Source organism: Marmota marmota, unplaced genomic scaffold (genome assembly GCF_001458135.2).
Source record: "Marmota marmota marmota unplaced genomic scaffold, marMar, whole genome shotgun sequence".
In the NCBI taxonomy this organism is placed as follows: domain Eukaryota; kingdom Metazoa; phylum Chordata; class Mammalia; order Rodentia; family Sciuridae; genus Marmota; species Marmota marmota.
The window spans coordinates 21856609-21928349 of record NW_026000037.1 but is presented as its reverse complement, the minus strand read 5'-3'; the positions used below and the strand labels follow the sequence as shown (position 1 = coordinate 21928349).

The 71741-nt window shown below is 39.4% G+C and overlaps 3 protein-coding genes across 6 annotated transcripts in view; all 3 read left to right on the top strand.

Moving 5' to 3' along the window:
• The window catches only part of Map3k2 (mitogen-activated protein kinase kinase kinase 2), a 36795-nt gene extending 31556 nt beyond the window's left edge, over positions 1-5239 (top strand). For both annotated transcript variants that reach the window (XM_015479084.2, XM_048812139.1), the window contains one exon: positions 302-5239. In XM_015479084.2, coding sequence (XP_015334570.1) covers positions 302-527 — 226 coding nt within the window. In that variant the 3' untranslated portion in view covers positions 528-5239. The remainder of the gene's footprint in view (positions 1-301) is intronic.
• A 10693-nt stretch (positions 5240-15932) lies between these two features.
• Positions 15933-46977, top strand: Ercc3 (ERCC excision repair 3, TFIIH core complex helicase subunit). Of its 3 annotated transcripts, none has more exons than XM_015479082.2 (15): positions 15933-16083; positions 16422-16627; positions 17257-17493; positions 19036-19085; positions 19525-19660; positions 19847-20011; positions 20459-20663; positions 22147-22461; positions 24880-25064; positions 28936-29138; positions 35492-35588; positions 36625-36742; positions 39501-39619; positions 41457-41609; positions 43056-46977. In XM_015479082.2, exons 1-15 carry the CDS (start codon positions 16056-16058, stop codon positions 43185-43187), a joined length of 2349 nt encoding a protein of 782 aa, XP_015334568.1. In that variant the 5' UTR covers positions 15933-16055; the 3' UTR covers positions 43188-46977. The 3 variants fall into 3 exon arrangements, with proteins under 3 accessions (XP_015334568.1, XP_015334566.1, XP_015334567.1); XM_015479080.2 differs by having other exon boundaries at positions 15951-16007; XM_015479081.2 differs by having other exon boundaries at positions 15955-16104.
• Positions 46978-67109: 20132 nt separating this feature from the next.
• Positions 67110-71741, top strand: part of LOC107136674 (cytochrome P450 27C1) — a 19655-nt gene continuing 15023 nt past the window's right edge. The window contains exons 1-2 of the mRNA XM_015478958.2: positions 67110-67308; positions 69860-70059. Coding sequence (XP_015334444.2) covers positions 67199-67308; positions 69860-70059 — 310 coding nt within the window. The 5' untranslated portion in view covers positions 67110-67198. The remainder of the gene's footprint in view (positions 67309-69859; positions 70060-71741) is intronic.

Here is a 71741-nt window from a genome sequence, read left to right as displayed (position 1 = left end):
GACAAAAAATTTATCTTTAAGATTAGGCAGATTATAAAGCAAAAATTATAAAATCAATAATGTTCTTTGCCTCATCTCATAGATGGCATGATAGTAATTAAATTGTGGTATGCTTTTGATTTTTATGTTTATTTTACGGTTTTATACATAAAAGTGTTTCATTAAAAGTGTTTTAATGAAACTTGAATCAAGTCATGTTTAAATGTGTGTGAACTTATTCCTGTTTGTCATTTTCTGGTTTGCCTGCTTTCTTTCCTGATGTTATTGCTCAAATTATGTATTTCTGTTTATTTCTTTTTAGGAGTGTAGCATGTACTGTGGTAGAAATGCTGACTGAAAAACCTCCTTGGGCTGAATTTGAAGCAATGGCTGCCATCTTTAAGATTGCCACTCAGCCAACAAACCCAAAGCTGCCACCTCATGTTTCAGACTATACCCGAGACTTCCTCAAACGGATTTTTGTAGAGGCCAAACTGAGACCTTCAGCTGATGAACTCTTAAGGCACATGTTTGTGCATTATCACTAGCAGCTGGTAACCTCTCCTGTGCCTCCACCCAGCTCCCATCTGATCGTTCACCTTCTCTCTGACTGCACTTTTCTTTTTTTATAAAAAAAGAGAGATGGGGGAGAAAAAAGACAAGAGGGAAAGTATTTCTCTTGATTCTTGGTTAAATTTGTTTAATAATAATAATAGTAACCTAAATTTTTTATATTTAGTCTTTTTTCCCTTACAAGAACTTGAAACAACTACTTTTTTTTTTTTTTAAATAATGTACTGATGTGGTTCAGAGAGATAAAGCACTTTAGTACATAGTAAGTCTTTTTAGTACAAACAAATCATTTGGAATACCGAAAGATTGTAGAGTCTTTCCCTGTATCGCTGACATATTGATAGTGTTGGGGAGACGTGAAAGACAAGGAGAAAATGATGTACAATTTGTAGTTTTTAGTGATAGTATTTAAAGTAGTTCCTCATTTGTGGGGTTGAGCCCTAAACTTGAGTTTAGGGTAGGTACTCAAAGAATATAGATTTTTTCTTATATCTGTATTCTTTAGATCATAACCTCTGTCTACCAAGCTTTTTGCTCAGTAGGAATCTTGATAGAAGATATGAATATCTAAGAGGTATGTTTATTTGTAATTCTAACCAGTATAGTAAGCAAATACACTATAATAGATCCATGTTACTGGAATCTGTAAACCTTGAGGGATAGTGTTCTGCTTTAAAAAAAAAAAAAATACTGTTTTGTTTTAAAGCAGATATGGGAAGTCAATGAGTAAATCTAAGAGACAAAAAGAGATTGCTCTCATTAAATGTGTGAGCAAAGAAGAGACCACATTTGCTAGTAAGCAGAAATAATGAAAAAATGAATTGAGTGTTGTTTAGCGTATTTTAAACTATGTGCTTTATTTGAGGGGGGAAGTCCCAAAATTAAGGAAATTGAGAAAAAATAAAAATCATATATTCTGTCTTCCTATCTAGCTCCTGATTTCCCATAGCTAACAGTCTTTAGAAACTAAGGGTGAAGCCTGGAGTATCCATGTGTAAAGCTAATGTAATGAGAAGAAATTCTTTTCTTGGGATCACAGAATACTGAAGCACCTCAGAAAATTAAGACGCCACGTAAAATAGTGAGATTGTCATTGGTGGCACAGGGACATTTCACTTGGGTTTAGCAATGCCTGAAGACGTTTTGTTTGTCACAAATGGGAAGATACTTCTGGCATCTAGTGGGTGGAGGCCAGTTCCCCCCAAAAGAATTATCCTGCCCCAAATGTCAAAAATACTGAAGTTAAGAAACCCCAGAGGAAAGGCCAGTCCCAACTATAAACTGAAAACAGCAATTTACAAAGTAGTAATTACAAAAAAAAAAAAAGCAAATTTCAAAGAAAAAGTTTTAATGTATTGCAAAATGAGGGTTTTATAAGAGCAGATACCACTGCCTTAAGCCCAGGGTGAATGATCTCAGCAAGTAGCAATTGCTTCTTTACCAGCAGACTCTTACATCCAAATCAGTAATTCTTCCATTTTAGAAACAGTGTGTTTTGATTAGAAGATATGAATATCTAAGAGGTATGTGCATTGTCATTAGCATCAGTGAGCTCAGCATCGGTGTGTATTCTTTACTTAAAAGTCAATTCATAATCATGGGCAGAGAAAACCATATCAAACAAAATGTTTACTGTAAACAGGAAGGTTAAAATGCTGTAAGGCATTTCTAGAATAGGGTATCCACTAAGAGAAGGGACATAAAATGAAAAGAGACAGCTGGGAAAGATTCCACCATCTCTAATGGAATTATGCTAATTAAAAAGATGAGGATGTCAATAATTTGGCTACTTGTAATTTTTTTCAGCCTATCAAAGCAAGTGTGAAGTACTTTATTTTTAAAGATCTAGAAAATAATAGTCTTCCAGGAGGCCCTAAATGTGATGCCTTTCATAGAATTCATAAGGGACTAAGGTATTCTTATTTTCTGCCACAAAGTATGCTCATTTAGGGGCTCAAAAGTTCTTTGTTTCAAAATTGTATAGGTCTTGGTTTACCATATCAAGGTCTCACCTGGCATTTCCTGTAGAAAGGAATATTTGAAATTCCATCTGCTAGTCTGAGAAGTCAAAGCACAAAATTAGTTGTTGACGCTTCTCCCATATTCTGAAAAATCAAAGGAAGCAGCTTGCAAAGAACAAAAATCAGGTGCCTCCTGCTTTGATGAATCCACTACCTAATCTTTGAGCTAGAAACATAATCCCCAAGTATGTGGATCTATTATAATCTCTTTATCTTTTATGAATGAGGGTATTTTTTCTACTTGAGCAAGATCATGCTATCTGGACCAGTGGACTTTTCTTTGTTTCTTTGTCTCCTGTGATTTCGCTTTGGCTCATTTTTGGTCTGTCAGGGTAACCAGCAGTACAGAATATGAGGCAAATACTCTCAAGAAAGAAATCTGGGAAGATTATGGAATGCAAAGCAAAATTGTTTGCTTTTTTCAGTCTCCATTTTCTTTTTTAAATGCTATAGAAAATGAAGGCACCGAAAAGAAACTACTACCTTAACACTGCTGCAGAAGACCATTGCTTTATATTTTAAAAGAGAAAAAATTATCAGCTATGGGACAGTACTATTCTTTTATGTAAAGACTTAAAAATAGACTAATAGTTTATAGAGTTATTATATAGAATATGATGTGAATTTACTCCAAACAAGTTGTGAAGGTACCAAAAACCAAATAAAAGTTAATATACATAAAAACTACTAGAACAAAAAGAGCTTGACATGGGGGTGGGGACATGGAAGACCAAGGTAAATTTTTAAAAAAATTGGAAGGAAACACATTTATCAGGGGAAATTAAATATTACACTCTGTTTTTTCTTCTTTCTAATGTTGGTATGGGTCAACAAATGAAATTTGAACTTTTTAAGATGACTATAAATGTATTTTGTTTTTTAAATGCACAACTGATTCTTCTTCTAGTTTTTCTTTGCTGAGGCTGGAAAATGGCCAGACTGCTGACTTTGTGCCTTTAAAATGCATTCTGCTTTGACAGTGGCAGACTTTTTGGTGCTGGAGAAGATTTACTAGCAGTCTTATATGTGCTTTTCAGGAAATACCTTTATGCTTAGGCCTTGAGAGATTCAAAGTGGCATGACTTAGGCTTGGACCAAATATAAGATCATTTACATTGTAAAGTATATTGAATTTAAAGAGTTGAAAAATATCATAATGACTAGTGGAAATTTCGATGGATTGCTAATTCTTTAAAATATGTTTAAAGATACACAGACTGAAAATTTCAGAATGAGTGTCTTGAAAAATCCTAGCACTTTTCCTTGTTTACAAAAGCATGTTTTTTACTTTAAAAATGACTAAGACTATACTGCCTTAAAGTTTTAAAAGGCACACCCTTAATATATGTAAGAAATTGAGTATGCACATGCTGAACTACAAAAGGAAATTCGAACTTTGATTTCAGAATAAATTGAATTGGCTTTCATTTAAGGGTCTTTACTCTGTTCCCAGTAGGAATTACATGAAAAGAATGAAAATATTTCTTTACAGCTTTTTGCTACAACAACTCTGAAATAGGTTAGGTCTGATCTGTGGTTTATCTGAGATGGAGTTGTTTATAAGGTATATGAAATCACTAAGGAAATAAAATTAAACCTGTGTGGTTTAGCAAGGTGACCAAGCTACCTGCAAACTCCTTGGCCCATGGCAGAATTCTCTGCCAACAATATTGTCTGGGGGTCTAGGAGCCAATAGTTTTATATAAAACCACATGATGTCAATCAAATATACAAATCCATCCATTTTCTTTAAAATAGGGTGAATTTCTTTTTTCATTTATTTATTTAGTAACTGTGACTTACTTTGTCAGGCACTGAATTACATCCTAGGTCACAGTCTAGCAAGAACATGGACAACAGATAGTTAATCTACTTCATGCCATACCCTAACTCTTGAAAGTTCAACAGTGATGTTTTAAAATGTTATGTTTTTTTTTTTTTTTTAGTGAAGGTAAGGGGAAAGCAATTTGGGCTAATCTTATTTGGCTGTTATAAACTAAAATGTTTATAAAATGTCATTAAGGAGGAATTAAAGTAAAAGTGTCCCGAAATTGGAGTCCTCCCCTCTAGGCCAGACAACCTCTTTCTCAGGACCCTCTGTTACTACAAAACACAACCTTTACTCAAATTGTTCCAGGGAGGGGAACATTTATTCCATAATATGATGTTTTTATACCCAGCAGTTTCTTTGAAAGAAAAAAAATATTTTCTTTTTGTCTAAATTGTGAAAATACCGAAAACATTTGATAGAAAATTAACTCTGTCAACATTGTTATTTATGCTTGACAATTTCTCCAGACCATATTATTTTATCTTTAAGCTTAGCATTTGTTTTTATTGTAATGTGCATATTTATTTGAATTTTAAAATTGTTTAACAGTTAATGTAAAGCAGTTGTTAATTTTTAGTAGTGCCTTTTTCTCTGTATGCCTTAATTTTATTTTATTTTACTAATTCAAGTTACCCACCAAAATGAAGATGTTTTTCCAAAATCAATAGGCTTCATGAATTCATTTGGCCTTAAACTGTATATTGGCCCTTAAACGTTTCTTAATGCCTTCTTCCTCCTCCTATCTTTTTCTACCTCTTTTTTTTTTTTTAATGTTAGGAGAGAAGAAACATTAGCATTTGTGATAGACACATTGCAGTCTCCACTAGACATGAATTCCTAAAATAAACATAGTAAGATGGATTCTCATTCTAAAGAAAGATAGCAAATTGTTTTCTGAGTTGACTACTTGATTTTTAATCACATTGACATCGTCCAAGTTCTTTATACTATGGTTTAGTTGTGATTTTTCATAGCTGAGCTAGAGTGGTTGTTTTTTGCCCTAAAGAGATCATTTAAATAGTTTTAAAATGTTGAGGCAATGAGACTTAGGGCATTGAGCAGGAAATACAGGGGTAGTGAATTCTAATCCTTAGTTTTAAACTAACATTTTTACTAATATTCTAGCTTTTCTGTGAAGAGAGAATTGAGAGTGCATGTGTGTGCACGCGGGCGCGGGCGTGGGCGTGCATGTGGTTGGAATTGGAGCAAGGGTGGGAAGGAAGCAAAGATATGAATGTTCGATTAGATCAGTCTTTATTCTTGGAAGAACAACTCAAAAAATGTTAAGACCTACTGATGATGGATGACAGTAATCATCCTCAAGTAGGAAGTCCAGTACATTTTTCATAAGTAGCTAGTATAAGTGATTTTTAATAAAGGTATTTATTGTAAATTGCCAAACTTTTGGTTGCTAAAAATAGACTAAAATTTAATTTGTGTGTGTGTGTATGTGTGTGTGTAAAAATGAGCTTATGTATACTTCTTAAATAGGAAGTAATTGATCTTAACATAGTTCTTCATGAATTCTTTTGGATAGAATTTCTGCCAGACATTATCTAAACCAGCTTCCTTAGCTTACCAAGTATTCAAAAGGAAATTCTCTTATACCTCTTATTGGTTGGCTAGGGAAGGCATGCTGTGAATCCACTGTTCCTCCTTCATCGTTTCTTTTAACTTTGCTTTGACTTCTGCCATGGTCTGAGCAACATGCCCTAATAGGTATGGGAAGGATCAGGGCCATCCATCTTTCTCCATCCTCACCTTTCAGAGCTGTAGAGCGCTCTCAGGAGCTTAGAGATTTTTTTTTTTTTTTCCTCAGTGGAAGTGACAGTAGTCAAGGCTGAGTTTCAGGAAGGTGAGGGAGGAGTCATAGTAAATGAAAGAGTAAATTGTGTCTGTTTCGTACACAGTCTCTTACATAATTCTTTGGGTTTTTTCATAATTGTGCATTTTAATTGACAGTCATATTGTTGTTAATAACAACAAAGGCATTAAATCATGAATACTGTTATTCCCTCTGCCTGATGACTTCGTATTTGCATCACAATCTGTATTTTTAGAATTACTTTAAACCAAAGCTTTTATATTCCTTGCACACATAGCCAAAATGATTCGCACTGTTATATCTGCCCACTGTAAGCTACTAGAATAAAAATAATAAAGCAGGTACTAGTATAATTTGTATACTGGTCTATCATTCAAGGAAAAGGACAGGTGCTCAGTGTTTGCATTTATAGGTACAGAATTTATTTCAACTATTAAGGAGTTAGGTAGTCATTACAAAATGAAGCTTGTACACGTGCCAATCTTACTAACGTCACTTGAGCACAGATGCATGTAGATACATATTGACGTCCAGTGCCTCAGGGTGGTGGCGTATCTTCTTCTAGTGTCTTAACATTTATGAGCTTGTATTTGACTTGCGGGGCATTTCAGCAAAGCTGTGAAGAAAAATAGGTTATGACTGATGTCTGCTTTGTGCCATAGACATTTTGGAACATAAGGAGATGTCTACTTTTTAGTATATGTGCAGAATTTGTCCCCAAATAATCTAAATCTCTTAATGCCAGTTGAGAAAAGTTTATGACTATCCTGAAAAGCACTTTTGTGTTCACTTATTTATATATTTTTAAAACTTCTTTTTAAAAATTATGTAATTATAATTTTAGCATTAGCATTACTTAAAGGGGAGAGATAAGTAACACAATTATATCTTAAACTCTGTTAGATGCTTAGACTCCAGAATGAATTTGACATGTTCTCATTTTTCCAAAGAAATTTTTTTTCCACCTGGTTATAAGGAGAAGACTAGTGAAAACATTTGAGCTGAAAGGCTTATGGGCAAAAGAAAAGGGGGCCAAACCCTTAAAACACTCTTTTCAATTAAAAGTATAGTGTATAGGGATAAGAATATTTCTTTAAACACAAGCTATTGTTTTAATACAATCTTATTTAGCAAAAGGTTTACATTTTTTCTGTCACTGTTGGTTTTTAAATTTGCTACCCTGCATCCTGAAATATTATAAAAAAGTTAATACCAAAAATACTTTTAATGTCTGACATCTCTTACATTTCGCATGATTCTTTTTATTCATTGTAAATAAAAGTAAACTTGGATAAATTTAAAAATAAACTTTTAATTGTTGCAGACTATGATTATCAATTTGTAAATTGACCCTTTGACTTAATGTACATTTTTAAAAGTAGCCATTAAATCTCTATATTTAACATATTGGTTTCTCTCAGTAAATGTTTTTAATCTCATTTGAATGCTGGGCAGTTTATAATTATATACAGAGGTTTTTGTTTCCTATTAAGGTTGACTTTTTTGCACATTTTTGGAAATGTTTCATTTGTACACTGATTTACTACTCTGACCAATAATTGTTGAGTGTATGAGCGTCATGAATGGGTGCATTAAACTACTGTCTGTGTCTGTTTCAACTTCTCTCAAGATGTAGCCATCAGTTACTGCACTGCTATGTCTGACTTACTTCTAAAACTTATCTATGGTTCTATCTTTGTCTTAAGAACTCAGGAGTTCCAGTTTACTTTCTAATTTTATAACTGTATTCTAAAATCCATTACTAAGTTGTAAGTATGCTTTGTAACTCTGTATCGGGATGTGTGTATGTGTGGAAATGTCTTTTTCTGTTTGTAGGCACATGTATATATATCCCAGTAAATTCTTATTTTCATTTCATTTCTACATTTTTATGAACTTGTTTTATAAGGGTACTATTTAGTTAGGATAATTAAATATATATAAAAGCTTTCTGAGAGATTTATTTACTATATGAATATATTTTCAGCTGGCTGATCAAAATATTTTTTTAATTTTGTTTTTAACCATTTAAGATGTATTTGTATTTCCAGAATTGGAGACAAGTTGTACTTAGAGCTCAATTAAAATATTATTGCAAGGAAAGGCATTGAATTCTTTTGACAATTCTGTGAAATGCAAATTAAGAGAAAGACAGGCTTTAAGCAGTAGCAAAACACACTGTCCACTAACATGGCCTTTGAATTCTCAAAGCTATGAAAAAAATGTGAGAAATGAAATTGTTTTGAAAAGATGTCAAGATTTTTATATCTCCAGTTGCTGTGGGCCTGTCCTACTGTTGTTTTTTAAATATTTTCTTTATTATACCCCTAAAAGATTACAACCTTTTAGTTTTTCCCCTAACGGGCAAGGTCAGACTGGTTTTATAAAACAATACAATGGTATATTGTGATTCTCTGTGACTGATTAAAAATTGGTTTAGAAATGTCCAAACATATATTATTGTGTCTTTATACTGTACTGTGTTTTAAGTAACTGGCAGAAAAAGAATTGGAAATTAGGTTTCCGATCTGACAATGTTACTGTATTTGAAGAAAATCTTGTTTTAATATGCAGTACCATGTAAAATTACTAGTGTTAGGAATAAAGTCCAATGTTGAGGCTGAATGTCACTAAGATTACTATGTTAAAAGGAACCGGTGTGATTAGAACCTCCCAGAAGCCAGATTATAGTGTGGTATGTGCCACATTTCATGCACATTTTGAGTTTATGTTCATTCAAAATTGTGCTTGTAAAAATGTATAAAATTTTTGAGTTTTATAATTTCTATGTTCTTATTTTTTTCTTGCTGGTAAATAGCTTTTTTAAAAATCTAATATAAAAGAAACCATGTTTATATTTTGTTAGTTATCAATGACTTTGTTTATATGGAAATTTGTATATTGTTGGCACACATCTTTGTTTAGATATATCATGCATGAAGGCTTGCAATTATTAGCACAATGAAAATTGCTTTTTCTTACATATTAGTTTTTTTTTTTTGAAAGATTGTGGTGCAAAGGCTTACTCTAAGTAGCCTTCTGGACTATGGAATGAATATAAATGAATGGCACTTTGAGTGTTAATAAAGCTGATATTTATTTCCACTGTGATTGTTTTGTTCTGATGTCTTCTTGGACACAGTGTGTTTGCAAATGTAGCTTCTTGCTTGAGTTGATGACTCTCTAGGAGAGAGCAACTCAGTAAAGTTCTATCTCAAATTTTTAAAAAAGCACTGAAGATGTAGCTCCGTGGTAAAGTGCCCCAGGTTCAATTCCCAGTTTAAAAAAAAAAAAAAAAAAAGCAAAACAAGCAATAAAGCACAAAGCCTACTATCTTACCTACTAAGGAAGAAGATTGGTCTCTCATAAAGATTGTTTAAATTAATACCTTCATATAGCATGCAAGCCCAAGCCTCAGAGGAGTCCTCTCTAACCTAGCAATTTTAATGTATAGGAATGAATCCTGTGGAAATCATTATGAATGCGGTAAGGTATGCCTATAAAAACCTAAAATTGGCTGTGTGCAGTGGCACACACACCTGTAATCCCAGTTGCTAGGGGCAAGGGGTTGGGGCAATCCATATTTCTACTACCAATCTCTTCAAGACAACTAAAGTTTTCCTATCATACACCTCAAAATTCTTTCAGCCTTGGGATATAGATCAGTGATAGAGACTTGCCTAGCAAGCAAGAGGCCCTAAGTTCAATCCCCAGTACTGGGGAAAAAAAAAAAAATTACAACTTCTACCCATTACCCAATTCCAAATCATGTCCACGTTTTTAGATATTGGTAATGGCAGCACCCTATTTCCCTGAACCAAAATCTGTATTAGTCATGATTCTTCAGAGAAATGACTCCTAGTGTCTGTGAGAAATAAAAAGCCTGGTGGTCCATTTTCAGAAAATACTATTCAGCCTTAATTGGATCAAATTTGTAGCCATTTTAATTATAGTCCTTTCCTGTTACCTATCATTGATTGTACCCCTAATTGTGCCCTGAGTTTCGAATCAGGATGAAGGGCAGTGCTTCATTAGGTATGTAAACTGATGGACTGCCCACCAGGCCTGCTTGCCAGCCAGGTTCTCTTAGAAGAAAATGCCTTGCCCGCCCATTTTAGAGCTCGTGTTTGATTTCTTGTGGCACCTTGTTCTTTCTAACAGTGTCACAGGACAAGGGTCCAAGGAGGAATCCCCAAGGGACAATAGTATAAGGTCCTTGCTTTAGCATCTGGATGGCCATCTTAAGTGACAGCTGCCATTTTAAGGAAAAAGTTTTGCTTTCCCACAGAAGGGCCTTTCTGAGAGAGGCACACCACTCCCCCACACCAACCCAGCCCTTAACCACCCACATTAGGACCCGCCTGGCACTGATTCCTGAGCCTCTCCCATAAAAGCCCCAGAATTCAAGCCTGTTTTGCCGCTTTCTCTTATAGAGAGATGGCCTTTATTTGTCAGCTCTGACAAATAAATTCTTGTGTGTATCTCTGCCTGGTCTCCATCTTTCATTACTCGCTTACCAGTCTCTTGTTCCTTGCTTTCCCTTCAAATACGAGCTCAACTCAGCCAGGTGGATTCTTGACTTATGTTGCTGAAAAGAATTCCAAGATGCATCCAAAGCAAGGCACAAGCAAAGATTTATTGAAGACCGGCAAGGGACTACACATCCCAAACACAGGGCACAAGTGCCATTCACTTCTTGGGGAAGAGAAAACAAGTGACACACCTAAGGTTGAGTTCTCAGATTATATATGACTTTTCTGGGAAGAAATGCGCAGATTCTCAAGGAAGCTTCTTTGAAAATCAAATGCCAAGACAGTCATTTGATATTTGGGGTTCACAGTGTTTCCTTTTTTGTCTAAGCAGTCTAGCTATAAATTAATTGTGGGCATGTTGTATAAGTCTTTGAATGTGGTGAGTTTAAATTGGTTATGTTTTTGTTCTGGTTGACCTATATGCTAAAGGTTTTGTTCATCTAACTAAAGAGGCAAGTATGATTGGTTATGCTTGCAGATCTGGATCTCTATCTACTAAGAGTCTCTTTTTTTCTCTCCTGAGAGCCCATCTATCTCAAATGAAGGAATGTATCTTTCATTGAAAAAGAGTGAGAAAGCAAGAGATAGAGTTAGTTTAAGGAATTGGCTCACATAGCTGTAGGGGCTAGCAAGTCAGAAATTCACATACATGTTGTATTTTTCCCATCAATATATACACCTATAATGCACAAATAAAAAATGTGGAAAAAAAAGAGTTGTACTCTTGAATCCAAAGGCTAGAAACTTGGAATCTCTCTTGTAGTCTGGAGGCAGAATTCCCTTATTCTCAGAAAAACTGTAAGCTTTTTTTTTTTAATTTTTATTTTTTGGTGGTACTAGGGACTGAACCCAGGGGGCATTCTAGCACTGAGCCATACCTTCAGTTCTTTTGTTTTTATTTTGAGAGAGGGTCTTGATAAATTGCCTAGACTGGCCTGGAATTTGTGATCTTCCTGCCTCAGCCTCCCAAATTGCTGGTTTACAGGTGTGTGCCACTTCAGCCTGTCTTTGCCCTGAAGGCCTTCAAGTGATAGGATCGGTCAACTCACACTACTGAGGATAAACTTTACTTAAACTCTATTAATTGTGACTGTTAATCATATCTTAAAAATGCCTTTACACCAGATTGGGTGCAGCGGTTCACACTGTAATCCCAGTGGCTTGGGAGGCTGAGGCAGGAGGATCCCGAGTTCAAAGCAATTTCACGATGCCCTAAGCAATTTAGCAAGATCCTGCCTCAAAATAAAATAATAAAATAGGCTGGGTGAAAGGACACTTGCAGAGTCCATGTGAAGTCCAAGAACCACGCCACACACCAGAATATCACGCAAGAGATTTATTGTCCATAACAGGAGGCATAACCACAAGGCTGTCCCTTCAAGGAGAGCAGCAGCCTGTTGGCACTTAAAGAGCAGCTTTATAGCCCACAAGAATCTCATAAACTGCATATGAGTTTAAGCTGGATGGGGTTGATTGTTTTAGCAGGTACTTGTTCTTAAGCAGCACTGCCTCAGAATTGAAACTTTGGAACCTCTAGATAAAATGGCTCCTGACCTAAAATGGTGAATCTGATGCCAATATTGATCTGATGCCAATACTGGGGCTATGGCTCAGTGGCTTAGCACCCCTGGGTTTAATCTCTGGTACAAAAAAAATATGTAATTTGTATCTGAAGATATTCATCATAGAGCTACTCATAACTGGGTAAACAGGTACTATCCCAATGCCCCCAACTAGGGTCTGGCTAAGTAAATTATGATATTGTCATGCAATGAAATATTAAATTGTTATTAAACACTCACTTTAAGAAGTGAATAAAACAAAAGAGGATATAAAATCACCATATGTCAATATGGTACATCATTTTTGTAGCTCACAATATTACTTGGACAAGTAATATTTTCATGGTATAAAGACACCTACACATACAAACAAAAGAGAGAGAGAAAACTACTCACAGAAAAAAAGTCTGGGAATGTAGCTCAGTGATAGGGTGCTTAACTAGCAATTGCAAAGAAAGCCCAGGGTCCTCCACCCCCACCCCTCCTCCCATCCCTTAAGTAGACAGCTAGAGGGTAGTGTTGTGTGTGGTTTAAGTAGCCTTTGCTATACTTTCTACCAATTTTCAAGATTTTTTACTTTAAACAAAGGGAAAACATGAAAATATAAAAGTCAGTTTCACTTATTAGGTTTTTGGGGGTTTTTTTAAGAACTGGGGATTAAACCCAGGGGTATTCTACTGTTGAACAACATTCCCAGACTTTCTTTTTTAATCTTTTCAGATGGGGTCTTGCAAAATTGGTAAGGCTGATGTCAAATTTGCAAGTCCTCCTGTCTCAGCCTCCCAAGTAGTTGGGATTTCAGGCATGTGTGCCACCACTATCAACATAAAAGCCAGTTTAAAAAGTGTGGTTCTTCCACCTCTTCAGTGAAATTCACTTAGACCATGGGCCAACAGCAAATCTTCAATGTACTAAAGTCATTCAGCAGAGAACTGATCTCTACATTGCAAATCTATTGCTGAGTCTCAATCTTTAATCTAATCTTTTAATCTAATCTGTTGATCAGTAGCATTTGACATAGTCCATTCCTTCCTCCACTTTGAAATGAAATGAGCACTTCCAGGCCTCCTAATTTTACCATCTTCTGATTGCCCTTCGGGTGGTGTTACCCAAGACTCCTTTTTTTTTTTAAATTTTTTTATTAGTTGCTCAAAACATTACAATGATCTTGACATATCATACATTTGATCCAAATGGGGTACATAATCTTATTTTTCCACGTGTACAGATTGCAGGATCACATTGGTTATACAGCCATGTTTATACATAGGGCCATATTAGTGTCTATTGTATTGTGCTGCCCTTCTTATCCCCACTCCCCTCCCCTCCCCTCCCATCACCTCTTTCTACCCAATCTACTGTGACACGTTTCTCTCTCTTTTATCTTCCCCCTCACACCATCTTATATGTAATTTTGCATAACCATGAGGGTCTTCTACCATCTTACATGCAATTCCCCTTCTCTCTCCCATTCCCATGCACCTCTCATCCCTATTTAATGGTAATCTTCTTCTCATGCTCTTCCTCCCTGCTTTGTTTTGAGTAGCCCCCCTTATATCAAAGAAGACATTCTGCATTTGTTTTTTAGGGATTGGCTAGCTTCACTTAGCACAATCTGCTCTAATGCATCCATTTCCCTGCAAATGCCATAATTTTGTTATTTTTTAGTGCTGAGTAATATTCCATTGTGTATAAATGCCACATTTTTTTTATCCATTCATCTATTGAAGGACATCTGGGTTGGTTCCACAGTCTAGCTATTGTGAATTGTGCTGCTATGAACATTGATGTAGCTGTGTCCCTGTTGTATGCTCTTTTTAGGTCTTTTGGGTATAGTTTAAGAAGGGGAATAGCTGGGTCAAATGGTGGTTCCATTCCCAGCTTTCCAAGGAATCTCCATACTGCTTTCCAAATTGGCTGAACCAATTTGCAGTCCCACCAGCAATGTACAAGTGTACCCTTTTCCCCACATCCTCGCCAGCACTTGTTATTGTTTGACTTCATAATGGCTGCCATTCTTACTGGAGTGAGATGGTATCTTAGAGTGGTTTTAATTTGCATTTCTCTGATTGCTAGAGATGGTGAGCATTTTTTCATGTATTTGTTGATTGATTGTATATCCTCCTCTGAGAAGTGTCTGTTCAGATCCTTGGCCCATTTGTTGATTGGGTTATTTATTTTCTTGTTGTTTAATTAGTTCTTTGTATACTCTGGATATTAGGGCTCTATCTGAAGTGTGAGGGGTAAATATTTGTTCCCAGGATGTAGGCTCCCTATTTACCTCTCTTATTGTTTCTCTTGCTGAGAAAGAACTTTTTAGTTTGAATACGTCCCAATTATTGACTCTTGATTTTAACTCTTGTGCTATCGGTGTCCTATTAAGGAATTTGGAGCCCGACCCCACGAGATGGAGATTAGGGCCAACTTTTTCTTCTATTAGACGCAGAGTTTCTGGTTTGATTCCTAGCTCCTTGATCCATTTTGAGTTAACTTTTGTGCAAGGTGAGAGAGAGGGATTCAACTTCATTTTGTTGCATATGGATTTCCAGTTCTCCCAGCACCATTTGTTGAAGATGCTATCCTTTCTCCATTGCATGCTTTTGGCACCTTTGTCTAATATAAGATAGTTGTAATTTTGTGGATTGGTCTCTGTGTCCTCTATTCTGTACCAGTGGTCTACCTTCCTGTTTTGGTACCAGTACCATGCTATTTTTGCAACCTCTTCACTATGAAAGGTCCTCAGTCCTTGGGCCTCTACCTACATTCATTCACTCCCTAGGTAACCGCAACCAGTTCTATAGCTTTAATACCAGATATGTTGACAATTCCCAAATTTATAATGCTATCCAGAATTTCAGAATCATATATAATATTGTTCTTGACAATTGTTTAATAGGCCACTGCTATGGGAACAGCATCTTCTCCAAAATTCATGTATCGAAGGCCTAGCCCTCACTATGACTGTATTTGAAAATAGGGCCTGTAAAGAATAATGCGGGTTGAAAAGAGGTAGTAATGGTGGGGCTAATCTAATAGGACTAGTGTCTTTACAAGTAAAGAGATGTCAAAAGGACACAGGGAGAAAGTGGCTTTCTGCCAGCCAATAATCAGGCCCTCACCAGGAACCCAATCAGATTGGACCTTATCCTCCAGAACAGTGAGAAAATAAATTTCTGTTTAAGTGATGTAGTCTGTGGTATTTGTTATGAATAAATTGAGCAAACTAATACAGCTGCCTCATATATAATACGTTAAGACCACCCTCCAAATCTACACCTTTCCCTAGGTCCATCATTTTTGCAGCTCACATAACTCCACTTAGGAGGGGTATTCCAGGACCACTCTAGAATGGCACCTGCCCATTATTCTGGGCCGTATTATTTTACCTCAGAGCACTTCGCACCATATTTATTCGTTCAAGGCTCCTTTGGAACTTAAATTCTAGGACAAGGCCTTTAATTTGTTCAATGTTCTACCCCAGCGACAATGGCAAGCTGCCCGAAGACACCGGCGCTCGACAATCACCTCACTTCCGGACTAGAGGTTGTCCGCAACACGTGACCGAAACCCGTTACACCTCTCCAACCCTTCCCTTCCCGGACCTGAGACCAAAGGAGGGACTTCCTGTGAGTGGTGCTAAGCTTCCGTTGTGGGCCGGAAGTTCCTCTGAAAGAAGACGCCACGGTGAGCGGTCGGCGCTGGGGGTGTCCAAGGGCTGTTAACGTCGCTGCCATGGGCAAAAGAGACCGGGCGGACCGCGGTGAGAGGAGGCACGGGCGCGGTGTGTCTTTTCTGTTCCTGTCGGCCCCGCCCTCACCGCTCGGTGTCAGAGCTGCCCGGGGTGTATTGGCTGCGGCCGAGCCCACGCGTACACCTTGTCCCGCGGACCGCCAGGCTGGGGAGATGCGGGACCTGGGCGCAGCCCTACCAGCAGCTGTGGGTGGGAGGAGGTTGAGGGACTCGACGCCTGCGGGGTTCAGATGGCTCTTGCTTAGGAGATGGAGGCGCCCGTGGAATGAAGCTGCTTCCAGGTTCCTGCCTGTAGTGCATAGTGAACTGAGATTCCCGCTGGGCTCACTTCTGTGTCGGTATCCGCAGACAAGAAGAAGTCCAAGAAGCGGCACTATGAGGATGAAGAGGAAGATGAAGACGACACCCCTGGAAACGACTCTCAGGAGGCAGTCCCCTCGGCGGCCGGGAAGCAGGTGGATGAGGCCGGGACCAAAGTGGATGAATACGGAGCCAAGGACTATAGGCTGCAGATGCCACTGAAGGATGACCACACCTCCAGACCCCTCTGGGTGGTAAGCATGCCTTCTGTCAGGCAGGGCCCAAAGGTCTAGAGTGGCAGCTAAATCTTGGACATTCTTAGACCCCAAAATGTCGGATACAGCCTCTCGGAACCAGCTGGGAGAGGCAACCAGCTGTTTGAACAGCTGGTCACACATAGGTCAGCCAAACATGCTTGGGCTTTCTTCATCTCTAACCCTTTCACTTCCACTCCTTCCCTAGTTCTACCTACTACATATTGGAAAGTACTTTACTGGCCTAATAAATAGCATTTATTCTGTTAACAATTTATTTCATAATTTTTTAGTAGCCAGCTTTTGCGCAACATTAAAATAATTAATGTTCTATACTCAGTTGAAATCTAGCCAAAAAGTAGCTTGAGGATAGCCAGTAATGTGGGGAAGATTTTCCTCTGCAGAACAGTGGGAAACAGATACAATTTGGGAAACCTCTTCTTCTGTTTTCCCCTGCTCTTCTGTATCTGGTTAAAGTAACAGTACCTACAGTTCTCTGAAGTACTGGTTGCACAAGTATCCCTGGTGTCAGATGGCTTATCCTTTCTTGATAACAGTATGGGAAAGAGTCTTGAGTTTTTGCATCTCATTAGTTTTCTTGTCTGTTGTGTTGATTTTGTGTTTCTCAGGCTCCTGATGGCCACATCTTCTTGGAAGCTTTCTCTCCAGTTTACAAATATGCCCAAGACTTCCTGGTGGCTATTGCAGAGCCCGTGTGCCGACCAACCCATGTACATGAATACAAGCTAACTGCCTACTCCCTGTATGCAGCTGTCAGTGTTGGGCTGCAAACCAGTGACATCACTGAGTACCTCAGGAAGCTCAGCAAGACTGGAGTCCCTGATGGAATTATTCAGTTTATTAAGGCAAGTCGGGGCTGAGGCTAGCATTTCTGCCTGCCTTGACAGTGTGGTAATAATGGGGCTAGATGCTACTGATTATCATTCTATGATAGCCATGAAAATGTGCCATTTGTATCTTTTGTGGGAAGCATAATAATAACCCATTGCTATTCCTGTGGACCCAGTGTTGTACTAACACAGTGGGGGTAGTAATTCAGACATATACTAGCCAGGGTTATTTGGGAAAGCAGCCCAAAATGGGTGATGTGGTGGAATGGATTGTGTCCCCCAAAATTTATATGTTCAAATCCTGAGGCCTATAATTATATTTGTTTCAACCAAATGAAGACCTAAGAGTGTGGCTCTTATCCAATAGGATTAGTATCCTTATTAGGAGACACTAGAGAGCTCTATCTGCCTCCCTGTTGTATTGCACAATAAGAAGGTGGCAGTCTATAAACCAGGAATAAAACCCTCACCAGAAATTGAATCAGCAGGTACCTTGATTATGAATTTCTAGCCTCCAGAACTCGAAGAAAATAAAATGTTGTTTAAGACACCCACTCTGTGGTATTTTGTTATGGCAGCCTGAACTGACTGATACAGTTGCCAAACTCCATTTAAGGGTAAATACTTGCATGAGACTCAGAGTCAATGAGTTCTATTAGGGATAGTAAAAAAGAACTTCAAATATTGAAGTAATGTTTGAGCAGCATTTGAACATGGATGAATGCTATTCAAAAGAGACGAATGGTGACTTTCATTATCTTTGCCTGATCTAATGGGAATTTGATTCAGATTCCAATTCTGGAGTGGCAGAAGAGGCCATTAGGCATCCACTCCCGGGGAAGCTGGCAGGAACTCTGGAGAGAGTTCTTTTTTCTTGCAAGGTGTCTAGAGAGAGGACTTTTTGGAAATGTCCTGTATTGGTCCCTGGGGCAATGCAGTGGTGGATCAGAGGGGCAGCAGGGGTAGGCAGCAGCCCAAGGTCTGAGTGGAAGATTTTTATGGCCACCACATAATCTCTGCTGGATTCCTTCCTGAAGGTTGTTGGGAAGCTGGGAGGATTTAAGCTGTATTCCCTAAATTCTAGTTGAAGAAATAGGAACATTGATGGGAAGGCTAGGTGGTTTTATATTTCCTTTATGCAGCAAGTTATTAGTTATTACTAAGTAATTACTAAGTATATACTCCATGCACACTTGTATGCTAGGAGCTATAGTAACATTGTTGTGATAGGATAAACCTCTGGATTAGGATGGGGGCTGTTGGCATGGAGAAGAAAGTAAAATGGGAAACACAAAAAGGGGAGTTTAAGCAGTGTTTTATAAATTAAGAGATGTGGCTGAGAATTAGCTAGGCAGGAGGAAGGTTTTGTCAAAAATCAGAAGCCAGTGAAAGAAGTTCTGTTTAGGCTTATCTGTTTTAGGATCATACAATGGGTTTTGCTAAAGTAAACCCAGCTGTTCACTTGGTTGGAAGATGGTAAGATTGACCAGTAGAGAATGTTTCTGAATGAGCTGCTCATTGCTAATTTTGCCTGTTGGGTGTTGTGTCTACTTGCAGTTGTGTACTGTCAGCTATGGGAAAGTCAAGCTGGTCCTAAAACACAACAGGTAAGAGATTCTTTGATAGGCCCATCCCAAGGCACTGTCATCCTCCATGCACTAGATAGGAGGAAGGGCTGTGGGCAGGAGCTAATGTGCATGGGCTGTCTGCTCTGTGCAAACATCTCACTCCCCTGAAGCACAGATAAAAAGAACAAAGAGATGTGGCCCATGTGGGAAATTCATTTGCTGGCCACTGTGTTTCCACTAGTAAGGGAGCTAGGGCTCAGACCCCTGGCTGACTTGACTTCAAAGTAGGGATTTGCCCCCAACTCTCATGTTTTGTCAGAGCCAAGCTGTGATTTGGCAGAGAGTTGTAGGGGGAGCAAAAGAGTAAGGAAAGTCATTATGAGGCCACTATTTCCAGACCATTGAATCAAGTGATTAGCATAGTCTTTTGGAAATGAGGAAGTGGTCAGTAGGCACCTCCTTCCTTTCCTGCTTGTAGGTACTTTGTTGAAAGCTCTCACCCCGATGTCATCCAGCATCTTCTCCAAGATCCAGTGATCCGCGAATGCCGCCTGAGGAATGCTGAGGGGGAGGCCACTGAACTCATCACAGAGACTTTCACAAGCAAATCTGCCGTGCGTGCGTGGGCTCCTGGGTTACCTAGGGTCTAGATGTTTGGGATTTCAGCTCTCTCCTTTACTCTAGCATTGGCAATCTAGCAGCCCAGCCTTTTACTCCCCCTTTGCAACTTTATTTCTTGTTTGATTATGTCAGGGTCAAATGTTTTGTGCAAGTCCAGAAACCTGCCTTTCTCTTAGCAGATTTCTAAGATGGCAGATAGTGGCAGTGGGCCTTCTACTTCCCGGGTGACAGATCCACAGGGTAAATCTGACATCCCTACGGACTTGTTTGACTTTTATGAGCAAATGGACAAGGATGAAGAAGAAGAAGAAGAGACACAGACAGTATCCTTTGAAGTCAAACAGGTTAGTGAATGTACACTCCTTGCTTCTCCAGTAAATGTGTCCAGCCCTGCGCTAACTTCCTCTGTAATATGTGTGAGAGAAAGAGATTCCTTTCTGTTCCTTAGTTGTATTCCCATTTTTGTGTCTGTGGGCCATCATGTTATTCTTCCTCAGGCTAGAAGGCTGGTCCCCACAAGTTCACAGAGACTTTCACAAGCAAATCTGAAGAGATATGAGAAACAGTTGCTGAGAATCCATTTGATTCTGATTAGAGTTCGTTTTGCCAGTGTTACTAGTTTGGATTGCTTTTTGTCCTTTAACTTAATTGTTAGCAAGCAAGATGTGAAATATATTCTTTTGGATAAAATGCCATTTTCTGAACATTGGATTCAATGGAATATGTGTTGTTTTTTAACATACTTTTGGAGTTAACAAGATAATAAAACCTCTTTCATACTGACTCCTCAGGAAATGATTGAGGAGCTCCAGAAACGTTGTATACACCTGGAGTACCCTCTGTTAGCAGAATATGACTTCCGGAATGATTCTGTCAACCCTGATATAAACATTGACCTGAAACCCACAGCCGTCCTCAGGCCCTATCAGGAGAAGAGCCTGCGGAAGATGTTTGGGAATGGACGTGCACGATCGGGAGTCATTGTTCTTCCTTGCGGTGAGTGGAACCTGAATGAGGAAGTTGGCCAGGCTTCTCTCCGGACCTGCCGGCTGCCTCCCACTCTCCCTTGGCAGATTTTCCTAAGTCATACCTTTCCAAGGGACAGCTGAGGTTAGGTACTTCCCTATACATGACTTGGCAAATATTTATTGAATGCTTACTGTGTGTGGCTCCTTGCTTAAGCCCTAGGGCTATGGAGCTCCTTCATCTGGGGTACAGACTGATAATAAACAGATCAATTAAGCAACGTATTAAATCTCAGGCAATGGTAGAGGACATGAAGAAAACCAGAGCAGGTATGGGGTGAGATAGTGCTGGTAGGCATTCTGTGTACAAGAGAGTTAGGTTTCTATTCTGCAAAATCAGGCTAATGATGCATGGATTTGTTTGTTCCTGAAGGGCTTTTGATGGTGTGCAAGGCTGAGAAAAGTCAGCAGCAGCAGCAACATTGGCACCTGACCAACCTCACTTATCCTTAAGAATGTCAAGTCCCCATGCACAACTAATTAGAACAAATTAAAAAAAAAAAAAAAAAAAAACGTCCTATCCTACTAGGTTCTTAACCAGAGGCCACACGACTCCTTTGGGGACTACTCCCCACCCCCACAAAGTCCCTAAGACATGGGTCTCTGCCTTTAGTTTCCATCTTTTTTTTTTTAACTTCATAGGTTATTTTGATGGTAAAGGAAGAATTTGTGTTGAAAGGAATATTGATTTTTATCTTGTTCTTTGGGTGGTGGATGATAGTAAACTCACCTTCTCTGTCTTTTCTAGTATTGTGTACACTTTAAACACATGGTTTTTAAAAGTATTTTTTAGTTGTAGTTGGACACAATACCTTTATTTTATTTTTTAATGTGGTGCTGAGGATAGAACCCAGCGCCCTGCACATGGTAGGTGAGCGCCCTATCACTGAGCCACATCCCCAACCTCCCTTTATTTTTATATGTGGTGCTGAGGATTGAACCCAGTGCCTCATGCGTGCTAGGCAAGCACTCTACCAATGAGCCACAACCCCAGCCCTTTAAATGCATCCTTAAGCCCTGTTTTCTGTATAATAATTAATAGCTGTCATTTGCCGAGTCCTTCCTTTGCAGGATGTATGCTAGGTGCACTGTTCCTAGCACCAGTATCTTAAGGCCACCGGCAAGGTACTTCTCCATCTAGTTTTCCTTTCTTTAAAATAGTGCTAACAGAAATATTTCTTCTCAATGTTTGGTTTTAAGGTTTCACTATTTAAAGGGGTTCTGTGTAAGGTTCTAGAGAAGGGCCCAGCACCCACTGATTTTACTCATGTGTAAAGTGGGCATGCCTCTTTTTAAAGAGGAAAGCAAGCTGGAGCAGTACATGCCTCACAAATGTCTGCTGTGAGGACCACTATAAAAATTTTGCCTAGATTCCTGTGCTAAAGAGTCCCTGATCATCCCTGTCCTTCATTTCAACCTGGCTTTTGGTAGGATTATCCCTTGATTTCTTATAGGTGCTGGGAAGTCCCTGGTTGGTGTGACTGCTGCGTGCACTGTCAGAAAGCGCTGTCTGGTGCTGGGCAACTCTGCTGTGTCTGTGGAGCAGTGGAAAGCCCAGTTCAAGATGTGGTCCACCATTGATGACAGCCAGATCTGCCGCTTCACCTCTGATGCCAAGGACAAGCCCATAGGCTGCTCCATTGCCATTAGCACGTACTCCATGCTGGGCCACACTACCAAGAGGTCCTGGGAGGCTGAGCGAGTCATGGAGTGGCTTAAAACACAGGAATGGGGCCTCATGATCCTGGATGAAGTGCACACTATTCCAGGTAAGCAGGCTGAAGCTGAGCTGTCTGCTGCTCACTATAAAGACAAAGATTAATTTTCAGTTGTTGGGTTGGGGGAGAACCTCCTGTGTTTGTCCATGCAGATGATGAGGGAGACTTGCTGGCTGGCTTTTAACTAATTCTTAAGCATGGGTAGGTGGGACTAGATGCAGGGGTGTGTACCTTCATAGCTTTCTTAATCACTGACTCAGGGTACTCATCTAGAAAGTAATATTTTCTTCTTTTCTTCATCTTTTTCTTTCTTTTTTTAGTTGTGAATGGACACAATACCTCTAGTTTATGTATTTTTATGTGTTGCTGAGGATTGAGCCAGCACCTCGCACAAGCTAGGCAAGTGCTCTATCACTGAGCCACAACCCCAGCCCCCTCTTCGTCTTTCTTATTGTTGCAACTCACTTCACCCTTTACCCATTTTTATGGTCCTGTGAAACTGGACCAGGAGCCCTGCTTAGCCCTTGTAATAGTTTTGTGATTTATTTGAAGACTTAATATTTGTCCCTAGTTAATATCTAATAGAAGCTCTAGCCATCTGTAGTCAATTCCTATTTTCTTCTCTAGCCTCAGGCAACCACTGAACTGCTTTCCATCTCTATGGATTTGCCTTTTCTGGAAATTTTCATATAAACAGAATCATACATGATATATTTTTTGTGTCTGACTTCTTGTACTTTGCATAATGGTTCTTCCATGTAACAACATTTTGGAGAGTCTGTTCCTTTTATTGTGCATAGTCTTCTAGGCAAACCTTTCTCTTTATTTGAAATGGAATTTCACTACATTGCCCACGCATGTGTTGAACTCCTGGGCTTAAGTGATCCAAGACCTCAGTCTCTCATTAGCGGGAGCAAATGGTTTGCGCCACCATGCCTGGCTAGTTAAACCTTTCTTCATAAAACAGATTTCAGGGAGCCCTGAGAAATAAGTCCAAAGTTGAGATTATTCTAATAAAGTGAAATGTGAAGCATACATAGAGCATTCAAAACATTGTTCTTTTTGCTTTTTGAACATTGTTCAAAGCATCTGGTTCTTTTTGTGTAGTGAAAGCTCCTCCAGCATCTGTGGATGTCTGAAGATCCCTACTTGGTCTGTTCACAGCAGACCAGGTAGTGATCCAGATGTCTTTGGGGTGCAAGCATCAGGGCACAGGCCCTGTGGTAAGAAGTTACTTGGCATGTTCAGACAACACAAGGTGGCAGTGCAACTAGAGGAAGAAGAGAGTGGTAGTCAAGGATAGGGCAAGATGGAGGTGTCAGGCCACAGCAGGGACTTTGGCTTGCATCCCGAATACGTGGAAAGCCATGTGAGGGATGGAGCAGAGGGTGACCAAGTTGACTTGCATGTAAAAAGATCACCATGTTAAGCTTCAGCGTGTGAAACAAAAACTTCGAGTTAGACAACCGTGTTATTTCGCTATTCTTGTTTTCCAATTGTGTTTTGGTGCATTCTGGTCTTTTCCCTCTGATTATTGTTTTTACTTATTTCTGAAATGTCACTAGCCCTACCTTTAATTATGTTGTACCATAAGCACAACTCAATTCAACCTTCTGTCTAGAATTTTTAAAAGTTGAGCCCATGAAGACTTATAAATTGAGTCTTTTAAAATGAATACCCTATACCCTTTTTGAGTTTGATAGATGAGAAAGAATTATAACATTTAGAACAAAGGAAGAAAAAATAAGTTATTAGTTGACCAAAGTGAATCTGATTGGTGGTGTCTGGAAAGGGGAGTTTCTGCCCCAGTCACCCCTAGGTGCTTGATGCTTGGGGCAGAATGATGCCTGGGGTTTCATTGCTGTCTTAGGCTATGTTTTCTCCCTGGTTTCTGGGAAGATGGTGGGAAGCTGATCAGAGTTGATTCCTTTTGTTCTTTTCTCCCTTCAGATCCCCAGCTGCCACCTGAGTACAAGTTCTAGGATGAGCAATATTTTTGTGCAAGTCAGAACTTACTGGTATTCTAAGATTACTTTTCACATTGCACTCCTGATAACTTAGCTACTATCAGGAGATTGCTGGAGTTTGCTAACTTGGAGCCTTCTTGAAATCATTTTTTCCTTGTTCTCAATTTCATCTTTTAAACAGGTCTTCAAGTGTTGTTGAAGTATTCTTGTCATTTTTTTTTTAATATTTATGTTTTAGTTTTAGGTGGACACAATGTCTTTATTTTTTATTTTTATGTGGTGCTGAGGATTGAACCCAGTACCTCATGGATGGTAGGCGAGCATTCCACCACTGAGCCACAACCCCAACCCTTACCTTGTCATTTTTATCTAGAGCCAGGCTCCTGAGGTTTCAAATTAGCCCCTGTGGTGTCAAAGGCTGGTGCTAAGTCATCATAAAGCTGCATGTGGTAATTAAGCAGTTTAGAAAGTGATCGTGTGAATGTTTTCCTTGTTCCCCCAGCTAAGATGTTCCGAAGGGTGCTCACCATCGTGCAGGCCCACTGTAAGCTGGGTTTGACTGCAACCCTTGTCCGGGAAGATGACAAAATTGTGGACTTAAATTTTCTGATTGGGCCCAAGCTCTATGAAGCCAACTGGATGGAGCTGCAGAACAGTGGCTACATCGCCAAAGTCCAGTGTGCTGAGGTAGCTGGGCCTGGTTGGGTGGGTGTCTGAGGGAAGGACCCCTTTTGTGGGCAGGGGGACATGATCAGGTTGATTCCTCATGGCAGATACATAGGTCAGGACTTGGGCTAAACTGCTGCTACCTATTCCCATACCCTCATTCACCCTGTGGGGTGGGCATGTTAACCCATTTCACAAATGAATGCAGCAGGATCCCTTGTCCTGAGTCACATGGTCAGTAATTGGTAAAGTCAGGATACTAATGCAGGCCACTGGGTCTATACTCCATGAGCATCCTCCTTTTCTGACTGAGTCCCTAAAGTGTTCTGCCTACCTTTTCCCTGAGGGGTCCATCAAGGCCACTCCCAATGTCAAAACCCCAAGAAGACAGATTGTGGCCTTAATAATTTTTTATTTCTAAAAGCACATTTTCCCAATATTTTTCTCTAATGAGTACTTGCATAGGTATGTGTTAAAAATTCATGTTCAAAGCTAAATATTTTTAGAAGGAACAACAACCAAAAAACCCCTTTCTGGTACTTTAAAATGACTGTCGCTCAGTGGTAGAGTAGGGTGGTCTCTGTCCTGAAAGTGTGAGAAGTGGTCTCCTGGATAAAGGTAAGTGTGAGTAACCTGTGAAGATTCTTGCTGTGTTGAAAAAATCCTCACCCTTTAGTTGTGTCTGTGGAATCGCCACCATCTAAGAACAGGTGCTGGGACCTTCAAGGCCTTCTGTTCCTCCCACTTTCATTTCCTTTCTATCTGTCAGTGCCGACCTCTATCATGAAGCTTGTATTTGTTATTGTCTTGCTTTCGTTTATTACTTTACCTTCTACATATATTTCCCTCAATATATGTTTGCCTGATTTAATTTAAAAAATTATGTCAGTGGAATTGGGTTATTATGTTTCTCTGTGACTTTTGTCTTTCTCAGCATTTTTATTCTTCACATGATTCTTTATTCCTTTTTGATGGTGCACATATCTGTAGTTCATTCCTTTGAATCACTGTATAGTATTCCATTATACAGATATAGCACAGTTTGATATATAACAGAATACTACACAGCAATAAAAAAAGTTTTTTTTTTTTTTTTAAACATGGATAGATATTTGAGTTGCTAAGTTGTTCTTTTATCAGCTTTTTTGGGTTTTAATTTATATACCAGTAAAATTCATACATTGTTAGTGTACAATTCTATGATGTTAGTAATGTAAAGAGCTGTGTACCTATCCTCATAATCCACTTTAAGAAAAATCCCAACACCTCACAAAATCCCCTTGTGTCTTTTTGGAGTTTATCTCTAACTCCTACTCCCAGTGCTGGGCAACCACTGGATTATTTTCTGTCTATAAATTTGGAGGTTAGATTTTTTTTGCCATTTGACAATGTTGCTGCCTTTTTTTTTTTTTTTTTTGGATATTTCCTAGTGCCCTCTGTAAGAATTTCTCTATTCACAGTGTGGACTATGACCTTATAGTGGACCCCTTCCTGAACGACATACTTTGAAGGAATGTTCTGGGCTGAAAGTTTCTGAATGTTCAGTATATTATTGTGTTAGTCAGCTTTTCCTTGCCGAGACCAGATACCAGACACAACTTGAAGGAGAAAGATTTATTTTGGTTCATAGTTTCAGAAGTTTAAGTCCATGATCAACCAGTTCCATTGTTGTAGACCTAAGGTGAGGAAGAACATGGCAGAAGGATATGGTAGAAGGAAGCTAATAAAATCTTGGTACCTGGAAGAAGACAGACAGAGATAAAGAGAGAATAGGAGGAGAGAGACAAGGAGAGAAAAAAGGACACGTCCCCAGTGACCTACTTCCTCCAACCATGCTCCTCCATTGACAACCATTGGCTTTATTTTTCCTAATAAATTGTTTCTTGCTTATAGTTTCCACCAGTACCTACACTTAAGTAATGAGTAGATTAATCAATCCACTGATAAGGTCAGAGTCCTCATAATTCAATCACTTCCCCAAAGCTCCACCTCTGAATATTGCTGTACTGGGGACCAAGCCCTCAACACATGAGATCAGATCCAAACCATAATATGCTCAGCTGTTTCCCAAAGTGGGTGTTGCAGTAATCAGTAGTGATTGATACTTCACATCTCCTTTAACACCGAATAGTGATTTTTTTCTTTTGATTTTTGCTAACCTGTTAAGTGTGAAGTGGTATCCCTTTATGGTTTGAATTTATATTTTCCTCTTTACTAATGACATATCATGAGCCATTTGTGTTTCATGATTTGTGAAATGTAGAATTTTAAAGATTACACTGTGAAAAAGAACTGCATTGGCTATAAAAAATAGAAACTCATAGAGTCACAGGTAGGATGTGGCCCAGAGGGAAATCAGCAGCACCTGTGGAATTTGAGCTCCACTTGGTGTTTGGCTAATAATGTTGTCCACTAATTCTGCAGGGCTGGCATCATAAAGAATTGGTCTGTCATGATTGTATAGAAGTGGCACTGGCTGTGGGAGCTTTATTTCTTATTCTGTCAAACACATGAATTTGAAATTAGTATTATTTTTTATCAGCCTCTGAACTTGCCAGCTATGGAGTTTTGAGTGAGATTTAGGGTGCAGGCACAAGGATTAATGAAAGCCCCTGATACCATGACAGGATATGGTAGCTTGGCGGCAGAGCGTTTTGTACTCATACCCCTGAGAGTCTAACTAAAGTGCTCCTGGCCCTGCTAGGGTGTGGGGCAAGGGAGGAGTTCTCAGGAGCATTGCTGACTGTGTGTGAGGTGCGGTCTAAGTGGAGAGGTTCCTAGCATCAATAGTTAGAAATCTGGTTTCCCTCACTTGCACATAGCATGAAAATATTTCCCTGGGTATGATAGTGTTTAAAAATCTTTGTTACATGATGAACATGAGAGTGTGCCAGTTTAACATTATGTATTAGATTTTGTTTAATTTTGTGAATATATTTATAGCTATACAGTAGTTCCCCCTTATCCCTGGGAGATTTTTTCTAAGACCCCCAGTGGATGCCAGAAACCTCATATAGTACCAAATCCTGTAACCTCATGCATTTTCCATCTTTGCTAAGCACTTAATGTACTGTGGCAGAAAATTTTACAGTGTGTAAGGTGTAACAGCAAAACCAACAATAATTTCTTCGCCTTTACAATTTCACAGATAAAAGGTTTGAACTTAACACAGCTCTTAGAAACATCAGCATGTGATTTTTTTTTCTTTCCCAGTAAATTGAGAACTTTTACCTTTTTTACATGCTTCTCTTTGACACATCCAAATTGTTAGCATCACTACTTTTGTGCTTTAGGCCATTATTAAGTAAAATAAGGATTACTTACACAAACAATGAGATATTGGGACAGTCAATCTGATAACTGAAATGTCTACCAGATGATTAACAAACAGGTAGTTACACAGTGTGGATAGGCTGGGGAAAGGATATTCACATCCTAGGCAGAGTAGAACAGGTCCATGTGAGATTTCACTATGCTTCTCAGAACCAGTGTGCAAGTTAAAGTTTCTGGATTGTTTATTTCTGAAATTTTCCATTTAATATTTTAAGTCTCCCATTGACCATGGGTAACCAAAACCACCATAAGGGAGGATTGCTGTTTTGAGATAAAATTCATAACCATTGGCTTTGTTTTGAAGAATTTTAAAGCTAATTCTGCTACATGAAAGGAGCTTCAGAGTCTCCAATCATGTGATGTCTAAACTTGCAAAATGACCCTTTTTCTTTTTTTGAGAATTTTTTAATATTTATTTTTTCGTTTTCAGTGGACACAACATCTTTATTTTATTTTTATGTGGTGCTGAGGATCGAACCCAGCGCCCCGCGCATGCCAGGCAAGCGCATTACCACTAGAGCCACATCCCCAGCCGGACTCTTTTTCTTATTGCATCCAGGTTTGGTGCCCAATGTCTCCTGAGTTTTACCGGGAATATGTGGCAATCAAAACTAAGAAACGAATCTTGCTGTACACCATGAACCCCAACAAGTTCAGAGCTTGCCAGTTTCTGATCAAGTTTCATGAAAGGAGGAACGACAAGATTATTGTCTTTGCTGACAACGTGTTTGCCTTGAAGGAATATGCCATTCGACTGAACAAGTAAGAATTGAAACCTTGGAGTTTCTTCCAGACCAGTTTATCTTCCCCACTGAGAGGAGCAAAGGTGCCTATTTCTTGGGATCTGTAGGTCTGGTTCTCTGCCTCTGGTCCCAGGAGCCAGGCAAGACAGAGAAGCAGGTGGTCAGAGTTGGAGGTTAGAACATATAGGAAGGTGGAGCTTGTTTACCCTGACCTCAGAGAATAGGGGCCACAGAGTTGTGCAGTGCTGGGTGGGCACTATCTCAGATCTAGACTCCAAGTGTGCATGGGAATTGGTGTCTGGAGTTTCAGGCCAAGTGAGCACTGTAGGTGGAAGTTAAGGCCAGACTGTATGGTTCAGGGGCAAAGAAGGAAGGCAGGATGGGCTGGGTCAGCATTCTAGGTGTGGATTAGTATCTGAACCAGAACTTTTTGGGAACTGCTCCCTGAACATCCTCACCAAATCACAACCCACACCTACACTTAACATCCTTGCCATGGCAAAATTCCTGCCAAGTAAGAAAGAGGAGGCCTGTGTTTCTTCCAGCCACAAAAGGACGAGGTTCTCTTTGGAGACAGGTCCTTATTTTTTTGTAGTGGTGGATAGAGAAGAACGAATACAGACCAGTTTCTTCCTATAAAGCTGTGTGCTAGGAGTCCTGTATCTATGTATGATTCAATCCTTACCTCAGCCATATGAGGTATTATTGTATGGATTGGAAAATAGGCATAGAAAAATTAAGATTTCTCAAGTTTCTAAAATTGTACTTTTTCTAGATTTAGAAAAGGTATTTATTTTTATCCAAGTTAACATTTAGATTATTATGAAAAAGTATTTCTCTGTACCTCTGTTTCTACCTTGTTCTCTGAAGGCAGCCACTTTGAATCTTTATTTTTTTCCCTTCATTTACCTTCTTATTTCTAAGTAGTTTATGCAGCAGTTTCTGGATTATCAATGGCAGGAATTGCCTACTACCTTCCTACTACAGGAGTTGAGGGTGTAGTTTTTTTATAAACACCACTTTCTACCCCACCTCTTTGTTTTCTCTCCTACCATGCTCCCAATACGGTAATGGCACAAGTTTGGGATTAAATTAAAATTCAGTGCTGTGTCATTTTGACTGTATAAGTATTGTTCAGATGGAGATATGTAAATGTACTATGATTATGTTTTATTTGTTTAGTTGTTGCTTTTGTGTAGTTTTCCATACACTTGATTACTTACTCTTCTCCAGACTTTTCATATAACCAGAAGCTCCCTCTCAATAGTGTCAGGTAATCTCTAAGTTCTGGTTTTTCTCTTTACCTGGTCAGATTCATTATTCCTCTTCCGCCTCTGTTCTGACTTGCTTGTTACCTAGGACTAGGGATACCAGCAGCTGTCATCTTGGGCTTCCCTTGGACATAACCTTGGGCCTCACCTTTTTAATTGTGTTGAACCTCTATGTCCTAGTCTCAGGTCTCCTCTTTCTTAGTCACTTATTTTGTTGGAGCAAATGCTCCATTAGATTCTTAAGGTTTTTAAGACTTAGAGTGCTTGTATATGACTTTACTCAACTCCTTCAGTAGTTTGGCTGGTCCTTGGTATTTATTTACATTGAAGCTTCTAGTGTGGCTGCTCAGGAGTCTGGTGCCATCTAGTTCCTCTGTTTGCAGTCTGTTGTGATATTTGTGTTTCCTTCTTCTATTAGATAGGATGATCTTTCCCTCTCTTTTTTTCTCTTTTTAAATTTCAAAATTTCTATGCCTAGTTCAGTATTTTTTCTTTCATTGTAATGGACATTCATTAGGCCCTTTCAGTATGGAAACTTGTGTCCTTCAGTTCTGAGAGTTTTTTCTCCTTTTCTTTGCTAATCATCATCTCTTTGTTTTCTGTTTTTAGAATCCCTATTGGTCAGATGTTAGATCTTCTGAACCACTTCACCCATTTTCATATCTTTTTCCTTGTATTTTTATCCCTTTGTCTTATAACACATCTATTGGAACTTTTGTTAATTTCTGAGAGGTTTTTTTGTTTGTTTGTTTGTACTGGGGATTTGAACCCAGGGTCCTATATCCCTAGTCCTTTTTATTTTTATTTTGAGGTAGTGTCTTGCTAAGTTGCAGAGACTCGCCACAGTCTTCTGAGTCACTGGTATTATAATTGTGCACTACTGTGTTTGGTAACAAGAGTTCCCTTTTTTTTTTTTCCCAAGTATTTATTTTTTAATTGTAGGTGGACACAATACCTTTATTTTATTTTTATGTAGCGCAGAGGATAGAACCCAGTGCCTCACGCATACTAGGCGAGCGCTCTACCTCTGAGCCATAACCCCAGCCCACAAGAGTTCTTTATTAATAACTTTTTTTAAAAAAAGAGAGAGAATTTTTTTTTTTTTTTTTTTTTTTTTTTTTTTTTNAAAATTCATAACCATTGGCTTTGTTCTGAAGAATTTTAAAGCTAATTCTGCTACATGAAAGGAGCTTCAGAGTCTCCAATCATGTGATGTCTAAACTTGCAAAATGACCCTTTTTCTTTTTTTGAGAATTTTTTAATATTTATTTTTTCGTTTTCAGTGGACACAACATCTGTATTTTATTTTTATGTGGTGCTGAGGATCGAACCCAGCGCCCCGTGCATGCCAGGCGAGTGCGCCACCACTTGAGCCACATCCCCAGCCCTATTAATAACTTTTAATAACAGAGGTATCCAACTGTGGCTCTCTCATGTGTAATGGAATGAGAATTAAAAATTTTGCTAATAACTTTTTTTTTTTTTCTTGTTGCTTGAGTATAATGTCTTCTTATTTCGGGCTATGAAAGCTTTTGAAGCTTCCTTCTGTTTTCTTGCACTGTCTCTCTTTTTTGCTTTGATTCTTTTAACTTCTTTTTTCAGAGTTTTGTAATCTGTGGCTGCATTTTCTTATTTGAGAGTCAGTCACTAAAAAGGTGACAAGCCATTCTGTATGTCTTAGTGGATATGGACCTTCCTACAGAATGATCAGACAGGCACCTGGCTGTTTTATCCAGAGATTGATAAGATATAAGTCAGTATCTCTAGGTCTTTTCTTGGGGTCTAATCTTTTCTCTGGAAGGAAATTTTCCATCCCCTGGGTACCAGTGTGTGGGAACAGAGGAAATGAGGTTGTGAAGTCTTAGCCTTGAGGAGATGCTTTAACCTTCATGCTTCAGTTTCTGTCTCGCTTTTGCCCTCAACTCTGCTGATGTCCTGAGTATAAACCTTCCTTTTTCAGATCCTGGAAAGGAAGGCTTCGCCTGAAGCCTGCTGTGGGGCTGAGTCTCTGCTCCTTATCCATACTCCCAGGCCTGCTGTCTGCCATCCTGCTTGCCACCTCGCCTTCCAGCACAAGTGGGCACCAGTTCTTGAACTCTTCTGTGTTTTGCACAGAAAATTGGCTTGTTCTCTGTTGACTTTCCCTCCTGCCAGCCCAGCTTCTGCTTTCCCTAATCTGTTAGCTCAGTCACAGTACCAGCATCCGTCTGCTTTTCAGCTTCCAAGATGTTACCTACTGCTCTCATCTGCTGTTATTTCTTCTGTTCTTGTTGTAGGTTTTTGTCCTTTTAGCCCTTTACTGTCAAATTAGTGTCAGTTCAAGAGCAGCAGCAGGACAGTGCTTCTGTTTACTATGTCATATTTAATAAGTATATTCCTCTACCCCCCTCAGTGCTCATCTGGAGACTTCCTCAAGTGGCCTCCCCACACCTACTTTGAAACACCCAAGGCTTGCTTGTGACTGCAGCCATTTGAGCCTGTGGGCAGAGATGTTAGTTTGCCTGGAGCTGGTGCTGACAGTGCTAAACCAGCCTGACAGAGGGAGAAGTAGCCAACTGTGGCTCTCTCATGTGTAATGGAATAATTACAAATTTTGCTAATAACTCTTTTTAAAAATTTTTTTAATATCTGGCTTTTAAATGTAGAAAGGGGTCAGGCACAGTGGTATACACCTATAATCCCAGTCGCTCGGGAGGCTGAGACAGGAGGATCACAGAGTTCAAAGCCAGCCTTAGCAACTGGTGAGGCGCTAAGCAACTCAGTGAGACCTGTCTATAAATAAGAAACCAAATAGGGCTGGGGATGTGGCTCAGTGGTCAAGTGCCCCTGAGTTCAATCCTTATTACCCCACCACCACCACCAAAAAAAGGGGCTGGGGGGTGACTTGGTGGTTAAGTGCCCCTGGGTTTAATGGCCTGCTACCAAAAAAAAAAAAAGTCAAAACGTTCTTTGTTTGTCCTGTTTTCTTGATTTTGAAATGATTCTGCGAATTCATTCTTAACTTACGATGGACAAACCTGATATGTCCAGTGGTGGTAAAGGGGGTTCTTCCAGCTTTAAAGAAAGGAATGGGGTCACCACACAGTTGCAGGAGACACTGTTGAGGGTATATGCAGTGTGAGATAATGTGGAGTATCATCTGTGGAGACACACTTTGATTTGGTACTAGCTCCTCTTTATAGGAGTTGCATGACCTCAGTAAAGTACTTCACCTCTCTGATCCTCCTTTTATTTCTTGGTCACTTGGAGCTACCACAGGGAATTCTAATGCCTGGCATCTCACAAGGGTTCTCCAAATGTTTGGTTCTTTTCCTGGAGGGTGGTTACCCTTTAGGTGTTCCAGTTCCTGTATGGGGGAAACCTTCAGATACTGAGGAACTCACCATTGTGTGAGAAGTTTTTTCCTGGTGGTGGAGGAATAGTAAAAGAACCCCCTAAAAATATGGGTGTCAGGAGACAAACTTCTTTTTTTAAAAATTATTTTAAATTTATTTATTTATTTATTTATTTTGAGGGGTGCTGGGGATTGAACCCAGGAGCACTGAGCTACATCTCCAGTCCTTTTTATTCTGAGACAGGGTCTCACTAAGTTGCTGAAGCTGGCCTCAAACTTGCAGTCCTCCTGCCTCATCCCCATGGGTAGGTCGCTAGAACTACATGCTTGTGCCACCACTTTCAGCAAGACAGGTTTGTGGCTTCCCAAGCTTTTTTCCATGACACATAGAAAATGATGGATTGTGTGGTACCCTGATACTCTCTATGTCAGGTGAGGCAGCTTATGTCTAGGTTATCCTGTGGTAGTCAGCCTGGGTGTGCAGCTGACCCAGGTTCTGCCCAGCCTCTGTGTGGCTGAGGGGTTTGTTCTCAGGTACATCTGAGATCATCTTGTAGTGTATTGTTGGGTATTGAGTAGCACTGCACAGAGTTGCAAAAGCAGTGCATCCTGTGTCCTTACCAGGCACTGTCCTGGACACCATTGGGCCTGGCCATGAGATAGCCACATCTGGGCTCCATTCCCTTGGGCTCCTGTTTTTTCATTTCTTTTCTTTTTGATACCAGGGAATGAACCCAGGGCACTCAGGGAATGAACCCAGGGCACTCAACAACTGAACCACAACTCCAGCCCTTTTTTGTATTTTATTTAGAGACAGGGTCTTGCTAAATTGCTTCATGCCTCACTAAGTTGCTAAGGCTGGCTTTGAACTTTCAGTTCTCCTGCGTCAGCCTCCTTAGCTGCTGGGATTATAGATATGCACCATCTCACCCAGCTCTGGCCCTGAACCTTTTGTGTAGGTTGAGGAACATGAACCTTAACCTTTTTAATTCTGATGGATATTGGCAATGATGAGTGAGTTATTTTTATTTTTTTAAGTAGTACTAGCTCAGTGCTTGACATAAGTAGGCCCTGGATCTTTATTCCTGTCTTCTTTGTGCTTGTTATCATCATCATTACTGTTGTTAGGGTTTGGGGGAAGTTGTGGAAACTGACTACCAGCACATTCCCATATAAAAGACAAGGATATGACCATCCTAGGTGCCATAAGCAATGACCAGTGAGGTTCCCAGAGGCTTGTGCCCTTGAGCAAGGAGCTAGAAACTAAAGAGAAACTTTTGAATTTGGTATTCTGTGAGTGCAGTGGGGAAAAGGTTGAAAGGCCCTTTTTTACTTTCTGCTCATTTCTTGGAGGTTGTTTGTGACATTGGAGAATGTTGTGTTCAGCCTTTGTTTGGATGTAGAATTGTTTCTTTGCTGCTTCTCTTAGGCTTCATGAAATCGAAGCTTATCCTTACCTAGAGTGACAGATGTTAGAGGAGGAAAAACTATAGTAGGAAATAAATAAGTCAAAAAGGGAATCTTGAAGAGGGTGGTGGGCCTGGGCCTAGAAGCAGAGGGGGATGGGCTGGGGCTCTTGGGGGAGGCTGGCAGGGGTGGGTCTGTAGCTAGTTGTTGTCGTGGATCTTCTCATATCCCAGTGGACATGACCTAGGGCTTCCTCTCAGAGAAGACCTTGCTTAAGCTTATTTTTTCCATCTGCTGTGTTTTCAGGATAACTGAAGTATGATTCTGTGATTTTTCTAACACATCTGTGTTCTTCTTTAGACCCTATATCTATGGGCCTACATCCCAGGGAGAAAGGATGCAAATTCTTCAGAATTTCAAGCACAACCCCAAAATCAACACCATCTTTATATCCAAGGTTTGTGTGGCACATGGAATAGTGGGAGATCCTAGCACCCAATCCCAGAGGCCTAGGGAGTATACTCTTTCCTGGACAGTCAGTTCATGTTTATCAAAAGATATTCCCTTGTACATTTTTATTCCTACGTGCCCAGGGTCTGGGATCATTAGGATTTTCATGTGTTATCTATAAAGGCTCTTCACTTAGCTGAGATTCTTCCTACCTCTTCTTGGGATGTAGGAATTTTAGATTGTATTTCCTAGGAAAGGAACTAAAGTTCTTTCCTACTATTAGAAGCTGTGGTCTAATGGTTTAGAAGTCATTCAGATGAAGACAGACCTAAAGCCCAGAAGTGCATTTTCTCTGTAGGGTGATCATAGATAGGAAAGTGAGCATTAGACCCTGCCTGTGGCCCTTTGGTGGTCAACTTCCCAAGTTGGACATCCTGCCCATAATTAGAATCCCTTGCTGGGCAGTGGCCCAGGCCACATTGTCTCATAGGTGCTGCTGCTGGTCTCAGTGATTATCAGATGATTTTGACCTATTTGTATAGCCACAGAAACAAGAAAATTGATTTGGGTACTAGCTCCTCTTTATAGGAGTTGCATGACCTCAGTAAAGTACTTCACCTCTCTGAAGAAAATTGATGTGAGTCTGTGTTATCTTTGCATGCAGCACTGTGAGCCTTGCTGAGCCGCAGTAATTTTTTGGTGCTGTTAGAACCTACAAGGTCCTAGAGAGGCAGACCCTTCAGGGTGGGGTCCACCACTTCACTTTTCTCTGTATCAGAAGGACTTTGTATGGAGAGGAGAGTGTTTTTTTAAATGATCTACAGAGCAGATTTAAATTATAAGCCAGGGCTAGGGATGTGACTCAGTGGTAGAACACAGCTTAACAAGCCCAAGGCCCTGGGCTCCATTCCCAGCATACAAAGATAAATAAGTAAAATTTAAAATTCTGAACCAGTTGATTGTGTGTGTGTGTGTGTGTGTGTGTGTGTGTGTGTGTGAGATGTAAAAACCTTCCTAAGCTTACAGCTGCTTCATTTCTATAGGTAGGTGACACATCATTTGATCTTCCAGAAGCCAATGTCCTCATTCAGATCTCATCCCATGGTGGCTCCAGGCGGCAGGAGGCCCAGAGGCTAGGACGGGTGCTTCGAGCCAAAAAAGGTAACAGCAGCTTTTCCTCCTCTGCTGTGGGTGGAGAAGAGTCTCCTCTGGAACCACTTTGGTTAAGGAAGGGAGGGATGAACCACAAATGTGTTCAGTGCCTCAATCTTTGTCCCAGGACCAGAAAGACCCTGAAGAGAGGCAATCCCAAAGCAAGGTTCAACAGCCACATGGTCCTCGCTTTTCATACCATGGGAGTGAACATGGGGGTGTTTTGCATGGCAGTGGCCTACAGTTCACATGAGTGTGCTCTCAGCTAAGCTGTCTTAGTGAGTGGGCTTCCTGTGTGTATTGACTGCAGCAGAAGGGCCCAGACCTGAGCCATGGGCATGGCAGGGACGGATGTTGCTGAGATGTGGCTGCCTCTTTCCTACTGGGACCAGGCACATCCTGAGACAAGGAAATAGGCCCTGTCCTCAGGGAACTTTCTTATCAAACCAGGAAGCACCTGAACTACTAGGATATTTGAAAATGAAAGATTAGTGGACATAAGTTGAAATTATATTGTATTTAAGAATGTTTAAGGCAGCTTGTTGTTACATAATAAATGAAAGCAAGGCAGATAGTCAAAGTAGCATGGACTGAGCTCCAGATTAGCTGTGTGACCTTACGTACATTATTAGCCCCTCTGAACCTTGGTTTTTCCATCCAAAGTGGGGGTGATTGTGCTGTCTTGCTGGACTGTTGTCGGAATGAGCCTATAAAACAGAATACAGTAGGCTGCTTGATAAACTTTTATTAACTGAATATAGTCTGTTAGCAAATGTGAAAATAACTCATTCCTTATTCTTTCTCTCACATACAAAAAAAGCAAAGCTAATTTGAAAACACCTTTGAATTTGATTAGAATTGTATTTTCTCAGTCAAAATATTTTGGCACAGATATCTAGCCCTTTGGAATAGTGGGGGATCCTAGCACCCAACCCCAGAGGCCTAGGGAGTATACTCTTTCCTGGATGTCAGCTCTTCTAAGAGAAACCATTGAATTTAAAGGCAGTATACAGATTCTTAACCTCCTGATATTTGAATTGTGAAGCAGAAATGTTCAGATTTTCCTGAAGAATCAGATCTTTCAGGCCTTAGTATTTTCTGTCCTGATTTCTGTGCTCATTGTCCCTGGTTAGAGGTTTTCTCTCTGAACTGCTGTTTTGTTGGCTTGTTTTTAATCAGGGGTGTAAGCACCTGTGATGCTCTTAAAGTAAACAGTTCAGTGATTTTTTTAGCATATTCACAAAGTTGTGCAGCCATACCACAACATACACTTAGAATATTCTCTTCACCCCCAAAAAGAAGCCCTTATCTGTTACCAGTCATTCCTCATTTCCCTTGCTCCCAATCCCTCAGCCCTAGGCAACCATTAATCTACTTTTGTCTCTATATTCCTATTCTGGATGTTTCATTAAAAGATCACACTGGGGCCCTCTGTGACTCGCTTCTTTCACTTAGCGTAATGTTTTCAAAAGGATTACTCAGGGGCTGGGGTTGTAGCTCAGTGGCAGAGTGCTTGCCTAGCATGTGTGAGGCACTGGGTTCGATTCTCAGCACCACATATAAGTAAAAAATAAAATAAAGGTCCATTGACAATGAAAAAAAATATTTTAAAAAAAGGATTACCCATATGTATCAGTATTCATTCTCTTTTTGTTGCCAATTAATATTCCACTTATGAACATACCATATTTTATTTATCTGTTGATGGACATTTGGGTGATTTCTGATATTTGGTTCTTAGTGCTACTGTGAAATTCACATACAAATTTTTGTATGGATGTTTTCAGTTCTCTTGGATATATACTTAGTAGAAATTGCTGGATCATGTGGTAATAACACTGTGTTTAACATTTTGAGTAACTTTTTCCAAAGCACCACTATACAGTGCATGAAAGCTCCATTTTCTTCATATCGTTGACAACAGTTGTGATTATCTGTCTGATTCTACCATCCTGGTGGAGACGAGATGACATCTCACTGTGCTTTTGTTTTTGGTACTGGGGATTGAATTCAGAGGCACTTGACCACTGAGCTATATCCCCAGCTCTATTTTATATTTTATTTAGAGACAGGGTCTCACTGAGTTCCTTAGCGCCTTGCTTTTTGCTAAGGCTGGCTTTGAACTTATGATCCTCTTGCCTCAGCCCTCCCAAGCTGCTGGGATTACAGGGAATGTGCTACCACGCCTGGCTCTCACTGTGTTTTTTTTTTTTTTTTTAATAATTTTTTTAGTTGTATTTGGACATAATACCTTTTATTTATTTATTTTTTTTTTAATATGGTGCTGAGGATTGAACCCAGTGCCTCTCATGTGCTGATTGAACCCAGTGCCTCGTATGTGCTAGGCGAGTGCTCTACCACTGAGCCACAACCTCAGTCCTCTCATTGTGGTTTTGATTTGCATTTCCCTGTTCCTTGGCCATTTGTGTATTGTCTTTAGAGAAATGTCTGTTCAGATCCTTTGCCCATTTTATAGTTGGCTTATCTGTCTTACTGAGTTGTGGTAGTTCTTGATATATTTTAGATGCAAGTACCCTATCAGATATGTGCTTTGCAGGTATTTGTGGATTCTTTTTTAGTTTCTTATAGTGCTCAATAGAGGCACAAAAGGCTTTAATTTTGATGAAGTCCCATGGGGAAAAGTCTGAGTTTTTCTGCCTTGCCTGTAGAAGTTTCTCACTGTGGTGCTTGCTTCCAAGCCTGGGACTTAAAGCTCCTGGCATTCTAACATTCTTCTTCCCTACTTTCTGTCACCTTCTCCCTGCAGGGATGGTTGCAGAGGAGTACAATGCCTTCTTCTACTCACTGGTATCCCAGGACACACAAGAAATGGCTTACTCTACCAAGCGACAGAGATTCTTGGTAGATCAAGGTTATAGTTTTAAGGTATGTATCCACTAGGTCTCTGGCTAGACCATGACCAAAGCCTTTCTGGTATTCTGGCCTCCAGGAGAAGTGGGGGCACCGCCTGAGACAGACCTCAGGTAGGCAGAGAGCCTTAGGGTATTAGAGGCTTTGCCTCAGACTCCTTTGTCTCTGCACAAACTACTGGAGACAGCATTCCGATGTTGGCGGGAAATATGGGAAATGTGGTAGCTTGTCCACAGTGAGGTGCCTAGGCGCTGTGGCCAGCCCTGTACAAGAGTGAGCCTCTTAGGGTTCCTTTCTCAGACTGGTGCCGCTCCTGTTGTCTAGGATTGTCTTTACTTTCTCAGCTGATAAGCCCCAGCATCTTCCCAGATATTGGAACCATCTGTATCATAAACTGGGCCTTTAAATAACTTGGGGAATTACTAAAGCTTTGGCTAATTTTCATTGGCTGGGGTAATTTGCTTTCTTTCCCATTGACATAACTTGTAAGTTTGTGTTAGGATTTAGTGTCCCAAAGGGTTTTATTTGGGGGTGGGGGTGGAGGGTTCTGGAAGCAGGGAAAAAAAATTCCCCTTGTGGTCTACTGCAGGAACATTGCTAAAACACACGTTTCTTAGGTTCTTGTTTTGCAAAACACCATAGCCCCCTTTCTGAATACATTTTCAGTTGTCTTTTTTCTTCCTCTTGGTGCTAAGGATGAAACCCAGATCCTCATGCATGCCAAGCATGTCCTGTATCACTAAGCTGAACCCCCGGCCTTCAGTCGTGTCTCTTAGTGTGTTGGAGAGTTCCCATGTTTAGCCTTAGAGGACAAGATTGTCTGGCTTCTCTTTTAACCAGGGGCAATGACACTTTTCAGACCTCTTAGGCTTGACTAGAGGACAGGACACCTTGGGTTTTGATCCTAATTTTTTAGAAGATTTGCATTGTGACCCAACCCCTCATCCATGCTGATAGTAGCACTCATAACTCTTGGTCCTTGCAGCACCTCAGGGTAACAGGAATGCCAACTCAGAAAGAAAACTCTGAGTTCTTTGAAAGGCTAGCCTGGCAGGTACATGTACACATGATGTCTATGTTGGCCAACTTACCTTTGTCCAGAGTAGCCAGTAAGAGTTCCCTGGGTTGTGTGACCTTGAGCCATCGTGCCAGGGCAGATATGTCCCACTGATTGTAGTCTGGATGTCTGGCCACCTAAAGGACTCAAATCCTTATTTCTAGAAGTTTTCCTTTTACATTATGCAGAGAATTGGAGTGTGTGTGTGGGTTGGGGGGAGGTAAGGGGTTACCTTTACGTAATCAGCCCAGGCTTTCTGCAGGTTTAGGTAAGTCTCATAGTAAGTTATCCCTATAGATGTGAAAACCCAGTTTCCATCATACTGTCATCTTGTTTTTTTAGAGAATATCTTTCCAATAAATTCTCAGTTCCTGAAATTATTAAGCGCTTTCCTGCTGGAAGCCCTGGGTGCCAAGCATAGCAGGGTGGAGGATCCTTGTCAAAGGGCACAACTTTAGTTGGTTTCCCTTCCTTACCTGATTCAATATGGGAAGACTACTGAGGGACTACAGTTACTAGGGTTCCTGTTGATCTTCTATGTGGGATTATTAAATGTTCTGCACTGGGAGCAGAGATTCCTCTGTAATTCCTTCATCTCTGTCTTGGAGTCATTAATGTAGCTATTACAGGCAGCTCTGAAGCTGGTCTCTAGAACACCAGAGAGGAGCCTCTCCATTGGCCACCTGGCCGGCTGTGTCTATGGGAAGGAAGCGACAAGAAGTGGACTTGGGAGAAGGCTGAGTGGTGCCAAGGGGAAGATAACTGAAAGGGACACATCTGCTTTTGAATTTGCAGGTGATCACAAAGCTTGCTGGCATGGAGGAAGAAGAGTTGGCATTTTCCACAAAGGAGGAACAACAGCAGCTCCTACAGAAAGTCCTGGCGGCCACTGACCTGGATGCGGAGGAGGAGGTAGTGGCAGGAGAGTTTGGCTCCAAGTCCAGCCAGGTGAGCCAGTGGGTGAGGCTGGAGTATGGCCACTTACATATGCACACATTCTTGGGGGCAGGGGCTGGGGGGTTTGGAGACAAACTTGGGAGAAAAAAAAAAAAACCTTGGAGAAGAGAATAATAGAAACAACTCCGATTAATCTTGTGGTGCACATCCCTTCCTGAATATATGTTGTCCAACATGGCTGAACTCTCAGTGGCTGTGATTCATCTCTTGGCTTGTTCATTTAACAGTCTGGCAGGAGCATTTGTTAGTATATTGGTGTTAGAGTCCAGGAAGGTGAACAGGTGACTCCAGACTCTGCCTCTCAGTCTGTGGGGGCAGAGGGTGAGGTGGCAGTGACAGGACAGTGCCTGTTGTTGGTCTTGGGCAAGTCAGCTTGCTTTTGGTTTCCTCCTTAGTGATAGAGCTGAGCCTTCTACTCTGGGAGATGGGTCTGAGGATCAGTTTGTATGGTAGCTTCAACATGTATTTTGAAAAATTTAGAGTTCTTTTAAATTTACTGAGTGCCTGCTTCGTTCCCAGGTAAGTGTAATGTGGTGTGATTAATGAGAGCATTGTCATGGAGAATTGTTTAGGCCTTTTTAAGGAGAGAAGGGCAATTGAGTCAGATGCTGTTGAAATTCAATTAGTATTAAAGCCAAAAGGTGACGAGTGGCTGTAACAAGGTAAGAAGGAAGCACCTCTCATCTGAGCTGGTGCTGCCCTTCCTTCAGCTTAAGACGTCCTCCTGCCAGAGGTTTGCAGCTTACACTGAGACCCAGGAAAGCCTGGGTCTCTGTGGTTCTCACTGGCCCTAAGGTGAGGCCCTAACCTTGAAGTCAGTGCTTGGCTGCATATTTCCCCTGTAACATGGATTCAATGATGTGCTGGGCTCTGGGCCAAGCCCCTGACCTCTGTGATTTCTGTTTATACCTCATCCGTCAGGGCAGATGTGGTTATCTCCATTTTACAGATATGTTCATTGAGGCATGGACTTTCAGTACTTGCCTGACGTCTCCCAGTGAAAGGTGGGGCCATGAGTCAATCCCAGGGCTTTTGGCTTTTTCCTTGATTCAAAGTTTTTTGTGAAATCTCAGCGAGAGTTAAAATAATGAAACTGTTGAAGTTGTCATTAAGGAAAGCAGTGTAGCATTCTAATTAAGAAAGAGTCTCAAGCCTGATTGCCTGTGTTCAAGTCCCATTTCCTTAGGAGCTGTGTGATCTTAGACAAGTTACTCAATCTCTAGGCCTCCATTTCCTTTTCTGTAAAATGAGGTTTATAATGATTATAAGGACTACATGAGGTCATACATGTAAAATGCTCAGAACAATGCCTGAGACACAGTGACCAGTAAACATTGTTTAAAAATAATAAAATATATTGAATTTGATTATAAATTTATTAAATGAGTCTTTTCTCTTGGAGAATAACTGAAGCTTGGGTTCTCCTCTGCCTCGCAGGCATCCCGGCGCTTTGGCACCATGAGCTCTATGTCCGGGGCTGATGACACTGTGTACATGGAGTACCACTCATCCCGAAGCAAAGCTTCCACTAAGCACGTGCACCCGCTTTTCAAGCGCTTTCGGAAATGATACCTACCCAGGTTACTTGGTTGAAGACTGGGTGCTTGGTCCCAGCTTTGGAAAGGGATTTTTCAGTGTAACATCTTCTCTCCATGTCTATGTACTTTACTGTAGCACCAGCCAAAATGATCTAAACTCAGTATCTGCTAACCATATTGAAGAAAATCAACACAGAGGTTTGGTTCTGCCTTCATGTGACACCCAGGTTTTAAAAAAGAAAGCAAGATTATTTTTTGATTTTTTTTTTTTTCCCAAACTTGTTTGGGAGTGGGTCATTCCTGTATATAAAAATTTGTACTGGGGGCTGGGGTTGTGGCTCAGTGGTAGAGTACTCGCCTCACACGTGAGAGGCCCTGGGTTCAGTCCTCAGCACCACATAAATAAATACAATAGAGATATTGTGTTCAAATACAACTAAAAAAAATAAATATTAAAAAAAATTTGTACTGTTTAAAAGATGTTTATCTTGATGCTCAGCTAAATAAACAAAATGGAACAATTCATCCTCTTTGTTGAAGAAGTGTTTTTATGCCTTGTCACAGGCATGGACTTTATCTACATGACCAGGCTCCATCAAGGAGCTGTTGAGCTTTTCTGTCTTGTTCCTGGTGTTAAAGAAAATGTGTTGAGGACAAGAAAGGCAGAGCACAATTGTTTTGTGGAAGGTAGGGTAGGCATGCACAAGGTGAAAACTTGTATTCCGAGGAGGAAGCTGTTCTAACAGTAAATAGTGTTCACACCTGGGAAGTTTTGAAGCCTGCACCAAATAAAGCCTCCAGAGTGACTGTGGAGGCCCTGCAAGCTCAGCCATAGCAGCAGCAGCATTCCATTTTTATGTTACCAGCGCCAGCACACCTAAACTGTGCTCTGTAAAGCAGCCACAGGCCCTGCCCAGGGAGGAGACAGTGTCTGACATTAGGGGACTTTGAAGCTAGGGCTGCCTTCTCCACATTCCACTTCAGGAGCTGATCTTTGGAAACAAGCACATTCTCAGAGTCAGGTCAGGCATTGGTGTTGCCAGGCAGGTAGGACTGTCCGTGCGAATCCCAGGAGATGGCAGTAGCCCCCACATGCAAGGAGAGAAGGCCATGGGCAGCTAGACACAGTTCTGTGTACAGGCAGGCATGCCGAGCCCTATGGGCTTGCCTGGCAGCCCTGGTGTGCTGGCAACTAGATGTTCAAACTTGATTAAAACCCATTATCTTCAATCTCGTCTGTCATGCCTTGTACTTGAAATATTCAAAACATTACCACATACATTCTGTATTTTCCCATTTCTTGTTCTTGTGCTCATGGATTTCTTGACTGCTGACTTCGTGACTTATGATGATGATTTTTACCTGAGCCCTCTGATCCTTGAAAGTAGGGATGGGGGTGTAGCTTAGTATAGAGCACTTGTCTAGCATGTACAGGCCCTGGGTTCAATCCCCTGCACCACACAAACAAAGGAGGAACATTTAAAGGAATTGCTGTTTTTTTTTTTTTTTTTTTTAATTGTAGATAGACACAATTTCTTTTTTTAATTTATTTTATTTATTTGTGTGGTGCTGAGGATCCAACCCAGTGCTCCACACATACAAGCACTCTACCACTGAGCCACAACCCCAGCCCAATTGCTCCCCTTAATTCTGGAAAAAAACTTACTGCAAAGAATCACCCTTCCTTGTATGTAAGACTCACAGGCATCCCCCTTTTTTTACCTTGAGATAAGGCTAGACACAGGCCTTCTGATTTCCCGTTCTTGGCTTCATAGATGATAAAAGTGCTTGTCTTCCCCCACTGATTAATTAGATCAAAACCAAATTTTGGTGGAGATTCTCTTCTTTCCTCAAACCCCCGAATTTTGACCCACCTTCTGCCTCCTGAAAATAGACTTGACTTCAGAATAAATCATTATGTGATCTGACAGTGCCACCCAGTTTGTCACCCTAATTACCTGTCACCCTTTTTCTTTTATTTTTGTGGTACTGGGAATCAAAACCAGGGCCATTCTATCACTGAGCTACATCCCTTTTTAAAAATTTGAGATAAGATCTTGCTAAGTCATTGAGGCTGGCTTCAAACTTTCTGCCTACAGGCTTGTACAACCATGCCTGACTCTAACCCTCTTTCAACTTGTTTCTTCCTCCCTATAAGTAAATCCATTTTGCCTAACTCTTTAGACAGACATAAGTCCCTATGAAATGGTCCCCCCTTGCAGTAATCCTTTCAAAATAGTTTACCAAGTCCTAATTTGTTTTTATTCATCTAGTATGGAACAAGCTCCTTTTGGTGGGGGGTACCAGGGATTGAACTCAAGAGCACTCAGCCACTGAGCCACATCCTCGGCCCTATTTTGTATTTTTATTTAGAGACAGGGTCTTACTGAGTTATTTAGCGCCTTGCCAATTGCTGAGCCTGGCTTTGAACTCACGATCCTCCTGCCTTGGCCTCCTGAGCCCCTGAGATTACAGGTATGTGCCACCACATCTGGCACAAGCTCCTTTATATTCTCTAAATTTCCAAATGTTTGTTGCTAGTATAGAAACAGTTGATTTTTTATTTCTCAATACCATATTCTGCAACCATGCTAAATTCACTTGTTAGTTCTAGGAGTTTTTAGATTGCTAGAATAAGTAGACCAAAATCAGTAAATATTTTAAAGATTTGAACATTGTAGAATACTCCACCAATAATAGAAGAATAAGAATTTTTTCAATGACCCAGACCATTTGAAAAGATAGAATCAATTTCAGACCATTTATAAGTCCCAATAAATTTAAAAGGATTTAAGTCATACAAGTTATGTTCTGTGACCACAGTGGAATCCAATTAAAAATAAAGAATCATCTCCGGGAACCCCCTAAATATTTGGAAAATGTGATGGTTAATTTTATGTGTTCACTAGGCTAAGGGGTGACCAGATGTCTGGTAGAACATTATTTCTTGGTGTGTCTGTGAGGGTGTTTTTAGAAGAGATCAGCATTTGAATTGACAGAGTAAATAGAGAAGATCTCCCCGCCAATGTTGATGGGCATGATTCAACAAATCAGAAAGAACAGAAAGAGAGAGGAAGGATGGAGTTGCCTCTTGGCTTGGCTGGGGCTTCCATTATCAGCTTCCTGGCATTGGGCCTTCACACTCCTACTGGGACTTCACATAATTTGTTCTCTTTGTTTTTGATCCTTCAGACGTGGAATGCAACTACCCACTGGCTTTTCTGCTTGCAGATGGCGGATTGTGGGGACTTCTCAGCCTCCGTAATCACATGAGCCAGTTCCTCATTATAAATGTCTTTCTGTATGTACTCCATTGGTTCTGTTTTTCTGGAAACCCCTAATAAGGAAAATAATACAGTTCTAAAGAAAGAATCAAAACAGGAAATTAATATTTTGAATTGAATGAAAATGAAAACTGTATTGTTTGTATTTTTTTCTGTATTTTATGTGTTGACATCTTACTTTGAGATAGTGAAGACCTAGCCATAGCAGGCCAGACATTAGCAGAGCCACACTTCTGTCTGATCCACACACTTCAGGAAGCAATATTCCTCTTAGTCATACTAGTGCCAGGTGCCAGACACCTAGGGACCACCACTGTAGTTTAGAGCCCAACAAAATTATTCATACTAGCCAATCGTAAAATGTTTACCCTGAAATATCTTGTCTTTCCCAAGAAAACTCTAAGAAAAACTCTTGGACTTTCCTCTTACTCCAGTTTCTACAGACTGACCACCTTGTATCTTCCCTATGTGGCTCATGATGTTACATGCCACTGGTTTCTAGGACTTCTGAATATAATAAACTTTTGTTTACCTGAACGTCTCCTCTGTCTTGTGGCTGCTTCTAACCAACCATCACAAAACCAGAACAAAAATCAACAGCAAAATTTGAGGAATGCAACCATCACAGCATTTATAGAAAAGTATGCCAGGGTATACCATTAAACTATACCAGAAGAGAAAAACTCCAATCAGTAGCCTCTACTTCCATTTTAAGACACCAGAAAAAGATCAAATGAAAGAGAAAGCAAATTAAAGAGAAGAGGTAATGAAAATCAAAGCAGGAAATCAATGAGGTAAAATAATACAGAAAATCAATGAAACTAAAATCTGGTTCTTTGAGAAGAGCAACACAAATTACCAATATTGGGAATGAGAGAGGTGATATTACTACAAATTCTACAGTTATTAAAAAGACAGCAAGTGAATGCTATGAAAAAACTACACAAAATCCACCCCCTGAAATTACTCTATGAAGAAAGTATTATTTTGATAACAAAGACCTTTGAAGAAAAGTGCAAACTAATATCTTTTATAAACATGCAAAATTTCTTAACAAAATCCTAGCAAATCAAATTTAAAAATCCACAAAAGGGATATTATCATGACTAAGTGGATTTTGTCCCAGGATTTCAAGATTGGTTTACCATTTGAAAAAATCAATTGATATAATTAAACATACTGAAAAACCATGTGTTTGTCTCAATAGATGCATTTGACAAAATTCAGCATTCTCTCATGATAAAAATTCTCAGGAAATCAGGAGTGCATGAAAATTTCTCAGACCAGTAGAGGATATCTACCAAAAAAAAAAAAAAGCATTTAGTGTTGAAAAACTGAATGTTTTCCCCTAAGATCAGAAACTGAGTGTGTCCATTCCCACCACTTCTACTTGGCAATGTAATAGAAGCTCTAGTCAATGCAATAAGGTAAGAAAAACTCATATAGATTGAAATGAAAGGAATAAACTACCTTTACTTGCAGATGATGTGATTGAGTTTAAAAATCTCATGGAACCTACAGAAAAAGCTCCTAGAACTAATGAGTGAATTTAGCATGGGTGTACAATACAATATTTTCTCCCTCTTCCTCCTCCTCCTTCTCCTTCATCCCCTTCTTTTCCTTCTTCCACTTCTCCTCCCCGCCCCCTTACACGTAGCAAGGATTACTATCAAACTCCACTCATTTGGTCAAGATAGCATGTAAGTGAAAAACTTTCCTCTTATGTACAAATATACTTTTATATACTAGCATCAAATATTTGAAAATTGAAACTAAAATACTATTTATAATAGCACTGAAAATATAAAATGGCAAAAAATAAAGCCAAGAAATGTGTGGAGATTACCTGAAAAAAGATGTCAATTTTGTCAGTTTGCCTGTATTAGTCATTATATTAATCTATTTTAAGATCAGATTATTTTTAATATTTTTTGTGTGTTGTAGTTGGACACAATACCTTTATTTTATTTGTTTATTTTTATGTGGTGCTGAGGATCAAACCCAGGGCCTCACACGTGCTAGGCAAGCGCTCTACATCTGAGCCACAACCCCAGCCCTTAAATCAGATTCTTAACCAGACTTTTTATGAAAATTGATAAATGGTAAAATATCATGGAATAATGAAACAAAAACATCAAAGATAATTCATAAAAGGAGTGCAGTAGGAATAGAAGCAGAAAAATACACTGATGGAATGAAATAGAGGAGGTAGCATTACGTGGCCAGTCTACACACACGTCCATTGTTATGGTTTGGATCTGAGGACTTCCCCAAACACTCCTGTGTTAATGAAGGAACATTCAGGGGTGAAATTGTTGGATTGTGAGGGGTGTAACATAAGCAGTCCATCCTAGTTTGAATGGACTAACTGGGAGATAAGCAGATGGGTCATGGCTGGAGGAGGTGGGTCCCTAGAGGCATGCCCTGGAAGAGTTCATCTTCTCTATGCCCCTTCTTCTAGCTCTCCCTGCTTCCTGGCCACCATGAGTGGAACAGCTTTCCTCTGCCATGTCCTTCCTTCATGATTTTGTAGCTCACTTTGGGCCCAGAGTAATGGAGTTGGCTGACTATGGACTAAACCTCGAAGCTATGAGTCCCAAATAAACTTTTCCTCCTCTAAAAAGTTCTTGTTGAATATTTTAGTCACATACACACCTTTCTACATCTCCATTTATTTTAATATTATCTATGAAGCTATTCATAGATATTCTATGTGTAGGATTTATTTTGCCCTTCCTTTCATATTTACAGCTTTCTTCTCGGAGAATGAGAAAACTGGCAACCATTTTTTCACAGGATATTTTCCTATTTGCTCAGTCCTAAAATGTGCATGAAGTAGTTCAGAAGTACTAATTTATGCTGCTGTGAAAAGAAAGGTTTCTGATTATAGTTTGCTATTTGTTTAGGGTTGTTTTGTAACCTGAGGGCATTGAGTCCTAATCTTATGTTCAAATATTACTTGGGTTCTTTCCCTAATGATCCTTCAGTATGGTTATGTTATTCATTTGATAAGTAGTTTGATTCATTTGGGCTTTTTATGTATCAAAATCTTCCCTTTTCTTGTTGATTTTATTTCTCTTTTTTTTGAATATGTAAAACACTAACATGATTACAAAATCTAGACTGTACAAAAAAGTTATATTCAGAAAAGTTTTTCTCTCACCCCTATTTCCTTTGCTTTTCATCCATTTCCTGACATTCCCTATAGGTATCATATCTCAGTATATAGCTTATTTTGCTTGTATTTCTTTTTTTACTCAAATAAGTGGATATATGTGTATTTTCTTATTTTTCTTTTTTCTTACACAACAATGTAGTAGGTAATATTTTCCATTTTTTAAACATCAAAATTGCATGTATACAGAATACATATTAAAAACTCAAGAGAATCCCCCCCAAAAATAAATAAACATCAAAATAAATTCTGGATCATCATACCAATTCATACCATTTCATACAGGTCTTTCTCATTCTCTCTCTCTCTCTCTCTCTCTCTCTCATACAGGGGATAGAACCCAGGACCTCACACAGGAGCTGTATCACTGAGTTATACCCCTAGCCCACTTCCTTATTCTTTACAACTTAACAGTGGTCCATTGTGCAACTGTTTTAGTAAGTTTTTCGTCGTTGTGGCCAAAACACCTGACAAGAAAAATTGAAAGGAGGAAAAGTTTGTTCTGGCTCACAGTTTCAGCTGTTCAGTCTGTAGCTGGCTGACTATTTCAGCTGTTCAGTCTGTAGCTCTAGGCCTAAGGTGGAACTGTACATTAAGTTGGAAGGGCGTGACTTGAGGAAGCAGCTCAGGACAAGACAACCAGGAAGCAGAGAGAGCTCTACTCACCAGGGACAAAATATAAACCCAAAGTCACACCCCCAGTGACTTACTTCCTCCAGACACACCCTACTTGCCTACATTTACTGCCCAGTTAATCCATCAGTGAATTAATCCACAGATTAGGTTACACCTCTCATAATCTAATCATTTCACCTCTGAAAATTCTTGCATTGTTTCACACGTGAGTGTTAGTGGTATACCTCATATCTAAACCATAGCAGCAATTGTACCATATTTCATTTAAATTCTCTTACATGTACAGCATTTAGGTTGTTTAAAATATTCTGCAATTGCAAACAATGCTTCAATAATGAAACTTGTGCAATCTATCTTTTCATTGTTGGAAGTATATCTTCAGCATAAATTTGTAGAAATGAGATTGCCAGTTAAAAAGGTAAATGTTTGTGTAGCTTTCTTAAATACTGCCAAATCTCCCCCCCTGTAAGGGTGGTCCTAATTCATGATCCCAGCAACGTATAAGATGCTTGTTTATCTAACACCTCACCATCAGAGTATACTATTACATATTTTTTAAATTTGCCAATGTGATGGATGAGAAGTGATATTTAGTGTAGTTTAAATTGACATTTCTGGGGCTGGGGCTGGGGCTCAGAGGTAAAGTGCTCATCTAGCATGCTTGAGGCACATAAATTATAAAATAAAGATATTGTGTCCACCTATAACTAAAAAATAAATATTAAAAAAATAAATTGACATTACTCTTATAAATGAGGTTGAAATTTTTTTTCATTTTCATATATATTATTTTTTCATACATATTTATTTGAATTTCCTGTTCTTTTGTCAATTTTTCTATTGGATTTTTAAAATTTCCCTTCATTTTTTCTTTCTTTCTTTTGGTTCCAGGGATGGAACTCTGGGGCACTCAACTACTGAGCCACATTCTCAGCCCTATTTTATATTTTATTTAGAGACAGGGTCTTGCTGAGTTGCTTAGGGCCTTGATAAATTGCTAAAGCTGGCTTTGAACTTGCAATCCTCTTGTCTCAGCTTCTCGAGACACTGGGATTACAGGTGTGTGCCACCATATGGGGCTTCCCCTAAATTTTTATGTTATTTATCTACTAGTATACTGACCTTTTATCTGTAATATATGATACAAATATTTTCATTAAATGTGTTGGTTGCATTTTAACTTTGTTTATGGTGATATCACCAAATAAATATCATACAAATAATCTTAGTGTTTTTGGTTTAAATTTAATCAAATTTATCAATTTTTTAAAAAAAATTTCTTTTAATGAATCTGGATTTTTGAGTTATTCTTAGAAACCTTACACACACACACACGCACACACACACACACACATACATACACAGCAGCTAAAGAGAAATTCGCCTAGTGTTCTCCTAACATTTGTAGGAGCTCAGTTTATATTTAGATCCTGGATCATTTGCAGTTTATTCTTGAATAGGTGTGAGATATAGCTCAATTTTATCTTTTCCCAAATGGCTAACCAGTTGTCCCAGGATCATTTATTTAAGACTACATTGTTGCCCTAGTGATTTGATTTGCTACCTTTATTTTATACTGTAGTTCCATATGTATCTAAAATTATTTCTGATTTTTCTATGACAGACTTGACAAACTATGATAGATTTGCTGTCTTGTACAAGTGCTAGCACACACCATACTGTTTTACAGGGATTTTAGAATGTGTTTTAGTGTCTAATAGGGCTAGTCAGCTTTATATTTTCCTTTTTAGTGTTTTCCTGGGTATAATTTTGTTCTTTCCTTTGGTGCTAGGAACTGAGCCCAAGGCCTCGTGCGTACTAAGCAAGTACTCTACCATTGAGCTACACCTCCAACCTTTTCCTGAATATTCTTGAATTACATATTTATTTTTCCATACAAAGTTTAGCATCAACTTTTCTAGTTCCATTTTTGAAAAATAAAAATAAAAAACCTTGTGGGCATTTTTATTGGGAGTGCATTAAATTTATAAATTAATTTAGGGAGATCTGACACCTTTTTCATATTGTATCATTCTATCCAAGAATAAGAAACGTCTTTCTTTTTATGTATTTAATGTTTACCTCATGAAGATTTTGCACACTTTCTATTAAATTTATTTCTAAGTACTTTATCTTCTTTAATGCCATGCAAATGGGATTTTTCTCTACCTTCATATATTCTAGCTGGCTATTATTTGCATATGTAAAGGGTATTTCTTTTTATATGATAATTTTATAGTCAGCTACTTTATTGAATTATTACTTTTATCATTGATTTTCTAGGATTTTTCCAGTATATTTATATATTCTACAAAATATAGATTTGTTTTCCACTCTCATGCATCTAGTTAATTCCTATTATCTAATTTCATTGGCTAATATCTCTAGTATAACATTGATTACTAGTGAAGATGGCAGATGAATTTGCCTTGATCATGATCTTTGTGGAAAGTTCCTTTTTCCATTAAATGAGATTTTGGCTTTTGCACTAAGGGGTATGTGTGTATACAAGTGCATATGCATTTATCTACTGAAGAATAATATCAATTCCTCTTTTCTTGAGTGTTGCTTTTTTCTTGGTTGTTTTGTTTTGGTTTTTATTCTTTGTGTTGTTGAGGATTAAATCAAGGGCCTTGTGCCAAGTATTCTACCACTGAGCCATATCCCTAGCCCTTTTTAATTTTTTAGTTTGAGACAGGGTTTCTGTAAGTTGCTTATGGCTTTGCTAAGTTGCTGAGGCTGGTCTTGAACTCAAGATCCTTCTGTCTCAGCCTCCAGGGTCCCTGGGATTACAGGCATGTGCCACTGCATCCAACTCTTGAATGTGTTTAATAGAAACAAGTAAGGAACTTTGTCAAAGACTTTTTCAGAGTCTTTGGAAACATGATTTTTCATCTTAGATTTATAAATGTGGTGTGCTAATTCCACATCTTTACCAGCTTTAGGTGTCAATGTTATATTTCTCTTATAAAATAATTTTTCCTTCATTTTCAGTGTTCTCGAAAAATTTATGAAGTATTGAATCTATTTGTTCATATTTTTGTGGAAATTCCTTGATATTGTCCCCTGTTTCTTCTAGAGAAATTGGTCTGCTTAAATTTTCTATCTCTAAATGTGTTTCTCTAGGAAGTTAGTTCATAATAGCTTGCAATATTTTAAAAGAGGTCTAAAAAGTAGTTCCCACCAGTGCACACTTGTAATCACAACAGCTCAGAAGGCTGAGGCAGGAGGTCTGCAAGTTCAAAAGTCAGATAGCAATTTATCAAGGCCCTAAGAAACTTAGAGAGACCTTGTATCTAAATAAAATATAAAAAGGGGCTGGAGATGTGGCTTAGTGGTTGAGCACCACTGGGTTCAATCCCTGGTACCAAACAAACACACAACAAACAAAAAACAAACAAGTAGAAAGTAGTTCCTTGGGGTCTCAAAATATTTTCTGTTTCAATGTTTATTTCAACATTTACTATTTCTTATTTTGTACATTTGTACTTTATCCCTTTTTTATCAAGCAAATATAAGTAGTAATTTGTCTATTTTGTTACTTTTCCCCCAAAATTAAAGATTTTGACTTAATCAAATCCATTATTTTTTTTGGTTCTTTATTTCATTAATTTTTGCTTTCCTTGTTATGCATTTTATTTCCTTTCTCTAGTTTTTAGAACTTCCCCCCTTCCATTGGGTGTAATTTGCTTTTCTTTTTCTAGTTTCCTAAAGTGGAAGCTTAGATTATTTAGATCTTCCTTTTTTCCTAATATATGCATTCAAAGCTGCAAATTTCCTTCTAAACATCACTCTTGTGTCCCTCAAATGTTGATAACTTTCATTTTCATTTCCATTCAGCAGTTTTTTCTTTTGTGGTGCTGGGGATTGAACCCAAGGCTTGGAGCATACTAGGCAAGTGTTGTGCTACTAAGCCACACCCCAACCCTAATTTGAAATATTTTTGAATTTCTCTTGTGAAAATTGAAAAAAACCCCAAAATGCCGAAATAAATAAATAAAAAGAAAGAAAAAAACTGAAAAAAGAAGAAAAATAATAAATACATAAATTCTCTTGAGACTGATTTATGAGTTATTTAGAAGTGTGTTGTTTTGGAGGTTTCTTGGATTTTTTTTTTTTTTTGGTTATTGATTTCTAGTTTAATTCTGTTGTAATCTGATAGCATGCTTTGGGTGATTTACATTCTTTTAAATTTATTAAAGTGTGTTTTATGGCGAGCAATGTGGCCTATCTTGGTGAATATTCTGTGTGAGCTTGAGAAGAACTTTTGTTCTGCGGGTGAAAGATAGTCTGTAGATGCCAATTAGATTCAGCTGATAGATGGTGCTGCTCCACTCAACTGTGTCCTGCTGATTGATTGTCTGACAGCCAAATGTGTCCGTTGCTAATAGAGTGGATTCGACTATCTCTCCTTCTAATATCATCATTGTCGTCATCATTATAAGTTTTGTGACACTGTGAATTGAACCTAGGGGCACTCTACCACTGAGCTACGTCCTCAACTTTCCTTATTTTATTTTGAGACAGGGTCTTACAAAGTCATCCAGGTTGGCCTCCAACTTGCAATCCTCCTGCCTCCGCCTCTTGCATTGCTGGGATTACAGTGTGCAGCTAGCTCCTTGCAATACTACTACTATTATTATTATTGTTATTATTATTAATTTATTTTTTGCCTCATGTTTTTGAATACTCTGTTGGTAGCACCCTGAATCTTTCATTGGTGGTATCCAGTATCTTGAGGAGCTCATAAAAGGCATTCTTTCTTTCTGGCATTTCTTTTTGATCTTTAAGTTAAAAAAACAAAAAAAAACAAAACAACTTTCCATTTCTATATTTAGGTTCTCTGCCTTATTGTGTACTGTTCACTTATTCCATTAGTACCACTCGCATATTAATCACATATTTCTTAAGTTCACAATCTGATAATTCCAGCATATCTGCCATATCTGAGTCTTGTTCTAATGCTTGCTTTGTTTCTTCAAAATATTTTCTGTCTTTTTGGGTGCCTTATTTTCTTTATTGTTGAAAGCCAAAACCTATGTACTGGGTTTTACATAAGGAACCAAGGGAAAAATACCTTTTTGTGACATTTTATGTTTATCTGGCTAGGAGTGAGGCTGTAGATATCAGACACTAAATTTCTTCTGGTGTTCTTAGTTTTGTCTTCCTCGTTGCATGGAGCCCTGTTGAGGTGCTAGCAAGATGTGGGGGCAGGAGACACCTTTTCTAGCTCCTTAAGCCTCAGTTTTAGTGAGTGTACACCTGGCCTGTGACCATCACAGCATACATTCCAATTTCCTCCTTCAGTGGGTCGGGAGAGTGAGAGGGTGCTGGAGGAGGGTATTTCCCTTTATATAAACTCTCATAAGGCTAGAGTTAAATTAAGCTGTAAATTAGCATTAAGTCAGAGTCCAGCTAAACTCTTGGGCTCTGGTAAACTTGTTTCTCTTGAGGCAGGCCTTGTTAAGAAAGAATGCTCTGGCATATTTCAAAATCTCTAATTTCCCCTTCACCTCACCAGAAGTCTGAAGGGGTTTTCCTCTTTAGTTTGAAAACCTGATAGGACTTCCTGGAGATAGAACTTAAAAAAATCTGGGGACCTCCCCGCAAGATTGGGCCTACTGGAATTTTTAACTCTTAAACTACCCAGACAGAGCCTCCAGCAATTCAGTAATTACAGTTTAAGGTTTTCTATCCTAGTACTGGTTCCCACAGAGGTTATTACTCCAGTAGTAATTCAAGAAGTGATTCTTTTCTATATACCTGTCTCCAACTTATGGGGTAGCAGTTTGTCTTATGACCCTAAATTCTCTGCTGGGTATAAGAAGAGTTTTCAGTTTGTTAAGATTTTCCTGTTAGGATGGGATTCATGACTTCCCAGCTCTTTACACTCCAGACCAGAAACTGGCAATATAATCTTAGGGGACCCCTGTTGTATACGTGACCTAATGTTGATAGAAACATTGTTATTGGTGATGATTGTCTTCTACTGCAGCCTTATGTGATGTGCAACTTTCTTTCAGAATTCCGTACAATGGTCTCGTTCTTGTTTTTAGTCTATCACATCATCTTGGTGTCTAAGAAATGGTGGATGTTATGAAACACATCACCTGCTAATGCAACCGGTGCTGGCCAAGTGGACATGCTCTTCATTTATATGCAAAGCATAAGACTTCATAAACCTTGGAAGCAGATTTGGATTCAAATGTTAGCTTTGTTCCTACAAACTCAACTCTTCTTGGTCAGTCTCTTCTGCTTGTTTCTTCATCCATAAAACAAGGATAATATGTCCATGTCATAGGTAAGCTGTGAGAACTCAATGGATTAAAGGGTGCAGAAGTGCCTAGGATTGTGCCTGATGCTCAATAAATGATTGAAGTCCACCCTCCATATCTGTAGGTTCTACATACCTTGATTATTTTATCTTAATTGTATCAACTGATACAAATATTCCTAAAAAAATTGTAAAAAAATCTCTCCAGAAATGTTTTTCTAAATGTATTAATTTGATAGATATTGTTCTTATACCTTTATTTTCTAATTTGACATAAAAATAAAGCAGAAATTACGAGAAAAATTTAAAAAAAAAAGAAAATATTTGAAAAAAACTTGCATCTGTACTAACATGTACAGATTTTTCCTTACTCCCCAAATAATGTAGTATAATATTATTCTCATAGCATTTACATTGTATTAGATGCTATAAGCAATCTAGAGAGGATTTAAAGTATACATGAGGATTGCATATGCAATATGCAAATACTATGCCATTTTATATAAGGGACTTGAGCATTTGTAGATTTGAGTATCTTCAGGGGATCCTGGAACCAGTTCCCCTTGAATACCAAGAGAGGACTATATTAAAATGTAAGCCAACATTTTATGAAGCTGTTCAGTTAAAATGATAGTTCTTTGCCACAAAAATCTAGCACGTTTTGTGGCAGCTAAGTAACTAATTCTAAGGTGTGCTGGCTGGTGAATCTACTGGAGAGTGCCCACATTCCTTTGTGGGAAGATATTTATTCTCTGCCCCAACTAATGAGGGTTGTTGGCCAGATATCAGCCTTGGCTTAAACAGCGCCACCTGATCCACAGGAGAGGCGGTTCTCTGTCTTTTGGTTTAACTCTGTCTTGTTTTCTTTCTCTTCTGCCTTTTTATTGAGGGGTCTGGGGAAAGTAACAAAACCATGCCATTGTTTTTCTCTTTTACACCATTAATTCTTAGACTGAAACCTGTCAGTGCATGGAATCAGAGCCCAGACAGTTGCGTGAGAGAATTTGATGCAGAATTCAGAGCCTTGCTTTCTAGAATGACTAGTATAGTAGTTCCCTTTTCAGAGATCCAGTTTGGTCATCCCTATTCTATCCCCAAATATAGTTCCTCAGGCTTTGCTTACCTAACACCCCAGAGTCCCATTCTGCCTCCTAGAGATTTGTGGTGGTTACCTGAATCTGAGTTCTGAGAGGTGTTCATGACTATCTCCTGGGTTTACTTCCCCACATGACTAGTTATTGAACCTAGAGTTTATTTGTTTAACTTTTAGAGGACACATTTTTCTCCCTTTTCTGCTGGAAGGGCAACTGTTGTTTCTCTATGTACTCTCAACAAGTTGGTTTTCTTGAGGGAAAACATCTGTACAAAACCTCTCCGGGCCTCATTCAGACAGGAACAAATGGGGCTCCCATGTCTACTTGAAATCAGAGGCCTGCATCTGTTTCTCTTGCTCACAGTTATTATTTTTGTTTTCCACTTAGGTTTAAGATTTCTTTTTTCTTTTGGAAGCATTGAGGATTGAGCCTAGGATGCTCTACCACTGAGTTACAGCCCCAGCCCTTTTTGGTTTTTTAGACAGTCTTGCTAGGTTGCCTGTGCTGTCCTGAAACTTGATATTCTCCTGCCAACCTCCCAAGTAGCTGGGCTTATTGGTTTATGTTTAAGATTTCTAAACTGGTAGGCTGCACCTGTGTGTAGTCCCAGCTACTTGGAAGGCTGAATAGGAGAATCCCTTGAGTCCAGTAGTTGGAGGCCAGTCTAGGCAATATAGTAAGACCCTGTTTAAACAAAAAACAAAAAACAGGGGCTGGGGATATAGCTCAGTTGGTAGAGTGCTTGCCTTGCATGTACAAGGCCCTGGGTTCCATCCCCAGCACCACAAAGAAAAAAAAAAAGGGCTTAAAACATTTCATTGAATCCCTCCACAATTATGATTCCCACTTACTTTTATTTCTTCCTCTATTATTATTATTTGTTTTGGTACTGGGGATTGACCTCCAGTGCACTCAACCACTGAGCCACATCCCCACCCCTATTTTGTATTTCTGTTTAGAGGCAGGGTCTCACTGAATTGCTTATTAGCACCTCACTTTTGCTGAGGCTGGCTTTGAACTCATGATCCTCCTGCCTCAGCCTCCCGAGCTGCTGGTATTACAGGTGTGTGCCACTGCTCCTGGCTTACTTTTTTAAATGTTATTTTTTTTTTATTATAAAGACAATGTCATTACAGAAAACCTGGACAGAGACCAAAGTAAGTTAATTTTTTGGTTGGAATAAGAAATTCTCCTAGACAGAATTTATTCTATTTCTGGATTCATATTTTTCCATTAGTAATAATTAGCCATGAAATGGTACAAGAATACCCTCTCATCCATAGTGGTTTTGCTTTCCATGATTTCACATACCTGTGCATATTAGTTTGTTTTCCATTGATATAACAAAATATCTGGAAGAATGGATACTTTATAAAGAAAAAAGTGTTTATTATTTATTTATTGCTACCAGAGATTGAACCCAGAGGTACTTTACCACTGAGCCACATCCCCAGCCCTTTTAATTAATTAATTTATTTTTATTTTGAGACAGGGCCTTGTGAAGTTGCTGAGGCTGGTTTTGAACCTGTGATCCTCCTGTCTCAGCCTCCTGAGCTGCTGGGATTACAGGTATTTGCCACCATGCCCTGAAGAAAAGAGGTTTCTTTGACTCATAGTTTTGGAGGTGGGAAGTCTAAACAATGTCATTGACTCTGGCAAAGGCCCTTGTAGCTGTGTCACCTCAAGCAGATGGCATCATGGAGGGAGAGCATGTGAGAAAGGGAGATCACATTTTGAGACAGGAAGCCAGAGAGACTGGGGAAGGACCAATCTTCCAGGGTCCTGGGAGATCTACATTAATTGAGGGTAGTGATCTAGATTTCCCACTAGGCTCCACCTTATGATGATTCTACCACCTCTTAATGGAAGCCACACTGAGAACCAAGCTTCTGACACATGGACCCTTGAGAAACAAACAACATCTGAATGATAGCACTGGCCAACTGTGATCCAAAACTATTAAATGGCAATATCCAGAAATAAACAACTAATAAGTTTTAAACAACTTTTATTATAGTATAAAAGCAGTATATTGTTATAATTTTTCTATTTGATTATTAGTTGTTGTGCCTAATTCATAAATTAAACTTTATGATAGACATGTATGTATTGGAAAAAAACACGTATATATAGGTCAATTTATGGTCAAGGTTTCAGACATCTACTGAGGGTGGATAAGGAACTACTATATTCTTTTACTTTCTTCTACCTTCCTTTTCTTTTTTTTTAACTATAGTTCTTTTTCTTAATTGGCCTCAACAGAAGACTAACTACATTTTGTTTTTTAATTTTTAAAATCTTCATGGGGGGCTGGAGCGGTGGCTCAGTGGTAGAGCACTTGCCTAGCATGTGTGAGCCATTGGGTTTGATTCTCAGCACTGCATATAAATAAATAAATAAAATAAAAGTTCATCAACAAATAAAAAAATCTCTCTCTCTCTCTCTCTCTCTCTCTCTCTCTATATATATATATATATATATATATATATCTTCATGGTTTTTAGCATTAGGGATTGAACCCAGGGCCTTGTGCTTTCTAAGCATTCCCACTGAGCTACACTCCCAGCCCTCCAACTCGAAATATTTAATATAGAGATTTATCTGTATATACACTATCTTATATAGAGATTTCACCATTTTGAATTATCTTATATAGAGTTTCTGAATTATATACAGAGATTTAACCATTTCTGGTCCAGGATGAACTGAATTGACTTCTACATTCATGGTCCTTTAATGATCTTGTTAATCCTGAGGACCAGAAACTCTCTGCAAGGTTACTGTGCCCTTCTTTATACCTTGTCTCCTAGCCACATTGCCCTCACTTCTACTGAAAGACCCTCTCTTCATTCCTGCTGAATGTTGCTTCTTTAAGGAAGGCTTTCTACTGTGTCATCCTTCCCACGAATTCCACTCATGTTCAGCTCCAGGTTTGTGACAGAGTAATCTGTCTCGTATTTCTGTACCTGTATTTATTATTATTGTTATCTTGGTACTGAACTTCATCCCTGGTCCTTTCTATTTTTTATTTTGAAACAGGGTCTTGCTAAGTTGCTAAGACTGATCTCAAACTTGCACTCCTCCTGCCTCAGCTTTCCCAGTAGTTTAGATTACAGGTCATGTGTCCAGTTTATGGTGTTTTTTTTTTTTTTTGTCACTTACATGATAACTTATAATTATTCAAACACAATATAGATTTAACAGAATTGTAAAGGTATAACTACTATTTTCGTTTAGTAACAATATTTGTAGAGTTTTAAAAAAAGTTTAAAAAATTAAAAAAATTTACCTTTATATACATGAGTACAAACTCTGGAATCTTCAAAATAATGTGCTGGGTTTCCAGGATAAGTGGTTAAGCTGCTAACAGGATCTCGGCTCCCTTCCTAGTGTTTGCTATGCCAAGTCCCTCCTTTGGGGAAGCACTTCCTTTTTTGCAGAGGCACTGAGTTCCCACCCTATGTTGGCAAATTCCACTCCCCTTGCCTGCCCACAGAAGTGTTTTCACTTCTCCAGGGCCTGTGAGAGCCCAGGGAATGCCACAATTTGCAACAGTCACTACCCTCACATTCTTCCTTCCTGCTTCAAAAGGTGGCCAGAATCAAAATGATGAACCCAGGACTGGGGATAGGGCTCAGTGACAGACCCCTTGGGTAGCACGCTTAAGGCCTGGTTTCCATCCCTAACACTGCAAGGNATGATTGTGGGAGTCCAGAAGATATTCTCTCTCTCTCTCTCTCTCTCTCTCTCTCTCTCTCTCTCTCTCTCTTTTCTATGAACCTAAGATTTTAGGACAAGAGTTTCCAAATACAGTGAAAACTATTTAATTTGCTTGTTATGAGTTCAATACAGCCTGATTTCTAAATTTTTATGCTTAATTTTTCTTGTATCCATCTCTACTTCCATCTGCATTTAACCTCACTCACACCATCAGTCCAGAGTTTGTTCCTTGGACACTGGCTTCTTTGAAAAGCCGACCACGGTTAAAACCTGAATCCCCAAACAGGGTATGTCTCAGTTTCCATTGACTTTTTTTTCTTTTCCCATTCATCTGCTCAGCCTCCACCTACCATGCTGAACCCAGCCAGCCATTTTTGCTCACTGCTCAGACACATCTTTCACCACCACACCCATGCCCCCCGGGGCAGACGTGCCAGAGCATACAGTCAAGGAACTGACTCACTTGGTGCTTTCTCACAGCACAGCAGGCAGGACCTCGGTGCTCCCAGTTATACCTACTCTCTCTGGCTTCGCCTTTTTCTTCACTCTGCAGAGAGCACCACCAGAATTCTCACGTCTGGCGTTTGAAGTACTCTTCTTCCTGCAGTTCCTTTGAGAACCGCTAGGGAGTGCTTTACAGCCTGTGGTTAGCCACACTGAAGCGGTGCTTGGGTGCCACCTAGGTTGGTTCAAAGTAAAGCCCTTCTTCAGGCTATCCAAGTTGCAGTAAAGCAACGTTTCCGGGAGCAAGAGCATTATTCTGTGACCCATCTTATCCAGTTTACTTGCACTCACCTTGTAATTACAAAATGTTAACTCAAAGGAATCCTTGAATTCAGCTCTACAATTCAATTCTCCTCTTATAAACGGAAGAGTTCCACAGTATTAGCTAAGTTAGGTCCAAGCTCACACAACTCAGTAGCAGAGTATATGTACATATACCAAATGCTGTTTCAGGTGTGACAGAGCAGCAAAACCATGGGTACCAGAATCTTCTCTTCAGTGATAGCCCTTTGCAACCACTTGTCTTGGGCTAGTCACTTATTGTCTCTAGACTATAGTTTCCTTGTCTGTGAAGGAGACTAACAATCTCCATCCATCCCACTGGTTATTGTGAGGTCAAATGAGATTTGGGCTGTGAAACAGATAATAACAAATAAATAACAGCAATGAACATTTTTAGAACTCTTTTCATATACAGGCGAAGTTCTAACTCCTGCATGTGAGGCAAGTTCTATTATCTCATCATTTTGCAGGTGAGGGAACTGAGGTCACCCAGCTAGTAAACTGTGAGCCAGTATTCAAACTCCAGTATCTCTGTTTAAGTATTATCACTGACTGTTCCACTTCACTTAAAAGTGCTGTAAACTGTGTGTAGTATTTCTATTGCCAGCCCCCTATTCTGAATGTGCCCGTTCAGTAGCTGGATTTGCCTGAGCAGTAGTCCATTTCTCAGTGGTTTCCATTATCAGCCACCCCTTTACGGCTCCCATTCAGACACCTGGAGTCTTTTTTTTTTTTTTAAGAGGGAGGGGGGAGAGAGAGAGAGAGAGAGAGAGAGAGAATTTTTTAATATTTATTTTTTAGTTTTCGGTGGACACACATCTTTATTTTATTTTTATGTGGTGCTGAGGATCTAACCCAGCGCCCTGCGCATGCCAGGTGAGCGCACTACCGCTTGAGCCATATTCCCAGCCCAACCTGGAGTCTTTTGAGGTTACTTGTTAGAAGTGACCCCTTGGAGACTCACCCATTCCAGTTAGGTCTGAGTGTCTTCACTCAGGTGGACCTCACTCAGATCCACAGAAGGACTGAAGAGCTTTCACCTGTGGGCCAAAGAGTGGAGAGACAACAGTCCCCCTGGCGTGCCATTTCCAAGACTGGGAATTGGAGTGGTGAGAAAGGATGGTGGATGCCAAAGACAGCCTTCATCATTTTCTGCAGGGCCAGTCCTGTGTCACACTGAGCCATGTTGGAGCCCCTCCCTTTTCTGTCTTTAATTGTCCATCTATATTTATTGCAATTTACTCCTTCCTCCCTCCCTGTCTCCTTCCTTCTTTCACAATTTCATAGATATATGATTCAAGTACCATGCAGTTCACACATTTGAAGTTTACAACCATCACCAAGTCAGCTTTAGAACATTTTTATTAAAATGCTCTAAAAAGAAACTCCAAGCTGAGCACGGTTGTGCACGCCTATCATCCCAGCTACTCAAGAGGCTCAGGCAGAAGGATCACAAGTTTGAGGTCAACCTGGACAACTTAGTGAGATCCTGACTTGAAATAGTAGAAAGGGCTGAGGATTTGGCTCAGTTGTAGAATATTCCTGGGTTCAATCCACAGTAGGCCCCTCCTAGAAAGAAAGAGAGAAGAAAGAGAAAGAATTCCATAACCTTCGGTTGTCACTCCAACTCTCCCCTTCCTCTTGGCTAATTACTTTTCTGTAGATTATTCTGGATACGTCATATGAATGGAACCACGTAGAATGCGGTCTTTTGTGACTGGTTTCAATGTTTATCCAGGTTGCAGCGGGTGTCAGTACCTAATTTTGCTTATCCATTCATCGATTGATAGATGTTTGAATTGTTTCCATCTTTTCCTATTATGAATAGTGCTGCTGTGAGCATTTGAGTATCATGTTTTCTTTTCTCTTGGATATTTATCTAAGAGTGGTTTTGCTGGCTAAAATAAAAAGTCTATATTTAACCCTTTGACCAGCTGCCAGCTGTTTTCCAGAGTGTCCACACCCTTTTTCATTCCCACCAACAGCATAAGAGGTTCTGATTTTTCTACATCCTTGCTTTATCTGTCCTTTTGATTATTGTTGTCCTATTTGGTGTGAAGTGAAATCTAATGTTTGATTTGCATTTTCTTTTGACTAACGATATTGAGCTTTTTTCCATATGCTTATTAGCTACTTGTATATCTCTGGAGAAGTGTCCATTCAAATCCTTTGCCCAGTTTTTAATTCAATTACTATTACTCTTTTTGTACTATTGAGTTGCAAAAGGTTTTTAAAAACATATACTAGATACAAGTCCCTTATTATATGTCTACTTTGCATTTGATCTGTATAGTGCTTTTGGAAGTATGGCCATTTTGACAATATTAATTCTGCCTATCCAAGAGATCTTTCTATCTTCTAAGGCCTTCTTCAGTTTCTTTCTTTAGTGTTCTGTAGTTTTCATTTTAGATTTTTTCCACGTTTTTTGTTAGGTTGATTCCCAAATATTTTATTTTCTTTGAGGGTTTTTTTTTTTTCTGTGAATGGGATAGATTTCCTAATTTCTCTTTCAGTTGAGTCATCACTGATATATATTGGACAGCAAATGATTTATAGGTGTTAATTTTATATCCTTTTTCTGAATTTGTTTATGAATTCAAGAAGTTTTCTGGTGGAGTTTTTTGGGTCTTCTAAATACAGAATCATGTAGTCAACAAATAGGGATAATTTGAGTTCTTTCTATTTGTATTCCTTAGTTTCTTTTTTTGTCTAATTGCTCTGGCTAGAGTTTCTAGGACTATGTTAAATATAAGTGTTGAAAGAGGGCATCCCTGTCTTGTTCCAGTTTTAACAGGAAATGCTTTAAATTTTTCTCCATTTAGAATGATGTTGGCCTTGTGTTTAGCATATGTAGCTTTTGTAATGTTGAGGTATGTTTCTACTATCCCAAGTTTTTCTAGTGTATTGAACATGAATGGATGCCATATTTTGTCAAATCCTTTTTCTGCACCTATTGAGATAATCATGTGATTCTTGTCTTTAAATCTATTGATGTGATCAATTTTAAAAATTGATTCTGTATTTTATTGATGCAAGGTTGTATCCCTGGGATGAACCCCACTTGATCACGGTGCACTATTTTTTAAATATGTTTTATATGCAATTTTCCAGTATTTTATTAAGAATTTTTGAATCTATGTTCATCAGGAATATTGGTCTGAAATTTTCTTTCCTTCATGTGTCTTTGTCTGGTTTTGGTATCAGGTTGATATTAGCTTCATAAAATGTTTGGAAGAGTTCCCTCCTTTTCTATTTCATGGAATAATTTGAGGAGGCTTGATGTTAGTTCTTCTTGGAGGGTCTTGTAGAACTTGGCTGAGAATCTGTCTGGTCCTGGACTTTTCTGTCTTGGTAAGCTTTTGATGATGTCTTCAATTTCCTTGCTTGAAATTGATCTGTTTAAATTTTCTATGTCCTTCTGATTCAAACAAACCCTTGTCAATTTCAAGAATCAAATAAACCACAACACAATAATAGTGGGTGACTTTAACACACCTCTTTCACCACTGGAAAGATCTTTCAAAGAAAAACAAAATAAAGAAACTATAGAACTAAAAAATATAATTAATACTTTAGGCTTAACAGACATATATAGAACGTTTCATCTGTCGATGACTGAATACACTTTCTTCTCAGAAGCACATGGATCCTTCTCTAAAATTGACTGTATCTTAAGGTACAAAGCAACTCTTAGAAAATACAAAAAAAAAAAAAATAGAGATAATACCTTGCATCCTATCAGATCATAATGAAATGCAATTAGAAATAAATGATAAAATAAAAAAAATAGAAGTTACTCTAACACCTGGAGACTAAACAATATGCTATTGAATGATGAATGGCTAGTAGAAAAAATCAGGGATGAAATAAAAAAATACTTAGAGGTAAATGGGAATAGCGATACAACATATCAAAATCTCTGGTATACCATGAAGACAGCGATAAGAGGAAATTTATTTGCATTGTGCTCATTCATTAAAAGAATAGAAAGTCAACAAATACATTATCTAACATTACATCTCAAAGCCCTAGGGAAAAAAGACCTAATTAACACCAAAAGCAGTAGATGACAGGTAATAATTAAAATCAAACCTGAAATCAATGAAATTGAAACAAAAGAAACTATCCCCCCCCCGCCCCCCCGCCAAAATCAACAAAACGACAAGTTGGTTCTTTGAAAAGAATCAGAGAAAGAGAGAAAACTCAAATTACTAAAATTGGTGATGAAAAAGGAAATCTCATGATGGACACCACTGAAATACAGGCAATAATCAGAACCTATTTTGAAAATTCATACCCAAATAGAAAATCTTGAAGACGTGGACAAATTCATAGAGATACAAGCTACTCAAATTGAATCAGGAGTTATGTCTATTTATTTTTTTCCATGAATTCCTTAACATTTTCTTTATAGAGAATCTTGTCATCTGTGAACAGAGATGATTTTGCTTCTCCTTTAGACTAGAGTCTAAATACCTTTCCCTTCCCTTTCAGGTTTTTAAAATTATTTATTTATTTATTAATGTTTTTATTCCCTTTCGTGCTGGGGATTGAACTTGTACACGATGCTAGCCATGTGCTCTATCACTGAACCCCTGGAAGCCATTTTTAGAGGCCCACTGTATTTCCCCAGAGGACTCACTCCACAGAGCAGGCTCCTGTAGAGCTGGGCTGTGGGGTAGGGGTTGGTTGATTGGGGCTCATTTGGCTTAGGATGTGTGTCTCCTTAGTGCATCTCTGTCCATGAAGACATTTCTCTCTTATTGAAGTATGGCATTTTAAAAACCACACGGCTAACAAATAAACAAGCCTCTATGCATATGATTATGTGCATATGTAAAGGTACTGCTCTGATATACAGTCCCATAGAATGAATATACAGTTTCCCTCTGCCCCCATTTTCTGCTTCTCTAACACACAGGAATGTTGACATTGAAGGTATATCATATTTGTGTGTTTTTTCCTTTTTTTGGTTTCTCCACGGTATTGCAGCAGAAGCACACACAGGAATATGGAAAAATCTTCAAGTCTCACTTTGGTCCTCAGTTTGTAGTATCTATTGCAGACCGCGACATGGTGGCTCAGGTGCTCCGGGCGGAGGGGGCCGCGCCCCAAAGAGCCAACATGGAGTCCTGGCAGGAGTACCGAGACTTACGAGGGAGAGCCACCGGGCTCATCTCAGCGTGAGTATGCAGGCCAGGCTGTGCCAAGCGTTGGAGGGAACTCAGGAAGGAATGCACAAGACACTGGTTTCCTAAAAGCCAGCTATTAAAAAAGTACAGAAGTTTCAGTGGAATAGTGTCAAATAGCCACTTTGCCTGATCTCCTAACACCAGGAGCTGCAGAGCTCTGTGGGGCTCTCCTTCCTCTTCTGTGAAGAGGTCTGCTGGCTGGGATAAGGTGAAGGCCACACTGACTGAATGATGGGCCAATGCTCTTCTCAAACTTCTCAGCTTAGGTGTCTACTCAGTGACAGCCAGGGAGCTGAAGGACAGGGGAAGGAGGGTTGTTGACTTTTTATCACTGTAACAAAAGACCTGAGATAATCAACTTTAAAAAAAAGGAAACATTTAATTTGGCTCATACTTTTGGAGGTTTCAGTCCATGGTCAGATGGCTCATTGCTTTTGGGCCTGTGTTGAAGCAGCACATTATGGGGGGGAGCAAGTGATGGAGGAAGAGTCTCATCTCCTAGCAGCTGGGGAGTGCAAGAGACAGAGGCAAGGGAAGGGTTCCCATAGCCCCTGAAAGGACACATCCTTACACGACCTAACTTCCTCCCCTGGGTCCTACCTCCTAAAGTCACCGTCATCTCCCAGTAGTGCCACGGACTGGGGACCAAGCCTTTATTTAACTTGGGCCTCTGGGGACACTTACCCAAACTGTAGAAGAGGGTAAGACCCAAAAGCAAATCCCCTAGTGGGGGCTAAGAATCTCCAGCACCATGGTGATTTTCGTGTCTCATAGCTGACTGTGATAATTAATTCTGAACAAGGTTCATTAACATGTTGGTACCTTTGAAGAAATAATTGGCACAGTTCCAAGCAGGGAGGAGGCCAGAATGTCCATGTAATCCGTGGCCCAAATTCCTGTGGGCTAGAGATTCAATTTCTCTCTCTCTCTCTCTCTCTCTATATATATATATATATACACATATATAATCTGTGTGCGTGTGTGTGTGTGTGTATTGCATATTGCTGGTGACTTTACCACAGGTGGGAAGGGGAGAGGGAGCCTGGCCCAGGAGACTGGCTGGCTTAGCTGGGGTCACCCAAAACAGATCCCAAGGCAAGGGTTTAATTGCAATGGTTCATTTGGGAGTGGGGAAGCCAGGAAGGAATGGGAGGGAAACACTGAGTGTGGATGGATGGGGAGGGGTTGCTTTTGTGGGCCACCGGACAAAGCTCAGCCTCACTGGAACCCTCTGAGGGACAGTGTGCAGCGGTCCTCAGACCTGCTGCAAACTGTTCACTGAGCATCCTGCCTTCATAGTGAGAGGTGTTCCAGGGCTGGGAGCTGGGCATCCTCTAAAGTGCAGCCAGGAGCCCCCAACCCCCCTGGGAAAGAGCTGCAGTCACCCTTTTTGGTTTTCTTTTTAGATTTATTTTATTGTTTTCTTGGTACAGGGGGTGGAACCCAGGGAGGCTTTGCCACTGAGCTACATTCCTAGCCCTTTTAATTTTTCAATTTTAAGACAGGGTCTCATTGAGTTGCTGAAGTTGGCTTTAAACTTGTGATCCTCCTGTCCTAGCCTTCCAAGTAGCTAGGATTACAGGTGTGCACTACTGTGCCTGGCTCCCTTTTTCTTTTTAAATATCAATAGTAAACCATGATATCCTCAGATTAGTTTGAGGATACCTGTATGATACCAAAATCTGCAGTATTTGCACAAAACCAACACAATCCTTCTGTATGCTTTAAATAATCTCTAATCATAATTTTTAAAAAATATTTTTGATCTTCAGTTAGTTGAATCCATGGATGAGGAACCCACAGCTATTAAGGGTCAAAATGAGAAGTGTACATACGAACTTAATATGTATCTATACATATATACTTTGTGTGTATATATGTATGTATAAGCTTTTTGTATGTATATATATATACATATATATATATTTCTCTTTTGCTAATCAGTTTCATATCTTTATAATATTATATTATTATGAGAAATATTATTATGTTACAATATTATCATAATAGGTTTTTCAAAGGAAATCATATTACATGATTCCCAGTGGTAATTTTTTCTTAATCTTTGTTTCAAGGAGCTGGGTACTGTGGTGCATGCCTATAATCCCACTGGCTCGGGAGGCTGAGGCAGGAGAATCATAAGTTCAAAGCCAGTCTCAGCAATTTAGTGAGGCCCTAAGAAACTTTGTGAGACCCTGTCTCAAAAAAACAAAAAACAGGAAAAGAAAAAAATGAGCTGGGAATTAAGTGCCCCTGGATTCAATCCCTGGTGCAAAAAAAATTAAAGTTTGCTTCAAGGGCAGCAACTTAAGCTCTAACAGGAGTTAAGTTATTCCTCCTCTCTTCCCAGCAGCTCTTGCTGATTTCGTTTTGATCTGTAGCTCTTGTTTATCTAATTTTGACTGGAAGCTCTCATTGATTCTCATTTGATTGGCAGCTCTTATTGATTCTTTATGGATGGGAAGTTTTTCATAGGTTTTTGAATTCCTTTCCAGAATGTCAATGTAAGTAAGATTATCTGAAATTCATGTTGTTTTTCTAGGGAAGGTGAACAGTGGCTCAAGATGAGAAGTGTATTAAGACAAAGAATTCTGAAACCAACAGATGTGGCCATTTTCTCTGGAGAAGTCAACCAAGTTATTGCTGATTTGATTAAAAAAATCTACGTCCTCAGGAGCCATGCAGAAGATGGGGAAACGGTGACTAATGTCAATGACCTTTTCTTCAAATATTCAATGGAAGGTGAGGTGGAGTCAGAAGATGGGAAAATTGCCAAAAAAGTAGTTTTCTTTCCTTGAGCATTTCCTGTGCCCCGGGCGGTGTAAGCCCAATGCATACACACATGTCATCCCCACAGTGCTAGTGATACCACCGGTTATGGGGGACAAGTTCTGCTTCTTCACATTCCTTAATGTTAGAGAAGCACGTGGAGGCAGGCATATAAAGCAGGGTTTATTTATAAAGGGGTAACATAGACTTCTCCTGGGAGGGAGAAGGGTCCATAGCTGGTATCCTGGTATCCCAAGAAATGAGAGCATTCTGCCTCTTTTATACATCCTAGATTTTCTTTGTTCTCCTGCTCTCTTCCCCCTTATCTCTCTCCTTTCTGATTAGGCTCAGGAGATGCTCAGGTAGGATGGCCAAAAGATGAGAAGCAGATGGGCTGGAGGGGCCAAGGTGGAGTGATCTGGGAAGGAAGGGGGCCTAGGGTGCATTAACTAACAACTTTTATAACTCCATATAAGGAGGGACAGTCCCTGGGACAGGTTACCTTAGCAGCAGGTTAGAGCAGGGGCCAGTTATCTTGATAAGGGTGGAGGAAGGGCTCTGAAGGCATTAACATTTCAATCTCCAACTTCTGAGACCCAAATTGGCCTTCTTTCTCTGGATCACCTATTTATACGAACTGCCTGTCTTTAATTCTGGCTTCACTAGCATGAACCAGGTGTGTCCCTGCTGTTGGACAAAAGAGAAAACTGAGACCTCCTAAAGAACTTACCCAAGGTTATACCCCAATTCCTTTTCTTAGAGACTAAAATCAGTTTCAAATCCAGGTCATTTTAGTTCAAGAATCCATGTTCCTAGTCACTACACATTTTTTTAAAGCATAATTAAAAATAAAGGAACCCACAGTTATGAACGGATAGACTGTATATATGTGTATGTATATTTGGTCTATCACAAAGTCATTTCATCTTGTCGGATAATTCAGATATCATAACCAAAAGGTAGTCATCAAATATTCTCCTGCTTCCTTATTGTGACGAAGGCCCTCAGTTTCTCATGTGTCCATCAAGATCTGTTATGTACCTACAATGGAATACACATGAATATTCTTTTTACTTTTAAAACATAAATGATAGTATACAAAACACACACACACACATACACAGACACATGTATGTATTTTAAATCCTCTCTTTCTCCTAGCATATTTTAAGCACAACTCATTTTCCTTACATCTTGATTATTTCTTCTTTGGGGGAAGGCAGGGCAGGAATACCAGGGATCAAACTCAGGGCACTCGACCACTGAGCCACATCCCAACCCTATTTTTTTTTGGTGCTGGGAATTGAACCCAGGGCCTTGTGCATGCGAGGCAAGCACTCTACCAACTGAGCCATGTCCTCGAGTATACAAAACATATTGCTTTTTTCTTAAAAATATGTCTGGAAGACACTTCTATCAGGTTTCTCATTTTTTTTGTTTTTGTGGTACTGGATCTTTTTAAAAATAATGTTTCCATTACTTTTAATTTTTAATTCTTCTTTTTAACTTTAAAAAAGATTTTTATATTGCCTATCTCTTTGTTTTTCCATTTTAATTGGCTCTTGTTAGTTATATACAACATTAGGATTCATTTTGACACAGTTATAAAAGCATGGAATATAATTTGCTCTAATCCAGTCCCCAGGACTTCCCCT

Excerpts from the sequence above, each read along its gene's own strand:
- Ercc3 (XM_015479081.2), top strand. The coding sequence starts at position 16,056 with ATGGGCAAAAGAGACCGGGCGGACCGCGGTGAGAGGAGGCACGGGCGC. Across the intron at positions 20,664-22,146 it reads AGTCATTGTTCTTCCTTGCG|GTGCTGGGAAGTCCCTGGTT; the intron begins GTGAGTGGAACC and ends GATTTCTTATAG. Across the intron at positions 25,065-28,935 it reads CCAAAGTCCAGTGTGCTGAG|GTTTGGTGCCCAATGTCTCC; the intron begins GTAGCTGGGCCT and ends TATTGCATCCAG.